This window comes from Triticum aestivum, chromosome 3A, assembly GCF_018294505.1.
Source record: "Triticum aestivum cultivar Chinese Spring chromosome 3A, IWGSC CS RefSeq v2.1, whole genome shotgun sequence".
In the NCBI taxonomy this organism is placed as follows: domain Eukaryota; kingdom Viridiplantae; phylum Streptophyta; class Magnoliopsida; order Poales; family Poaceae; genus Triticum; species Triticum aestivum.
In genome coordinates this window covers 745,057,997-745,130,085 of record NC_057800.1, presented here as the reverse complement: position 1 = coordinate 745,130,085, position 72,089 = coordinate 745,057,997, and the positions used below count along the sequence as shown (strand labels likewise).

General features: G+C 46.8%; 2 pseudogenes; both read right to left on the bottom strand.

Moving 5' to 3' along the window:
- Nucleotides 1–29,197: 29,197 nt before the first annotated feature.
- LOC123059677 (anthocyanidin 5,3-O-glucosyltransferase-like) lies at nucleotides 29,198–36,796 on the bottom strand (annotated as a pseudogene).
- A 23,517-nt stretch (nucleotides 36,797–60,313) lies between these two features.
- On the bottom strand, nucleotides 60,314–63,104 carry LOC123059676 (anthocyanidin 5,3-O-glucosyltransferase-like; annotated as a pseudogene).
- Between the last annotated feature and the right edge of the window lie 8,985 nt (nucleotides 63,105–72,089).

Genomic DNA, 72,089 nt, shown 5'->3' with positions numbered 1-72,089 from the left:
GATACAGTTCCACTCGACCTGGCCCGACCAAACCGAGTGAAGAAATACAGCTACAACAACACAATGTAAAGACTACAGTCGACTGCCAGCAGTCCACCGTAGTCTCGGAGACTACACCCAGTGTGTGCACTCAGCGTGCCCCCACTCGGAAAAGAGACCCTTCAAACAGCATATCATAACAGACCAAGTGTTGAGTCGACTGACCTGGACGTTGCTCTGAAGAGCCGAACTCGCGTCATAGGCTGCTTGGCTGGCCTCCCGAGCCATCTTCACTTGCTCCATCATGATCCCCGCCTGGTGTATAGCCTCCTTTGCAGCAGCCGCTTGGTCCTCAGGGACGGGGTATGCGGCAAAAAGTGAAGACGGATCCGCAGTCGACGACGAGGGCCGCGCACTCGCCAGGGGAACGGCGAAGGTCACAAAAGCCCGAGCAGTGTCACCACCATCCCGAGCCACGGCCTCGGACGCCGGAGCGGACTGGGGGGTCTTGTCAGCCGACGCCCTCTTGTGGCTCCTCACTCTCAACGGACCGTTGTCGTTATCATCCGGGAGGTCGATAACATGAGGAGGGGCTACAAAGGAAAAGTTCGATCGACCAGAGTTGCAGTAAATGATCAGTCGACTCAATACAAAACGTCAGTAATCGTACCAGGGTTCGAGGTAACAGCATCCTCCATCTCTTGGTCGTCACCCTTGGCGGAGACCTCAGAAGTAGCAGCACTGCAAAACTCGAAAGTCAGTCGGTTGGCTCAATGAATCGACCAAGGATCTGTCCATGGTCGACGAAGGAAAACAAGTTTTATTATTACCCAGAAATGGTAGGGACAACTATCTTCATCTTGGGTAGAGCCTTGGGCGGCTTGGGCAGTGTCGTGCGTGGGAGCTTGGGGACCTTCCCAGTCGGCGGAGGAGAAGAGGTCCGAGGGCATTTCGACGACTGCCCAACAGAAGCAGTCGCCTTGCCACGTTCCTGCGCTGGGTCGTGTGTGTGCTTGGACCGCCCCTCTGGGCGAGGGGGTTCGACCTCCTCCTCCTCCTCCTCCTCTTCGCTGGAGTCAACATTGTCATCTTCCTCTCCTTCATCGTCGGACTCCCACTCGCCTTGATCGTCCCTGCTCTCACCTCCCCTCGCCTCCCCTTCCTCAGTCGGCCCCTGAGCCCCGTTGGGCGTCGAGTACATCTCGGTGGTCGCCTGGAAAACAATAGACGAGATGAAAGTCAATCGACCAACTCAAAGAAGACCAATGCAGAAAAAAAGATTTTAGTTGGGAACATAAAGACATACCTGGTCCACCTCATACGAATTGTCGAGTGGAACCACCCTCCTGGCTCCTCGGGGGTTGTCTTTGTTCCCCGTAATGCTCGATAGCCACCCCTCTAGCATCTCATCATTGACCTCCTCCGGGTGGACCCGAGTGGTGTCGTCAAGGCCCGCGTATAGCCACATCGGGTGGCCACGGGCCTGGAGCGGTTGGATACGCCTCCGGAGGAAGACCTCCAGCAGGTCCATGCCAGTCACGCCCTCACGGACGAGCTCAACCACTCGACCCGCCAACACTTTGACCTGGGCCCTTTCCTCCGGCGACACTTTCAGAGAAGCGGGCTTTTCAGCTCAGTCGAGAGAGAATGGAGGAAGTCCAGTCGACTGCCCTGGGGTCGCCTGGTCTTGACAGTAGAACCAGGTTGCCTGCAAACCGCAGACCGACTCTGGGAAAGTGATGGAAGGAAAACAACTCTTCCCCCTCGCTTGGATCGCCACACCCCCGCACAGCTGGATCACCTGCGTCCTCTCGTCACTCGACTTGGCCTTCTTGACCGATTGAGAGCGACAGGTAAAGATGTGCTTGAAGAGTCCCCAGTGGGGGCGGCAACCCAAGAAGGCCTCACACATAGAAATGTAAGTGGCGAGGTATACGATGGAGTTGGGAGTGAAGTGATGGAGCTGCGCTCCGAAGAAGTTCAGAAAACTCTGGAAAAAGGGATGGGGCGGCAGAGAAAACCCTCGGTCGATGTGGGTGGCTAGGAGCACGCACTCACCGTCACGGGGTTAAGGTTCGATCTCTCCCCCCAGAAGACGCGCGGCTTGGTGGGGGATGACTCCCCCCTCGACCATGTCGTCGAGATCCTCTTGACGGAGCACCGACAGCATCCAGTCGCCCTGAATCCAACCTTTGGGCAGAGCGGTCCTAGAGGAGGATCCGCCCCGAGCCGATCTTTTTCCCTTCCCCTACGCCGCCGCCTTCTTCGCGCGCTCCAGAGCGGAGGTCTTGCTCTTCGTCATCGTCACCGGCGAGGTCTCGCACGAGCCTGCTGCGCTAGGGCGAGAACGGAGGTGGCGGAAGGACTTGCGAAGGCAGAGAGGAAGAAGAAAGGAGGAGAAGAGAGCGCACTGCTTGGAAACCCCGAGTCGGAGATTTATAAGGGACCGCTTCCGACTGGCTGACTGGTAGGCCCAGGCTATCCAGTCAAATCCCGCAGCAGACGCGTGCGCAGTACGTGGCGAAAAAGGCGACGCAGGGATCGAGGAGCTTCCGCTTTATTGCTTCCGATTACCGCGGCCGCTCCCGTCCCGCGCGCTTCCCAAAATCCAAATCCCGCGACATCCGCGGGCCACAAAACAACTTGCCAAAACAGAAGACCCCGATCGCGCCGATGCTCGGTACGTCGCAAGCAAAGAAATTCACTCGACGAAAGGCCTAGAATGGATCAAGGCGACTGAAAAAGGTTGGCAACGTCATCCATGATGATTGACCCAAAACGAGGCGCTCACGTAGCCCGAAGAACCAGTTGGAAAGATCTCCAACTCTTTCCCCATTCTAACCTCGATCCATTTGGGGGCTAATGATGAAGACATGTACCTAGGGTAGGGACGCGGACCTGACCCAAGAGTCCTACCCTAGGACGTCCCTAGGAGAAGTCACCTTTCAATCGACTTAAAGGTATCCCACTCGACGGACTCAAGACACTCGACCAGAAAGCTATCACTCGACCATGAAGCCAACCACTCGACCGCCAGGAGACCTACAGTCACTCCGCAGGCAAACGATCAGCTGTTAAGTAGTCTTTATGGTCATCATAGCACTTTAATAGGGGTGTTACCAGTAACGCCCAACCTTAAATATACCTTAAACCCTGCATTACTGAGGGCAGGAGGGGGCCGACGAACTCTATATAAGCCACCCCCCTCCTCAGTATGAAGGGCTCGCACCCCAGTTATTCACACGCCAGTAATCCAATCGACCGCCTCCGGGCACCGAGACATAGGGCTGTTACTTCCTCCGCGAAGGGCCTGAACTCGTACATCTTAGTGTGTTTACAACTTCCTAATAGCTGAGATCTAGCCTCTCCATACTTACCCCCCTACATCACTGTCAGAGTTAGAACCACGACACTTGGCGCCATAGTTGTTCGTTGCTTGATTGGCGAAGCGTCTGAAGACATCCTACACTTCAGTCTTGTAGAGGATTATGTGCACCCAAGTATATCTAGAATAATCATCAACAATAACAAAGCCATAGAGGCAAGCAGTAGTAGTAAGAGTTGAGTAATGAGTGGGACCGAAAAGATCCATGTGGAGAAGTTCGAAGGGTCGAGTGGTTGTCATGATTGTCTTCGAGGGATGTTTGGCCCTCGTCATCTTCCCTGCTTCACAGGCACCGCATAAGTGATCTTTCTTGAACTTGACGCCCTCGATGCCTATGACATGCTTCTTCTTTTGCAAGGGTGTGAAGGTTCCTCATGCCAGCATGCCCTAGCCTCCGATGCCAGAGCCAGCATTCTGAAGCTTTTGCTAGAAGACATACGGCAAGCTGTGGTCCTGCTGAGAAATCTACCACGTACAAGTCATCTTTCCGATACCCTTCAAACACTAGAGACTTGTCAGATTCCATTAGAACAAGGCAGCGATATTTTCCAAATATTACGATCATGTTCAAATCGCAAAGCATTGAGACAGACATTAAGTTGAAGCCAAGGGATTCAACAAGCATGACTTTATCCATGTGTTGATCCTTTGAGATTGCAACTCTACCTAGACCCAATACCTTACTTTTACCGGTGTCAGCAAATGTGATGTGACTCTTGTCGGATGGACGTAAGGTTGAGTCCATAAGAAGGCTTCTTTTGCCAGTCATGTGATTGGTACACCCACTATCAATAATCCATTCTGAAGACGCTGGTGTCGTACCCAATGGTGCAGTTAGGGGGATAGGCTTCACGAAGAGAATTATGAAGCAAAAACGTTTGACGAACCAGTGGGTTATGAAAGCTTAGATCCAGATTAGGACTAATAGGGAGAGTAGCAAGCGATTCAGGAACGAAGTACATAGTAAGACCATTCGGGCATTTGATCTTGCGCCCTACAAGATGTTCAACGTCCCCGGCAATAGCGTCAGACGATTTTGGTTTTCTGCTAGAGACCTTTCCATGCAAAAGAGGGTTAAGCTTTCTTAGCCACCCACATCTTCAAGGGTGGCTTAGAAGCAATAAGTCTAAGTACAGCGTCTGGGAACTTTGGCTTTGGAGCCCTAGCAAAAAGTCTTGCAGGCGGACAAAAGTACTCATAAGAATAAGCAGAATAGTTCTTGGTCTTATGAACATGGCGGTTCGATGAACCGCGCTTATATTCATAGGCCTAAGTATGGTTTCCGTGCAAAACATTTGCGTTAGTGCGACTCAGATGAGTCCTCTGTCTGTATGAAGCCTTTGGGCCGTATGAAGCTTGTGGTCTGGGGTTAGTCTTCTTCATCTGCGATGTCATGACGACATTCACAGGAAGATTTTCCAAACACCTTTTGGGCACCCAGATCTTCTTCATAAGCGGTCCATTCCTGCAGTTAGTACCAATATACCTGGCAAACACTTCACCATTCTGATTCTTAAACAGTTTATAGTTTGCATCAAAGGATTCATCAATGACAATGGGGTTAGCACAAGTGAAGCCAGATAGATTGGATGGATCTGCTGAAGGTTCCTTTGCAGCAACCCATGTGGTTTTGGGGTACTGCTCAGGTTTCCAGTAAGAGCCATCAGCATTCATTTTCCTTACGAACCCAACACCCTCTTTCCTCGGGTTCTGGTTCAGAATCTGCCTTTTGAGGACATCACATAGTGTCTGATGCCCTTTAAGACTTTTGTACATCCCTGTTTCAAGCAATGTCTTCAACCTAGCATTCTCATCAGCAATAGCAGTGGTATCCTCAGCAGAGGGGTTAGTTACCACATCAACAGTTGAAGATATTGCAACAGTAGCAGCAGTAGAATATTCAGCAACAGAAGTAGCATTATCGCGCTCAATGCATTTAAGACATGGTGGTTCAAATCCTTCCTGAGCAGAATTGATCTGTTCGGCGCGAAGTGACTCGTTTTCCTTTTGAAGATCTTCATGAGCCGCTCTCAATTTCTCAAGATCTTGCTTCCTTTGAAGATAATCATAGGAAAGCTTTTCATGAGTTGTTGAGAGCGTTTCATGACGACTTTCAAGTTCCTCATACTTAACGTGAAGATTTTTTATGTCTTCAATTAAGGACTCAAATCGAGTCATTTCAGCACCTAACAGACCATCGCTTTTGTCTAACGTTTTTGAATATGTTCCATAGCTTTTTGTTGTTCAGTTGCAATTTTAGCAAGTGTTTTGTAGCTGGGTCTTGAATCACAATCAGAGTCATCTTCACTAGATGTTTGATAGTGAGTAGTGCGTGTGTTTACCTTGGCACCGCGTGCCATGAAGCAGTAGGTAGGAGCAGAGTAGTCCTTGTCATTTGCATTGGTGTCGGTGATGAAGTCATTGTCTTCAGCGTTGAACATGGACTTGGCAACATATGTTGTAGCCAGACTTGCAACGCCAGAATCGGACTCCTCCTCAGACTCCACCTCCGCCTCCTCAGAAGCGGACTCCTCCTCTAAATCCATTTCCTTGCCAACGAACGCACGTGCCTTGCCAGATGAGCTCTTCTTGTGTGATGAAGACTTTGAGGAAGACTTGGAAGAAGACTTTGAGTATTTCTTCTTCTTCTTGTCGTCAGAGTCATATTCCTTGCTCTTCTTCTTCTTTCTGTTCTCATTGTCCCACTGCGGACACTCAGAGATGAAGTGGCCAGTTTTCTTGCACTTGTGGCATGTTTTCTTCTTGTAGTCATGAGAAGAAGCTTCATCATTCCTTGAGCTTGATCGTGAAGACTTCCTGAAGCCTTTCTTCTTGGTGAATTTTTGGAACTTCTTCACAAGCATAGCAAGTTCCTTTCCAATGTCTTCAGGGATCATCAGAACTGCTGTCAGATTCTTCTTCAGATGAGGAGACAGCTTTTGCCTTCAAGGCACGAGTTCGCCCATAGTTTGGACCGTAGATATCTCTTTTCTCGGAAAGCTGAAACTCATCTGTGTTGAGCCTCTCAAGTATGTCGGACGGATCGAGTGTCTAGAAATCAGGTCGTTCTTGAATCATCAGGGCTAGGGTGTCAAACGAACTGTCAAGTGATCTCAGTAGCGTCTTGACGACTTCATGCTTGGTGATCTCAGTGGCGCCGAGGGCTTGAAGCTCATTTGTGATGTCAGTGAGTCGATCAAACGTGAGCTGGACATTCTCATTGTCATTTCGCTTGAAGCGGTTGAAGAGGTTGCGAAGGACACTGATTCTCTGATCTCTCTGGGTTGAGACGCCTTCGTTGACCTTGGAGAGCCAGTCCCAGACCAGCTTAGATGTTTCCAAAGCATTCACACGGCCATACTGTCCTTTGGTCAGATGATCACAGATGATATTCTTGGCGGTAGAGTCCAATTGCACGAACTTCTTGACATCAGCAGCAGTGACACCTTCTCCAGCCTTGGGAACGCCGTTCTTGACGACATACCATAGGTCGACGTCAATGGCTTCAAGATGCATGCGCATCTTATTCTTCCAGTAGGGATATTCAGTTCCATCGAAGACGGGGCACGCAGGGGAGACTTTAATTATCCCTGCAGTCGACATAGCTAAAACTCCAGGTGGTTAAACCGAATCACACAGAACAAGGGAGTACCTTGCTCTGATACCAATTGAAAGTGCGTTATATCGACTAGAGGGGGGTGAATAGGCGATTTTTATGAAAGTCTTCAAAACGTGGAAGTTATGAAGACAAACGATAGAAACAAACCTATTACCCTGCAGCGGAAGGTAGACTACACTAGGCAAGCCATAGTCAAGTATTCAATAGAGTGAAAGCACAATGACTAATAGCAACAATGTAGTAAGGATCAGGTAGGAAGATATTATGAAGCCAAACAGAACACGCAGTCACTCAGTGAAGATAAAAGATAGTGCAATCATACAATGACTTCACAAGGAGTAACAGTACGTAAAGAGAAGGGAAGGATGAAACTAGTGACTCGTTGAAGACAATGATGTGTTGGACCAATTCCAGTTGCTGTGACAACTGTACGTCTGGTTAAGGCGGCTAGGTATTTAAACATGAGGACACACAGTCCCGGACACCCAGTCCTAAACACACAGCTCAGGACACCCAGTCCTCACCATATTCCCCTTGAGCTAAGGTCACACAGACCTCGCCCAATCACTCTGGTAAGTCTTCAAGGTAGACTCCCAAACCTTCACAGACTTCGTTCACCGGCAATCCACAATGTCTCTTGGATGCTCAGAACGCGACGCCTAACCAGCTGGAGGATTCACAGTCCTCAAGTGTAATAAGTCTTCAGATCACACAAACAAGAAGACTTAAGTGATGCCTAATTCTCTTTGGCTCTGGGTGGTTAGGGCTTTATCCTCGCAAGGAATTCTCTCTCAAAAGCTTCGAGGTGGGTTGCTCTCAAACGACAAAAGTCGTATACCAACTCTGAGCAGCCAACCATTTTTGGTTGTAGGGGGTGGGCTATTTATAGCCACTAGGCAACCCGACCTGATTTGTACGAAATGACCCTGGGTCACTAAGGAACTGACACGTGTTCCAATGGACAGATTTCAAACTCACACGGCAACTTTACTTGGGCTACAAGCAAAGCTGACTTGTCCGACTCTGGACAAGATTCGCTCTCATAGTCTTCACTCGAAGACATAGGTTTTGGTTAGGCATCACTTCAGTCATTCTGACTGGTTCTCTTGGACGCCACTTAACAGTACGGTGGTTCCTATGACTCAACAAAGAAGAAGAAAAAAGAACTACGAAAGATCTAAGTCTTCGAGCTCCATAGGGTTCATGCGATGTCTTCTCTTGTCATAGTCTTCAATGTGAATATCTTCATATACCACCTTTGACATCAATGTCTTCATACATTTTTAGGGGTCATCTCTGGTTGGAAAACCGAATCAATGAGGGACTTCTACCTGTGTTATCCTGCAATTCTCATAAACACATTAGTCCCTCAACTAGGTTTGTCGTAAATACTCCAAAACCAACTAGGGGTGGCACTAGATGCACTTACACATGTTCTGACATCATTTGTTGTTTTTCAGTCATTTACCTAATTGTTTAGAGAGCTAAATGACCGTGAAATTGAAAATCACTACAAAATAAATTCTGAAAATGTTGAAACTTGGAATGGTATTATCATTTCACCCGCATAGCATGTGCCAAAGAGTAGAGAGGGTCACAAAGAAACTAAATACAAAAAAAAAACTACTCAGAAATAAATAGAAGAAAATAAATAAGGCAGAAAAGAAAAAAACTATATAAAAATTACTCAAAGATAAATAGAAGAAAATAAATAATGCAGAAATGAAAAAAACTATATAAAAAATTCCTCAAAAATAAATAGAAGAAAATAAATAATGCAGAAAAGAAAAAACTATATAAAAAATTTGTTGGGGCGCTGCCCAGTGGGCCTGCCAGGCCTAGGGTGTGCAAATGCAGGCCCATAAGGGCCAGCAGGCTCACAGGGCTGCGCGCCATAGTTAGGCCCAAAAGCCTGCTATATAGAGAAGTTCGAAGGAGCAGTCACGGCTGGGTTTATAAACCAGTGCGGCTGCCCTTCGCTCAGCGAGGTGGGACTAAACATTGTGCACCGCCGGTGGCAGCGCACAACCATTAGTACCGGTTGGTGGCTCCAACCGGTACTAATGATTGGGCCTTTAGTACCGGTTCGTGGCACGAACCGGTACTAAAGGGGCCGTTTCCCGCCCCTTGGCCTGGCGAAAATTGGCCTTTAGTATCGGTTGGCGGCTCCAACCGGTACTAAAGGCCCCTCCTATATGTATGATACTTACGAAAAATTCAGTTTCATCGACCACCACTTCTTCTCCAATTTCTTCGCGCGACATCGCTGCCGTCGCCGCGCCGTCGCCCATCGCGCGCCGCCCTCGCCACCCCGCCGCCCGTCGTTGCCGTCACCGCCGTTGCCCCCGCCACCCGTCATCGCCGTCGCCCCCGCCGCCCGTCGCCCGTCGCCGCCGCCCCGTACTACGTCGTTGTCTCGTTCGCACCATCGCCCCCGGCCTGCCACTCGTCGTCGCGCCGTCCCCGTTGCATCGTCGTCTCGCGCCGCCGCCCATACGCCGCCGCCCCCCGCTCGTACACACACACACATTGTTTTTACTTATTTTCTGTTTTCTGTTGTTTAGATTAATGTTAGATAAATTACATAGATAAGAATGTTAGATCAACTATATGGAAAAGATGTTAAATATTAATGTCAATTTTAGATGAATTAGCTAGATATTAATTAGGTATATATATATATATATATATGAGATTTGAACTAGTTGAATTAATATAACTAGTTTATTTTTAGTATGAAAATTAATAGAACAAGGTTATTTTTAGTAAGAAAATTTAGGTATATGAGATTATTTGAACTAGTTGAATTAATATAACTAGTTTATTTTTAGTAAATGCTTAGTTGAACTAGCTAGTTGAATTAGTACTAGTTTATTTTCAGTAAGAAAATTTAGGTATATGAGATTTGATGATCTACTTAAAATATTACTATATATAGCTACTTTATATATTTTAGTAAGAAAATTAATAGAACTAGTTTATTTTTAGTAAATTCTTAGTTGAATTATTTGAATTAATAGAAGTAGTTATTTTTAGTAAGAAAATTTAGGTATATGAGATTCGATGATCTAATCAAAATATTACTATATAGAACTACCTACTTTATTTTAGTAAGAACATATGTTTCACCTATATATGAACATATGTTAGATATTAATGTCAAATGTTAGATGAATTATATATAAATTATATGTTAGGTATATATTTAATTTAGTTATATGAGATTTGATGATCTAATTAACATTTTATTATATAGAACTAGCTACCTTATTTTTAGTAAGAAAATTAATAGAACTAGTTTAGTTGAATTAGTTGAACTAGTTAGTTGAATTAGTTGAGCTACTTTATTTAGGTATATTTTTCGTAAGTGCTTAGTTGAATTAGTTGAATTAATTAGTTGAACTAGTTGAATTAACAGAATTAGTTGAATTAATAGAACTAATAAGTGCTTAATGTTTCACCTATGAACATAGGAATGTCGTCTGACGACGAACACGATTTCATTATGTGCGAATACTGCGAAGACCAGCGCGGCCTGTGCGGTAGAAATTTTCTAATTGATGATAGACACTTCGGCATCAAGGTGGATGAGAACTTCGAAGTGGATACAGTAAGTCACAACGACAAGTCTCTTTTCGTAATTAAGCATGACTTATGCTTCATTTGCTTCAATTTTTAATTTTATTTTTTCACTATTCTACTAGCGTATCCCCTGCCATGCAAGAATTTTTGTCTTTGATAAGATAGGTTTGAGTCCTAACAAAACTATGGAGGTAAAAAGAGTTTACTTGCAGACCGAGCATGGTTATACCTTCAACATCAAATTATACAATGCAGACACATACACCTATTTTGAATGCCAAACTTGGCAAGCACTATGCAAGGCTTATACATTTGAGCCTGATATGGTTATCACCTTTGATATTCGTCCGAAAGATGATATTGAAGGTAATAGAGACATCTGGGTCGATGTGCAGACTCCTCCAATTCTACCATTATGTGAGTTTCTCAACCATATTTATGTCTTCGATATGAGATTATTTGAACCAGCTGAATTAATAGATCTCAATTTATATTGACAGCTTATTTCCAATCAAGCAAACATGTCTGGAACTTGGTAGACAGGACCGTCCACTGTCCCGGGGCTGAACTAAACTGCGAGGAGACAAGTCATTATGTTTCATGGCTTGAGGATCTTGATGCTGTCAAGACAAAAAAATTTCCTGCACCTAGAAATGTTAGTACTCAAAACGTGCGACCAATAGTGTTCGTACTGAACTACAGTCACATATATTTAGGAAAGATGGTATGATTTCTACTATTTCTCCTCAGTGCATCTTTTGCATACATTATTTTTAAGCTAAACTTTATTGCTAAGTATGCTACTATACGATGTTCTTCAACAGGGACTCCCGATGAATGTTGTGCCTGATTGAATCGAGACTAAAGGTACCATGAATATTGTTAGCTTAGGACAAGATATCATACTGTCGGTGTACTAGAGTAGGGGTACCCTAGTATCCCGAACTCGTGCACGGGCAGTTGCAGCACCCCGCGGCAAGGCATGCCGGGTGACCGCCAAGACCCTCCGTGGTTCCCTTGAAGACCATTCAAGAACAAAGTACTCAAACCAAGGCCCCGGCAAGAGGAGCTTGCCGGGAGGGCCAACCAAGGCCCCGGCAAGAGGAGCTTGCCGGGAAGGCCAACCAAGGCCCCGGCAAGAGGATCTTGCCGGGAAGAGACAAGACCCTGGCAAGAGGAGCTTGCCGGGAAGGCCACTCAAGGCATACCAAGAAAGCTTGGCGCGACGCACCCTGCGTCCCGGCAAGATCCGGCGAGCGACAAGCTTCCGGACGCGACAAGACGACGGCCACGGCAAGGAGCTTGCCGCGGGAAACCCCCACTTCGTGCCCGCGCTCTGGCACACCTGCTAACGTGTCGCTCTAGGACTCTCCCAAGCACACGTGGCAGGAGGCCGTGCAGCTAGGGGTACGTGGTGGCAAGCGGAGATGAAGAGAAGCCCATCGTGGCAAACGGTGGCGCCCCTAACGGTCACCTTTTGCACTGTTTAGGATACTCAGACAGGCATTTAATGCCCTTGTCCCCTGCCGTCAGAGTTAGGTAGGGCGCACTGTATCCACAGTAGCGGTAGCTGCACCTACCGCATCCTTTTCCATTTTTACCCTTCTAGTCTATGTTGCCACCTGTCGGTGACCCCTTGAAAGCATAAAAGGAGGCCCAGGCGCAACGTAGAAGAGGTTCGGCCGGTTCGGCTCATTCGAAACACCAGAAACACTCCCACGCTCAGTCTGATAGCGTCAATCGCTCCTGAGCAAAGATTCAATACACACAAACAAGCAGCAGTAGGGTTTTACGCATCCGTGCGGCCCGAAGCTGGGTAAAACTGCCCGCGTGTACTGCCTCGATCTGCTCTTTGTTCAACCTCCGCCCTCACCGAACCGAAAGGGGTTCGGTCCGCCGATCCCCATAGGTGTTCGTGGATCAGTTTCCCTGACATCCTTGGCGCGCCAGGTAGGGGGATGCTTCGGCGGCAGCTGTTCCGTCCACGTCAAGGCTCAGCTGTTCTTCATCGTCATGGCTCCTAAGAAGCGGGCGAGCAAAAGAACGACGCCAGTGCGGCAACAGAAAAGCTAAGTCGTGCGAAACTTTAGATATTTCCTTTCTATATAAGGTTATCCGCCTCGGAGATCTTGTTCTTTGTACGGAAAACCTGTGTGCGGAGGAATCAACTCGTAGCTAGTTGCGCCCTTACTTTGTTTCGAGTCCGCTCAACAACTTAAGTGAGCTGCTAGCGCCCTTACTTTGCTTCCAGTCTGCTCAGCAACTTAAGTGAACCGCTAGCGCCCTTACTTTGTTTCGAGCCCGCTCAACAACTTAAGTGAGCTGCAACTAGTTGTGACAAGGTTGCTTGTCGGTAGCGACCCCGCCAGTAGGCTGCTGAAGTTCCGCACTCGGCACTCGCGGCAAGGGTGCCTGCACTGACAAGTTTCCCTAGAAAGCGTAGGGTGGACGTACAAAGAGAGGTTGAACAGGAAGATAGCATGCCTTATTTATTTGAGATTTCTGCATAGACCTGTATGCCAAGGAGCCTTCTCGGGGCTAGTTGCGCTCCATGTTGCCTCAAGTCCGCTCGGCAACTTATACGGTTGCGCTAGAACCAAGAAGGTAAACCTTTCCGGGAGGCGATGTTCCCGAATAGCCGCTAAGGGCTCGTTCCCTCAAGCGCTGCTGGCTGGATCGTACGCACCGGAAAGCATTCCAGCAGGCATAGGGAATATGTAGCAGCAGTCAAAATTCGCAAGCGAGTTAAGTGCACTTCAGATGCTAAATCACTTGTCATGTTTGAACGCAGTTATGGCCCGGGGGCTGGCAACGCCCTTAGGACCAATCTTTTTGGTGTCAAGAACGACGAAGTTCTTCGCCATAAGCCTTTCCGGCAACAATCTTGCCGGGAGCCGGTGTCAAGAACGACGAAGTTCTTCGCCATAAGCCTTTCCGGCAACGATCTTGCGGGGAGCCGGTGTCAAGAACGACGAAGTTCTTCGCCATAAGCCTTTCCGGCAACGATCTTGCCAGGAGTCGGTGTCAAGAACGACGAAGTTCTTTGCCATAAGCCTTTCCGGCAACGATCTTGCCGGGAGCCGGTGTCAAGAACGACGAAGTTCTTCGCCATAAGCCTTTCCGGCAACGATCTTGCCGGGACCCGGTGTCAAGAACGACGAAGTTCTTCGCCATAAGCCTTTCCGGCAACGATCTTGCCGGGAGCCGGTGTCAAGAACGACGAAGTTCTTCGCCATAAGCCTTTCCAGCAATGATCTTGCCGGGAGCCGGTGTCAAGAACGACGACGTTCTTCGCCATAAGCCTTCCTGGCAACAAGCTTGCCGGAAGCCGGCATCGAGAACATCAAAGTTCTCTGCCGAAGATATAAGCCTTCCTGGCAAGAAGCTTGCCGGAAGCCGGCATCGAGAACGTCAAAGTTCTTTGCCGAAGATAAAAGCCTTCCTAGCAACAAGCTTGCCGGAAGCCGGCATCGAGAACGTCAAAGTTCTCTGCCGAAGATAAAAGCCTTCCTGGCAACAAGCTTGCCGGAAGCCGGCATCGAAAACGTCAAAGTTCTCTGCCGAAGATAAAAGCCTTCCTGGCAACAAGCTTGCCGGAAGCCGGCATCGAGAACGTCAAAGTTCTCTGCCGAAGATAGAAGCCTTCCTGGCAACAAGCTTGCCGGAAGCCGGCATCGAGAACGTCAAAGTTCTCTCCCGAAGATAAAATCCTTCCTGGCAACAAGCTTGCCGGAAGCCGGCATCGAGAACGTCAAAGTTCTCTGCCGAAGATAAAAGCCTTCCTGGCAACAAGCTTGCCGGAAGCCGGCATCGAGAACGTCAAAGTTCTCTGCCGAAGATAAAAGCCTTCCTGGCAACAAGCTTGCCGGAAGCCGGCATCGAGAACGTCAAAGTTCTCTGCCGAAGATAAAAGCCTTCCTGGCAACAAGCTTGCCGGAAGTCGGCATCGAGAACGTCAAAGTTCTCTGCCGAAGATAAAAGCCTTCCTGGCAACAAGCTTGCCGGAAGCCGGCATCGAGAACGTCAAAGTTCTCTGCCGAAGATAAAAGCCTTCCTGGCAACAAGCTTGCCGGAAGCCGGCATCGAGAACGTCAAAGTTCTCTGCTGGAAGATAAAAGCCTTCCCGGCAAGCCAGTATCGCTGGGGGCTGCGAGTGCCAAGAATCGTCCACGGCAAACCAAAGTTGCCGGGGGCTGCAATATCAGATAAGTCTTTTATCCCTCATCATGCATCCTCTTATGGACTGGGGAATGTGAAACCACGTTTCTTCCCGAAAACTGCCGTGCTCCCTCAACTCTAGGCCCTGGGGCTCGTTCTCGGGGCCAAGTTTGGTCGTAGTCGCGGCAGCAAAGGGATGAAACGAGGAGACCGCACCCACCTCGTTCCTGCCTCCGTCAAAAGCGTGAGAAAGGTCGAGCGACGTGGGAAGGCGGCAGGGCCTGTTGCCGGGAGATAAAATGTCTGTCCGAGGGATACCAAGGATTTGCTCCTTGGCGTGGGTTCAACTCGCGAGACAAATAACCCGACAAGCATCCCCTTTTCATTAAAAAACATCCCACTCAGGTACAGTCCATAGAGGATGAAAAACATGAAAGAGAGGATTACAAGTTTTAGATACAGCTAAGGCCCGAAGGCTTACAAATTAAAAAGATAAGATGCCCGTAATCCCTTTCCTGTCCCTCTCCTCAGGAGGCAGGTCAAGGAGGCGAAAAGGGAAAAAGGAGCGAGGTGGGGGCTCGGCCGCCCCGCTCAGCGAATCAAGGCACGGGAAGAGCAGGGAGTCGAGGCCAACCCGCTGCCTCTACTCGCGACGGCCCAGTTTCCCACTTCGCCCGTCCGTGACCACAAGCGCATGGGAGCCGCGTGGCGGGGATGCAGAACCAAGGCGACAGATGAGGCGGCCTCGCTCCGCCCCGTGAACGCGGGGAGTGGACGTCCCGAAAACCGTGCACCGGCCCCGTCCAGTAAATGCATCACGCCCCCACACCTACCTCCGTTTAGGGAGGAGGGCGTGAACCGTCCCCATCATCGTGGCCTGGCGCATGCTTGAGGGGCTTAGCCCCGCGCACGCCGCCCACGTCACCCACGACGCCGCTTTTGATGCGTGCCGTTCTGGGCGTGCGCGGTGGGAGCGGAGAGATATGCGGCGTGACCTAGGCCGCGCGTGCCCGTGCACTGTTTTGGGCCTGGCCCAACAGCGCTCGGCATCGTGTATGGCCCAGGCCCAGGGGCTCCTGTCGGTGTACTAGAGTAGGGGTACCCTAGTATCCCGAACTCGTGCACGGGCAGTTGCAGCACCCCGCGGCAAGGCTTGCCGGGTGACCGCCAAGACCCTCCGTGGTTCCCTTGAAGACCATTCAAGAACAAAGTACTCAAACCAAGGCCCCGGCAAGAGGAGCTTGCCGGGAGGGCCAACCAAGGCCCCGGCAAGAGGAGCTTGCCGGGAAGGCCAACCAAGGCCCCGGCAAGAGGATCTTGCCGGGAAGAGACAAGACCCCGGCAAGAGGAGCTTGCCGGGAAGGCCACTCAAGGCATACCAAGAAAGCTTGTCGCGACGCGCCCTGCGTCCCGGCAAGATCCGGCGAGCGACAAGCTTCCGAACGCGACAAGACGACGGCTGTGGCAAGGAGCTTGCCGCGGGAAACCCCCACTTCGTGCCCGCGCTCCGGCACACCTGCTAACGTGTCTCTCTAGGACTCTCCCAAGCACACGTGGCAGGAGGCCGTGCATCTAGGGGTACGTGGTGGCAAGCGGAGATGAAGAGAAGCCCATCGTGGCAAACGGTGGCACCCCTAACGGTCACCTTTTGCACTGTTTAGGAGACTCAGACAGGCATTTAATGCCCTTGTCCCCTGCCGTCAGAGTTAGGTTGGGCGCACTGTATCCACAGTAGCGGTAGCTGCACCTACCACATCCTTTTCCATTTTTACCCTTCTAGTCTACGTTGCCACCTGTCGGTGACCCCTTGAAAGTATAAAAGGAGGCCCAGGCGCAACGTAGAAGAGGTTCGGCCGGTTCGGCTCATTCGAAACACCAGAAACACTCCCACGCTCAGTCTGATAGCGTCAATCACTCCTGAGCAAAGATTCAATACACACAAACAAGCAGCAGTAGGGTTTTACGCATCCGTGTGGCCCGAAGCTGGGTAAAACCACCCGCGTGTACTGCCTCGATCTGCTCTTTGTTCAACCTCTGCCCTCACCGAACCGAAAGGGGTTCGGTCCGCCGATCCCCATAGGTGTTCGTGGATCAGTTTCCCCGACACATACAATGCACTTTAGTGCATTCAGGATTTCTAATAGCGAGGAATGCTTAATAGTAAAAGACTGGAGCAAAATTGTGAACGATAGGAGAGAAGTACTAGGGGGCAGCAGTTTGAAGCGCAACCCACGATTAGGAGACAGGTTCATCTGCATGCTCCAATATGATGAATCAGGAAAGCTATACATGTTCTATGCTATTTTACCTGAGAGAGAGCAGCAGGAGTGATTAATTAGCTAGTTCATGCTCTTAGTACTTGTCCTCTCATGTTCGTGTTCTTCGTCCTGAACTTAATCTCAAAGAGTGATTTTTCTTTTGTGGTGTTATGAACGCTTATAATATCATTACCATGTTGAACTCGATGATATCTTTGCTTCTGGTACAAGTGAATGTTTCTTCTTTAAGCTAGTGTTGGTGGTGATTAGATAGCGGTAATGACTATATGATGATTAAGTAGTGGTAATGAGACGACTATGATGATTTTTAGCTAGCTATGAAAACTGTTGTTGGTGATGATATATATGATGCAAGAGCTTTTATATTAATATGATGATGAGGTATTATATCATTTATGAAAGAAACCGCAGATTAGCTTCAACTGGATGGATTCTAGCTAAGTGATCAAGTACATGCCATATCCATATTACCTCGATCACTTAATTAGGTGATCAAGTATATATAATATGGATATGACATATACTTGATGACTTAGCTAGGATCCACATGCATCCAGTCAAACTAATCCGCGGTACATTCACCTAATGATTTAACAACTCATTATAATGTAAAACAATCACTAAATTAAATGGAAAACACAAAATTAAAGTAACAATAAATAATAAAACCAAAACACGCCCAAACATTTAGTACCGGTTGGTGTTACCAACCGGTACTAATGTCCTACACGCCCACGGAGCTGGCTCATGCCACGTGGTTTCCCTTTAGCGCCGGTTCATGCTGAACCGGTACTAAAGGGGGGGCTTTAGTGCCCACACTTTAGTGTCGGTTACCGAACCGGCACTAAAGGGCCTTACAAACCGGTGCTATTGCCCGGTTCTGCACTAGTGCATGGATATCCAATGGATACCCATATGACATGTGAGGCCATATGCCAGTGATAGTAGAAAGAGCGAATCAAGGTGAAATGGCAGGCAATATGCAACTGTTGCCATAAGGTATATGTTGCAGAATCAACCTCTGGTATGTCACACTTAAGGACTCATCGTATTACTTGTTGCCTACTTATGCATGTAGCTTATGTTGTCATTTGTGAGTGAATGACAATGAGCTAATTTGATATTTGGGAAGGCTTCATGCTGACTTTTCTATGCCCATGGAGCTCCATGGGTATATGGGTATCCAGCGGGTTTGGGCATGGGCACAAGTTATGCCCATGGATAATTTGGTGGATGGGCAGAGGGTAGGAAGAAGGGTCATGGGTTGGATTTGGACGAGCTCTAGCCACCCCAAACCCGACCCATTGCCATCCCTATCTAGGACTTTGTTCATGTTCATGAGTGTGATGAAATTTAGAAAATATATTTCAAACTTCCCGGTTATATTACGTATCATATTTTGAAAAAAATTCCAACTTTTTTTTGAAACCAATTTTTTTCTCTTACTAGTGGCGCACCTAGCAAATGGTGCGCCACTAGTAAGTTTGAATTTCTTTTTCATTCCCCCCCTCTAGATCTTAAAAGCCCCGTATCTTTCGTTCTGTTTGGTTTTGGGGGATTTTGAAGATGTTGAACAAAGTTCTCCCGGTTCAATTCGTATGTAACATTTCGAGTAGATGATTTTTCATATAAAAAACTGTTTAATCCGAGTTCGTATGCAAAAGTTATGCCCATTTTACTAAATTCCAGAGAGATTTTGCAAATAAAGTCGAAATTCATATTTGTAAATTTTCCCAACAACTAGACTACATATCACATGAGAAACTTATTTTTTTTATTTTTTTGACATTTCCATCATTTTCTTTTATTTTTTTAAACTGAAAATGCAGTCCGGGGGGGGGGGGGGCATTTAGCACCAGGGTTACTAATGGCGCACCTCGTGTGTGGTGCGCCATTACTAGTTTTGAAAAAACATTGTTACTAGTGGTGCACCATGGATAGTGTGCCATTACTAGTATCCCTTACTAGTAATGGCGCACTATCCCATATCCCATGGTGCGCCATTACTAACAAATTTTTTTAATTTTTTTTCGAAACTACTAATGAAGCACGGTGGGTGTGGTGCGCCATTACTATGTCAACTAGTAATGGCGCACTATCCCCTGGTGCGCCACTGCTAACAATTTTTTTTATTTTTTTCAAAACTACTAAGGCGCACCACACACCAGGTGCGCCATTAGTAATATGTCAATAATGGCGCACGTGTATCTGATGCTCCACTGCTATATAGCAGTGGCGCACCACATACATGGTGCACCATTAATGTCCATATCTGCTATATAGCAGTGGCGCACCAGATACAGGTGCGCCATTTATGTCCATATCTGCTATAGCCCTTTTCCTAGTAGTGGTCCCAAGAATCTCGGAGGCCTCGGTGTGTTGGGGAATGTAGAAGAAATTCAAAATTTTCTACGCATCACCAAGATCAATCTGTGGAGTAATCTAGCAACGAGGGGAAGGAGAGTGCATCTACATACCCTTGTAGATCGCTAAGCGGAAGTGTTCAAGTGAACGGGGTTGATGGAGTCGTACTCGTCGTGATCCAAATCACCGATTCCTAGTGCCGAACGGACGGCACCTCCGTGTTCAACACACGTACAGCCCGGTGACGTCTCCTACGCCTTGATCCAGCAAGGGGAGAAGGAGAGGTTGGGGAAGACTCCATCCAGCAGCAGCACGATGGCGTGGTGGTGGTGGAGGAGTGTGGTACTCCAGCAGGGCTTCGCCAAGCACTACGAGAGACGAGGAGGGAGAGGGGCAGGGCAGCGCCAACAGGGAGAGCAAATCACATGTTTTGGGCAGCCCCAAACCTCAAGTATATATAGGGGGAGGGAAGGGGTTGCGCCCCCACCTAGGGTTCCCTCCCTAGGGGTGGCGGCCAGCCCTAGATCCCATCTAGGGGGCGGCCAAGGGGGAGAGAGGGGGGCGCACCACTAGGTGGGCCTTAGGCCCATCTGAGCCTAGGGTTTGCCCCCTTCCCATCTTGGAGGCGCCTTGGGCCTTGGTGGGAGGCGCCCCAGCCCACCTAGGGGCTGGTCCCTTCCCACTATTGGCCCATGTAGGCCTCCGGAGCTGGTGGCCCCACCTGGTGGACCCCCGGACCCCTCCGGTGGTCCCAGTACACTACCGGTGATGCCCGGAACACTTTCGGTGGCCAAAACCATACTTCCTATATATCAATCTTTACCTCCGGACCATTCCGGAACTCCACGTGACGTCCGGGATCTCATCCGGGACTCCGAACAACATTCAGTAACCGCGTACATACTTTCCCTATAACCCTAGCGTCATCGAACCTTAAGTGTGTAGACCCTACGGGTTCGGGAGTCATGCAGACATGGACGAGACAACTATCCGGTCAATAACCAACAGCGGGATCTGGATACCCATGTTGGCTCCCACATGCTCCACGATGATCAATCCCATATACAATTCCCTTTGTCTAGCGGTACGATACTTGCCCGAGATTCGATCGTCGGTATCCCGGTACCTTGTTCAATCTCGTTACCGGCAAGTCTCTTTACTCGTTCCGTAACACATCTTCCCGTGATCAACTCCTTGATCACATTGTGCACATTATGATGATGTCCTACCAAGTGGGCCCAGAGATACCTCTCCATTTACACGGAGTGACAAATCCCAGTCTCGATTCGTGCCAACCCAACAGACACTTTCGGAGATACCTGAAGTGTACCTTTATAGCCACCCAGTTACGTTGTGACGTTTGGCACACCCAAAGCACTCCTACGCTATCCGGGAGTTGCACAATCTCATGGTCTAAGGAAATGATACTTGACATTAGAAAAGCTTTAGCATACGAACTACATGATCTTGTGCTAGGCTTAGGATTGGGTCTTGTCCATCACATCATTCTCCTAATGATGTGATCCCGTTATCAACGACATCCAGTGTCCATGGTCAGGAAACCGTAACCATCTATTGATCAACGAGCTAGTCAACTAGAGGCTTACTAGGGACATGGTGTTGTCTATGTATCCACACATGTATCTGAGTTTCCTATCAATACAATTCTAGCATGGATAATAAACGATTATCATGAACAAGGAAATATAATAATAACCAATTTATTATTGCCTCTAGGGCATATTTCCAACAGTCTCCCACTTGCACTAGAGTCAATAATCCAGTTCACATTGATATGTGATTAACACTCAAGGTCACATCCCCATGTGACTAACACCCAAAAAGAGTTCTGGGTTTGATCATGTTGTGCTTGTGAGAGAGGTTGTAGTCAACGGATCTGCAACATTCAGATCCGTATGTACTTTGCAAATTTCTATGTCATCTTGTAGATGCAACTACTACGCTACATTTGGAGCCATTTCAAACAACTGTTCTACTTGGAGCTATTCTAAATTGTTGCTCCAGTATAGTATCCAGTATCTCTACTCAGAGCTATCCGGATAGGTGTTAAGCTTGCATCGACGTAACTCTTTATGTCGAACTCTTTATCACCTCCATAACCGAGAAACATATCCTTATTCCTCTAAGGATAATTTAGACCGCTATCTGGTGATCTACTCCTAGATTACCTTTGTACCCTCTTGCCAGATATGTGGCAAGGCACACATCAGGTGCGGTACTCAGAATGGTATACCGTATAGAGCCTATGACAAAAGCATAGGGGACGACGTTCGTCCTCCCTCTTTCTTCTGCCGTGGTCGAGCTTTAAGTCTTAACTTCATACCTTACAACTCAGGCAAGAACTCCTTCTTTGACTGATCCATCTTGAACACCTTCAAGATCATGTCAAGGTATGTGCTCATTTGAAAGTACCATTAAGCGGTTTTTATCTATCCTTATAGATCTTGATGCTCAATGTTCAAGTAGCTTAATTGAGGCTTTCCATTGAAAAACACTTTCCAAATAACCCTATATGTTTTCCAGAAATTCTACGTCATTTCTGATCAACAATATGTCAACAACATATATTCATCAGAAATTCTATAGTGCTCCCACTCACTTCTTTGGAAATACAAGTTTCTCATAAACTTTGTATACACCCAAAATCTTTGATCATCTCATCAAAGCATACATTCCAACTCTGAGATGCTTACTCCAGTCCTTAGAAGGATTGCTGGAGCTTTGCATACTTGTTAGCATCTTTCAGGATTGACAAAACCTTCCGGTTGTATCACATACAACCTTTCCTCAAGAAAATCGTCGAGGAAACAATGTTTTGACATCCTATCTGCAAGATTTCATAAATAATGCAGTAATCGCTAATATAATTCCAACAAACTCTTAGCATCGCTACGAGTGAGAAAGTCTCATCATAGTCAACTCCTTGAACTTGTCGGAAAACATCTTAACGACAAGTCGAGCTTTCTTAATGGTGATACTTACCATCATTGTCCGTCTTCCTTTTAAAATCCATATGTACCTAACAGCCTTACGACCATCAAGTAGTTCTTCCAAAGTCTACACTTTGTTTTCATATATGGATCCTCTCTCGGATTATATGGCCTCGAGCCATTTTGCAATCCAGGCCCATCGTCGCTTCTCCATAGCTCGTAGGTTCATTGTTGTCTAGCAACATGACTTCCAAGACAGGATTACGTACCACTCTGAAGTAGTACGCATCCTTGTCATCCCACGAGGTTTGGTAGTGACTTGATCTGAAGTTTCATGATCACTATCATAAGCTTCCACTTCAATTGGTGTAGGTGCCACAGGAACAACTCCCTGTGCCCTGCCACACACTAGTTGAAGAGACGGTTCAATAACCTCATCAAGTCTCCACCATCCTCCCACTCAATTCTTTCGAGAGAAACTTTTCCTCGAGAAAGGACCCGGTTCTAGAAACAATCCCTTATTGCTCTCGGATCTGAGACAGGAGGTATACCCAACTGTTTTGGGTGTCCTATGAAGATGCATTTATCCGCTTTGGGTTCGAGCTTATCAGCCTGAAACTTTTCACATAAGCGTCGCAGCCCCAAACTTTTAAGAAATGACAGCTTAGGTTTCTCTAAACCATAGTTCATACGGTGTCATCTCATCGGATTTACGTGGTGCCCTATTTAAAGTGAATGTGGTTGTCTCTAATGCCTAACCCATAAAATATCATGGTAATTCGATAAGAGACATCATGGTATGCATCATATCCAATAGGGTGCAGTTATCATGTTCGGACACACCATCACACTATGGTGTTCCAGGCTGTATTAGTTGTGAAACAATTTCCACAATGTCTTAATTCTGTGCCAAACTCGTAATTCACATATTCATCTCTATGATCATATCATAGATATTTTATCCTCTTGTGACGACGATCTTTCAACTTCACCCTGAAATTACTTGAACCTTTCAATAATTCAGACTCATGATTCATCAAGTAAATATACTCAACATCTACTCAAATCATCTGTGAAGTAAGAACATAACGATATCCACTACACGCCTCAACACTCATTGGACTGCACACATCAAAATGTATTACTTCCAACAAGTTGCTTTCTAGTTCCATTTTACTGAAAACGAGGCTTTCAGTCATCTTGCCCATGTGGTATGATTTGCATGTCTCAAGTGATTCAAAATCAAGTGAGTCCAAACGGTCCATTTGCATGGAGTTTCTTCATGCATATACACCAATAGACATGGTTCGCATGTCTCAAACTTTTCAAAAACGAGTGAGCCCAAAGATCCATCAACATGGAGCTTCTTCATGCGTTTTATACTGATATGACTTACGTGGCAGTGCCACAAGTAGGTGGTACTATCATTACTATCTTATATCTTTTGGCATGAACATGTGTATCACTACGATCGGGATTCAATAAACCATTCATTTTAGGTGCAAGACCATTGAAGGTATTATTCAAATAAACAGAGTAACTATTATTCTCCTTAAATGAATAACCGTATTGCGATAGACATAATCCAATCATGTCTATGCTCAACGCAAACACCAATCTCGATGGTAGAGGGAGCGTGCGATGCTTGATCACATCAAGCTTGGAAAAAAAACTTCCAACACATATCGCCAGCTCACCTTTAGCCAGTCTCCGTTTACTCCGCAGCCTTTTATTTCGATTTTACTAACACTTAGCAACCGAACTGGTATCTAATACCATGGTGCTACTAGGAGTACTAGTAAAGTACACATTAACACAATGTATATCCAATATACTTCTATCGACCTTGCCAGCCTTCTCATCTACCAAGTATCTAGGGTAATTCTGCTCCAGTGGTTGTTCCTCTTATTACAGAAGCACTTAGTCTCGGGTTTGGGTTCAACCTTGGGTTTCTTCACTAGAGCAGCAGCTGAATTGCCGTTTCATGAAGTATCCCTTCTTGCCCTTGCCCTTGCCCTTCTTGAAACTAGTGATTTCATCAACCATCAACAATTGATGCTCCTTCTTGATTTCTACTTTTGTGGTGTCAAACATCGCGAATATCTAAAGGATCATTATATATGTCCCTGATATATTATAGTTCATCACGAAGCTCTAGCAGCTTGGTGGTAATGAGTTCAGAGAAACATCACTATCTCATCTGGAAGATCAACTCCCACTCGATTCAAATGATTGTTGTACTCAGAAAATCTGAGCACAAGCTCAACAATTGAGCTTTTCTCCCTTAGTTTGCAGGCTAAGAAAATCGTCGGAGGTCTTATACCTCTTGACATGGGCACGAGCCTGAAATCCCAATTTCAGCCCTCGAAACATCTCATATGTTTCGCAATGTTTCAAAACGTCTTCGGTACCTCAACTCTAAACCGTTTAACTGAACTATCACGTAGTTATCAAAATGTGTATGTCAGATGTTCGCAACATCCATAGACGACGTTCGAGGTTCAGCACACTGAGTGGTGCATTAAGGACATAAGCCTTCTATGAAGCAATGAGGACAATCCTTAGTTTATGGACCTAGTCCGCATAATTGCTACTATCAACTTTCAACTAAATTTTCTCTAGGAACGTATCTAAATAGTAGAACTGAAGCGCAAGCTACGACATAATTTGCGAAGACCTTTTGACTATGTTCAGGATAATTAAGTTCATCTTATGAACTCCCACTCAGATAGACATCCCTCTAGTTATCTAAGTGATTACATGATCCGAGTCAACTAGGCCATGTCCGATCATCACGTGAGACGGACTAGTCATCATCGGTGAACATCTTCATGTTGATCGTATCTACCATATGACTCATGCTCGACCTTTCGGTCTCTTGTGTTCTGAGGCCATGTCTGTACATGCTAGGCTCATCAAGTCAACCTAAGTGTTTCGCGTGTGTAAATCTGTCTTACACCCGTTGTATGTGAACGTTAGAATCTATCACACCCGATCATCACGTGGTGCTTCGAAACGACGAACTTTCGCAACGGTGCACAGTTAGGGGAACACTTTCTTGAAATTTTAATGAGGGATCATCTTATTACTACCGTCGTTCTAAGCAAATAAGATGCAAAAACATGATAAACATCACATGCAATCAAAAAGTGACATGATATGGCCAATATCATTTTGCTCCTTTTGATCTCCACCTTCGGGGCTCCATGATCATCGTTGTCACCGGCATGACACCATGATCTCCATCATCATGATCTCCATCATCGTGTCTTCATGAAGTTGTCTCACCAACTATTACTTCTACTACTACAGCTAACGGTTAGCAATAAAGTAAAGTAATTACATGACGTTTATATTGACACGCAGGTCATAAATAAATTAAGACAACTCCTATGGCTCCTGCGGTTGTCATACTCATCGACATGCAAGTCGTGATTCCTATTACAAGAACATGATCATCTCATACATCACATATATCATTCATCACATCCTTTGGCCATATCACATCACAAAACACTTGCTGCAAAAACAAGTTAGACGTCCTCTAATTGTTGTTGGAAGTTTTTTTACGTGGCTGCTATAGGTTTCTAGCAAGAACGTTTCTTACCTACGCCAAAACCACAACGTGAATTGCCAATTTCTATTTACACTTCATAAGGACCCTGTTCATCGAATCCTATCCGACTAAAGTGGGAGAGACAGACACCCGCCAGCCACCTTATGCAACTAGTGCATGTCAGTCGGTGGAACCGGTCTCACGTAAGCGTACGTGTAAGGTTGGTCCGGGCCGCTTCATCCCACGATGCTGCCGAATCAAGATAAGACAAGTAACGGCAAGATAATTGACAATATCGACGCCCACAACTATTTTGTGTTCTACTCGTGCATAGTAACTACGCATAGACCTAGCTCATGATGCCACTGTTGGGGAACGTAGCAGAAATTCAAAATTTTCTACGCATCACCAAGATCAATGTATGGAGTAATCTAGCAACAAGGGGAAGGAGAGTGCATCTACATACCCTTGTAGATCGCTAAGCGGAAGCGTTCAACTGAACGGGGTTGATGGAGTCGTACTCGTCGTGATCCAAATCACCGATGATCCTAGTGCCGAGCGGACGGCACCTCCGTGTTCAACACACGTACAGCCCGGTGACGTCTCCTATGGCTTGATCCAGCAAGGGAAGAAGGAGAGGTTGCGGAAGACTCCATCCAGCAGCAGCACGACGGCGTGGTGGTGGTGGAGGAGTGTGGTACTCCAGCAGGGCTTCGTCAAGCACTACGAGAGACGAGGAGGGAGAGGGGTAGGGCAGCGCCAACAGGGAGAGCAAATCACATGTTTTGGGCAGCCCCAAACCTCAAGTATATATAGGGAGAGGGGAGGGGCTGCGCCCCCACCTAGGGTTCCCTCCCTAGGGGTGGCGGCCAGCCCTAGATCCCATCTAGGGGGCGGCCAAGGAGGGAGAGAGGGGGGCGCACCACTAGGTGGGCCTTAGGCCCATCTAAGCCTAGGGTTTGCCCCCTTCCCCTCTTGGAGGCACCTTGGGCCTTGGTGGGAGGCGCCCCAGCCCACCTAGGGGCTGGTCCCTTCCCACTATTGGCCCATGTAGGCCTTCGGGGCTGGTGGCCCCACCTGGTGGACCCCCGGACCCCTCCGGTGGTCCCGGTATACTACCGGTGATGCCCGGAACACTACGATGGCCAAAACCATACTTCCTATATATCAACCTTTACCTCCGGACCATTCCGGAACTCCTCGTGACATCCGGGATCTCATCCGGGACTCCGAACAACATTCGGTAACCGCGTACATACTTTCCTTATAACCCTAGCGTCATCGAACCTTAAGTGTGTAGACCCTACGGGTTCGGGAGTCATGCAGACATGGCCGAGACAACTATCTGGTCAATAACCAACAGCGGGATATGGATACCCATGTTGGCTCCCACATGCTCCACGATGATCTCATCGGATGAACCACGATGTCAAGGACTTAATCAATCCCGTATACAATTCCCTTTGTGTAGCGGTATGATACTTGCCCGAGATTCGATCGTCGGTATCCCGATGTCTTGTTCAATCTCGTTACCGGCAAGTCTCTTTACTCGTTCCGTAACACATCATCCCGTGATCAACTCCTTGATCACATTGTGCACATTATGATGATGTCCTACCGAGTGGGCCCAGAGATACCTCTCCGTTTACACGGAGTGACAAATCCCAGTCTCGATTCGTGCCAACCCAATAGACACTTTCGAAGATACCTGTAGTGTACCTTTATAGCCACCCAGTTACGTTGTGACGTTTGGCACACCCAAAGCACTCCTACGGTATCCGGGAGTTGCATAATCTCATGGTCTAAGGAAATGATACTTGACATTAGAAAAGCTTTAGCATACGAACTACATGATCTTGTGCTAGGCTTAGGATTGGGTCTTGTCCATCACATCATTCTCCTAATGATGTGATCCCGTTATCAACGACATCCAATGTCCATGGTTAGGAAACCGTAACCATCTATTAATCAACGAGCTAGTCAACTAGAGGCTTACTAGGGACATGGTGTTGTCTATGTATCCACACATGTATCTGAGTTTCCTATCAATACAATTCTAGCATGGATAATAAACGATTATCATGAACAAGGAAATATAATAATAACCAATTTATTATTGCCTCTAGGGCATATTTCCAACACGGTGTTCTCAACTTAGGTATACAAAATGAAGCCTTGTTGATCAAGCATCTTTTCAAGTTTTTTAACAAACTGGATGTGCCCTGGGTCACGCTCATTTGGGACACGTATTATGCCTCATCACCGCCTCAAGTCACCCAGAGTTGTGGCTCGTTCTGGTGGAGGGATGTTTTCTAGCTATATGATAGTTTTTGTAAGTTGGTTGTGCCTCTTGTGTATGCTGGTGATACGGTGGTCTTCTGGCTGGACCGCTGACAGCTTGGAAATGAGGCTGTTATCATGCATTGTCGGTTTCCAAGGCTGCATTCCTATGTGATTGATGACACAATCACCATTAAGGATTTTATGGAGCGACCTGATCTAACTGACAATTTTCACCTGCCTTTGTCGGCTGAAGCCTTCCGGGAGTTCACCCAACTTCAAGCTCTGCTGCCTTTGATCAACCTTCAAGAGGAAGGGAAGGATATTTGGAAATGGCCATCCAAGTCTGGAGAATACCAGTCTAGGATCTACTATGTGTCTTGCTTCTCACATATTGTGGTTGATCCCATTTCTAAATGGATCTGGAAATGTTCATGCACTCTCAAATTCAAGGTCTTTGGCCGGCTTCTTTTGATGGATCGGTTGAACACCAGAGACATGATGCAGCGACGCCTTTGGATTATCCAGGATGACACGTGTGTAGTGTGTAATACTGCCTGTCATGAAGACCGAGCCCATCTTTTCTTTGCATGCAACTTCAGCCAACGTGTTTGGAACTACCTTGGCATTTCATGGATCCTCCAACCAAACCAGACTACCTATGACATGGCTTTAGCTGCAAGGAAGGATTTTGGCCTCCCCTTTTTCACGGAGGTGGTCTTCACTGCCGCATGGAATATTTGGACTCAAAGAAATGGGAAGATCTTCAGAAATGAGCTGCCTTCCTTTCGATCTTGGAGGAGGAATTTTATCCATGACATTTCTCTTTTAGCTCATAGAATCAAATGTAAATATAGGAATAGTCTAATTTCCTGGATAGCTTCTCTCCCCTAACTACTCTTTGTAAGTATCCCTTTGTTCTTTTCCTTGTAATTTGTAACTTTGTAACTGCTCTGGTTCTTCTGCAATAAAGAACTGTGAGGCTGTTGCCTTGCAGTATATAGTCAAAAACATGCTGGCAACATAAATGTACATACTAGTGCGTCATTCGCCGAGCTGCTTTCCAAGATTATCCACATCCAACAAAAACTGCTAAAATGCCGCCCACGATGAGCCCTCTTCCTGCAGGGCCGCCTCGGCCTCTTCTGTGCGAGCAGCCACCCGAGCCCTGAGCTGCCTCCCTTCCTCGCCCTCTATCACCAGCCGCACCTTGGCCTCCGCCTCGCCTGCTGTAAGACAATAGGCTTTGGGGGGAACCGGCACAACCCTCTAGGGGTGGCCTATCACATATATATAATGAGGTGATATACAACGTTACAATATACACATGTAAATACAGTCTAACACCCTCCCTCAATCTTAGCCACTTTCTAATGAATCTAGAAGGGTAAGATTGCGCCTGCAAGTCTCAAACTGTGGCAAAGACAATGGCTTGGTGAAGATGTCAGCAAGTTGATCCTTGGAAGAAATAAACTTGATCTATAGTTGCTTCTGAGAGACACGTTCACGCACAAAGTGATAGTCAACTTCAATGTGTTTCGTTCGGGCATGGAATACCGGATTTGCAGAAAGGTATGTAGCACCGATGTTATCACACCAAAGAACAGGAAGCTGTGATTGGGGTATACTTAACTCCTGAAGCAAGGACTGTACCCAGATAATCTCTGATGTGGCATTGGCCACAGCCTTATACTCAGCCTCAGTACTGCTACGCGAGACAGTAGCCTGTTTCCGAGCACTCCAGGCAATCAGGTTAGAGCCAAAGAAGACAGCATAACCCCCCGTGGATCGCCTGTCATCCGGATTGCCAGCCCAGTCTGCATCAGAATATGCTGAAAGACAACCAGAGTCAGACGGCCGAATATGCAAACCATGAGCCACCGTGAAACGAATATAGCGCAAAATCCGCTTAACAGCAGACCAATGAGTGTCACGGGGTGACTGCAGATACTGGCAGACTCGGTTAACAGCATAGGAAATGTCTGGTCGCGTGATCGTCAAGTACTGGAGCCCACCAACAATACTCCGGTACTCGGTCGCATCAGAAGAAGAAAGAAGCACACCATCAACAGCATTGAGCTTATCAGTGGTAGACATGGGTGTAGTCGTCGGTTTGCACTTAAGCATCCCAGCTCGCTGCAACAAATCCAGAGAGTACTTCTTCTGCGTCATAACAAGGCCAGCAGCACGAGAAGTAACCTCCACACCAAGAAAGTAATGAAGCTTCCCAAGGTCCTTGACCGCAAAATCAGCACCAAGTGAGCGAACAAGCGCAGTAGCAGCCGACTGAGAGGAGCTGACCAAAATGATATCATCTACATAGACCAACAAGTACATAGTAACCTCAGGCCTTTGAAGAAGAAACAATGAGGAGTCAGCAGTTGATGATGCAAAACCATGAGCACGAAGAGCCATTGCAAGACGAGCATGCCAAGCACGAGGAGCCTGCTTCAGACCATAAATTGCCTTGGACAGACGACAGAGATGATCAGGGCGATCCGGATCAGAGAAACCCGGAGGCTGGCGCATGTAAACCTCCTCCGCCAAGACACCATGAAGAAAAGCATTTTGAACATCAAGCTGACGAAGAAACCAACCTCGAGTAACAGCCAGAGAGAGAAGAAGTCTGATGGTAGTAGGCTTGACCACTGGACTGAAGGTGTCTTCATAGTCAAGTCCAAAACGCTGTCGAAAACCACGAGCAACCAGACGAGCCTTATAGCGCTCAATGGACCCATCAGAATGCCTCTTCACTTTGAAAACCCATTTGGAATCAATGACATTTACCCGTGATTGTGGAGGAACAAGAGTCCATGTCTGATTGCGAAGAAGCGCTTGATACTCCTGCTCCATGGCCTCTCTCCAATGAGGAATGCGCATAGCAGCTTGATACGTGCGTGGCTCAGAGGATGGATCTGCGAGAGCAGCAGACATGCACGCCGCTAACCAAGCAACTGTGCCATCGTGACGTTGCTTAGGCTGAAAAATGCCACTCCGACTGCGCGTATGTGGACGTAGAGCAGCAGCAGGAGCCGGCGGAGGCGAAGGTGACGGAGACGTGACGGTCGCCGGAGATGCAGGAATCACCTCAGGCGAGCTCGGGACAGACGACTCCGGGCTGCATGGCGAAGACTGGCCCGACGACAGGGGCTCAGAGGCCATGGGCGAACCGAGGGTGGGCGAGGCCAGCTCCGGTGACACCGGCCCAGACGGCCTTGGCGAGGCGAGAGCAGGCGAGGCCGGCCCTGGTGAGAAGGGCCCAGACACCCTGGGCGAGGCAGGGGCGGGCGAGGCCAGGCCTGGTGATGACTGCCCCGACGCCCTGGGCGAGACGGGGACCGAGGAGGCCGGCCCAGTCGGCGGGGTTGCAGGGCGCGACGATGGCGAAGGCAGCCCAGAAGCCAGAGGCGACCGGGCCAGGACGTCGATCGGCCGTGCATGAGCACGGAAACCGAGGCCATGCAGGGGCGCCATGTGCTCCTCATGCACAACAGAAGGTGCCGAGGATGAAGGCGATGGCGACGAAGAGGAAGATGGCGCTTCCAGAATCTCCAAACGAGCCCCACGACCAGTGCCTGCACCATGGTTAGGCAACAATAGAGGAGAATATGCAACATCATCAAATTGGTCAGAAGCAACAGAGGATGAATGCATGACAGGTGGCTCGGTAGTGGACACAGGGAGTTTGGCAAAGGGAAAAACATGCTCATCAAACACAACATCCCGAGAGATGTAGACACGATTAGTGGGAACATGAAGACATTTGTATCCTTTATGAAGAGAGCTATAACCAAGAAAAACACACTTCTTGGAACGAAACTCGAGCTTACGCTTGTTATATGGACGGAGATGGGGCCAGCAAGCACACCCAAACACCTTGAGAAAGGTGTAGTCCGGTTGTTCATTAAGGAGAACTTCAATGGGAGTCTTCATATTCAAAACACGAGTGGGAGTACGATTGATGAGAAAACATGCAGTGGTGAAAGCATCACTCCAAAAACGAAACGGAACAGATGCATGGGCCAAAAGAGTCAGACCAGCTTCAACAATGTGACGATGCTTACGTTCTACTGAACCATTCTGCTGATGTGTATGTGGACATGCTAAACGGTGAGTGATCCCAAGCGACTGAAAGAAGGAGTTGAGGTTGCGATACTCGCCACCCCAGTCCGACTGAACATGAACAATTTTGTGCTTGAGAAGGCGTTCAACATGTTTTTGGAACTGAACAAAAATGTCAAACACATCAGATTTACGTTTGATAAGATAAAGCCAGGTAAAGCGGCTGTAAGCATCAACAAAACTGATATAATAATTATGACCACTAACAGAAGTCTGAGCAGGACCCCATACATCTGAAAACACAAGTTCTAAAGGATGTTTCACCTCACGACTGGACTCCGAAAAAGGAAGTTGATGACTCTTCCCCTGCTGACAAGCATCACACACTGCTACATCTTTATTACTAGACACACTAGGAAGCTCATGACGACGCAAAACATGCCGGACAATAGGTGTGGCCGGGTGACCAAGACGAGCATGCCACTGTGACGGAGATACCCGAACTCCACTGAAGACGCGAGCGACGCCAGGATGCTCCAGACGATAGAGACCTTGGCAGAGCCGCCCACTAAGAAGAATGTCCCTCGTGCCCCGATCCTTAATAAAAAGATCAAAAGGATGAAATTCACAAAGCACATTATTATCACGAGTGAGTTTAGGAACTGAAAGAAGATTACGTGTCACAGATGGAACTCGAAGAACATTGCGAAGTTGAAGACTCCTATTGGCATGTCTAGTGAGAAGTGATGCTTGACCAATATGAGAGATGTGCATACCTGCTCCATTGGCGGTGTGGATCTTGTCGGAGCCATGGTAGGGTTCACGAGTGTGAAGCTTCCCCATCTCACTGGTCAGGTGCTCTGTCGCCCCAGAGTCCATGTACCAGTGGGGATCAATGGAGTAGGACTGAGTGTGTCCCTGTGGCTTCTGCGGCGGCGGACGATCAGCCATGGCGACCTGACGAGCAAAGTTGCGTGTATCCTTCCCGTCATTGCCAAGACCAAGAAAACCCCGCTGGAAGCGCTTGTGACACTTCGAGGCCCAGTGCCCATCGCGACCACAAAGCTGGCACACACGTGGACCGCCAGCCCCTGGTAGCGTCGCAGTAGGAGGAGGGGCCGAGGCGGGTGGTGGTGACTGCCCCGAAGGAGCCCTGGATGAAGCAGAGGAGCGACCACCCTTGGTGGCGGCGTTTGCCGAGAGGGCGCCGTTGCCCCTGGATCGGCGCGTCTCGACTCGTTGCTCAGTAAGCAGGAGGCGTGAAAAGACCTCGTGTGCTGGCATGGGCGTGGAGTTGCCCCTCTCATTGATGATCTCGACTAGGGCGTCATACTCCTCATCAAGACCATTGACAATAAACGAGTTGAACTCGGAGTCGGTGAGGGGCTGTCCAATGGAGGCCAGCGTGTCGGCGAGACTCTTGACTTTGTTGTAGAACTCAGTGGCGGTGGAGTCAAGCTTCTGACACTCCCCAAGTTGGCGACGGAGCCCAGATACACGAGCCTGCGACTGTGCCGCAAACGAGCGCTCAAGAATAGTCCATGCCTCGTGGGACGTCTTGGCGAAGACAACAAGCCCAGCAACGGCCGGAGAGAGCGACCCCTGGATGGAGGAGAGGTTCGCCTGATCCTGCCCTGTCCAGACACGGTGAGCCGGATTATAGACCGGACCATGCACGCTGTCAACCAGCGCAGGAGGGCAAGGGAGAGAGCCGTCGACATAGCCAAGCAGGTAGTGACTCCCAAGAAGCGGAAGAACCTGCGCGCGCCAGAAGATGTAATTGTCCGACGACAACTTGATGGTGATGAGATGGCCGAAGTGAAACGGCGGCGGCGGCTGCGATCCCATCGAGGAGACTGGCTGAGGTGAGAACACCGTGGAGACAGTCGGAGGGGCAGCCGGCGCGGTGACAGAGGGCGCGATGGCCGCGGTTGACGCCGCGAAGCCTGCCAGCGCGACGTCCTCCGCCACCAGCGGCGCAGTGGCCGAGGGCGCGACAGCCGCGGTTGACGGGGCGGCGGTGGTGTGGGCCACAAGCGCCTGCCCGGGCGAAGTAGCAGCCGGCGGGAGCGCGAAGAGGGAGCCGACGCTCCGTGTCCCGATCGGCGCCTGAAGGGAGGCGGCATCCAGCGGCCTCGAGAGAAGTGCCGCGAGGGAGGCCGGCAGAAAACCGGTGGCGGTGGAGCCGGACGCAGCGGCGGACGTCATAGCAGTCGGGCGACGGCGGCGGCGGGCGCGGCGGCGGCGGCGGTGGCGGCGGCGGTTTAGGGTTTTTAGGCGGAAGCGGACGTAACCTAGCGTGATACCATGTAAGACAATAGGCTTTGGGGGGAACCGGCACAACCCTCTAGGGGTGGCCTATCACATATATATATAATGAGGTGATATACAACGTTACAATATACACATGTAAATACAGTCTAACACCTGCTTTGACAAAACCTTTCGTGTATCCCTCCAGCTCCAGAGCGGCGCCTATGTCCTCTGTCATAGACAACTTGTTCATCTTCTGCTCAGTATCCAGCGACAGACACAACATGGGCATCCCAACCACAATGGCCTCCAGCAACGAGTTCCATCTGCAATGCGTCACGAACGCGCCAGTGGCCCGATGGCCGAGCACGTTCATCTGCAGCACCCACGACTTGACGACCAGGCCCCTGCCCTTGGTCCAGTGGCAGATCTAGGCCCTAGGCCGGGGGGCCCAGACCCGGGGCGTGAGGCCCATTTTCTTTGTGGGCTGTAGGGAAAATACCGTAGCAACTGCTACAGTATACAAAGGGGGCCCGGGGCGCTGGGCTGGGCTGGATCCGCCCCTGCCTTGGTCCGCTCTAAGAAACCTTGAGGCAGGAGTACGACAAGTTCCGGCTCGGGGTGCACTTCCAAGTATTTCTCTGGGTCATCACTTCCCGCAGGCATGCGCGCGGACCATAGGAACCGCTGCCTTGACCTCTCCAAGCAGTGGCGTAGTTGTAGGGTGGCCAGGGTGGTCCATGGACCACCCTGGAATTTGGCCCATTAGTTTAGTACTTCTCTGGAAAAAAAGAAACATATCCAGGCCCAATTCAGGTCTCAGCCCATGTACGTGTATATGTACGCTGATCGTTCCTAATTCCTAATTCCCCGTCGTCTCCTTTTCCTCTGGTCCCTGGAAGTCTGAAAGACTAAAACCCTAGCACCATCGCCTAGCGCAAGGCCGGCACTCCGGCAGGGACCGGCCGACGGCGACGGACAGGCGGCCGGCGAAGGATGCGCATCTTGGCGGCCGACGAAGGACACGCGCACGCACGCATAGGTACAGGCCGTACAGCCCGCGCAGCGCGTCTTTTCTACTTCAATCCAGAGTAAGATTTTTGTTCTTCTCTAATTCAAAGCACAATTTCCTTTTGCAGTTTTGCTACAAAGATTTGAACGATTTGTTGGGAGTGCAAGCTTTAAAGTTTTTTGCAATTGATAATTTGTCAATTGAACCGATTGAATCATGGGCTTTCTTCCAACTGAGTTAATGTATTAACTTTTTTGTAGAACTATTGCAAAAATGAAGAGGACAGGAGACATTGCATCCCTTTTTTTATATGGATCCGACAAATAAGGTGTGTTATATTTACACGAATGTAAGGTTTTAACATGAATTTTAATATGCTTTGAAAGACCTTATTGATATGTGCTTTGGATATATTCTGTGTGCATATGTTGGTTTGATAAATTTGTGGTGTCAATTTTTTTTGTGCCAATTGGACCACCCTGACATAAAATCCTGGCTACGCCACTGTCTCCAAGACAATGGATATCTTCTTGAGCTGCTCCGCCGAGAGTGCGCCCTTGCTCCCGAAACAGAGGAACACAATGATGCGGTCGGGATGTGCATCGAGCCACTCGAGGCATTCATTCCTCTCTGCTTTGTCTTCATCCTTGGTGCCCTTGCTGACCAACGGACCAACGCAGTAGATCAGAAGCAGGATCCTTTCCGGATCGCAGAGTGGGCCCCTAGGAGACTACACCGCACGACTCATCAACAACTCGAACGTGTTCATCAGGACGCCCATGGTCTCTGTGTTGCGCTTCCAAATGTTCATCATGGCCTTGCACATCTCATCTTCGGTGTGCTCCAGCAGTTCCTTGATGAGGTGAGACACTGGCATCGGCGGAACACCGACGAAATTGAGTGGTGTGTCCCCGAGTTCCTTCAAGCCCGTCTGCCTGCCGGCAATCAGTGTCGGGAGCTAGGTTAGGGCTGACAGGCACGAGGCGCTCCCTGCAAAGAACGTGTAGACCAGGACGCTGAGATTCATGCAAATGTCGGTGGCATCAATGTAGAACATGTCGAGGACAACAGAGTGCAAGCTTTTCCGGTCGACGGCTCGGAGGAATGCTTCGAACTGCTCATTATAATCAGGCAAGAGCTGGAGAATGAGTAAGAAAGGGTGCTTTCCGGAGGACATGGAAGGAGATGGACGGATTGGAGGAAGCAATGGGCTCGATGGCGGTTGCGCCGGAGACTGGCAACTTAAAGGGCGTCTTGACGAGCACCACGGTGACGTCGTAGCCATTCTTCAGAAAGACGTTGGTGAGCTCTGTCATGGGGCCAACATGACCGACGACGGCGCCACGGTACAGCACCGCAGTCTGCTTCTTCTTGACTTCAGAAATGTTTTGGAGGTGACACTGGCACTGGCACTGGCGAGGTAGAAGATATCCGGTTATACTATATAGAGGAACGTGGAAATTCTTTTTTTTTAAGGAACCGGCAGTTGGGCTGCCTTAATATAATAAGAAGGAGAAATAAAATACAAATGTTACGGTACACAGTGTGGGGTTGGGGTGACCCGCACCAAGAAAATAAAAGGATCAGTCCTGCACAGGTTCCAACGAGCAGAAAATAGTTCTGGTGAGTTCTCTACATCAGAAAGCCAACGAGCAGAGATTGAAGGAAGAGATATGTCTTGCACTCTTGCTTGATGAGATGGAGGATAGCAAGCAAATGGTGCTCGAACACACGCATGTTCCATTCCTTCCAGATGTTCTAAGTAGTGTAGATGGCCGCCTTCTTGGCCGTTCCTTGAAGACACGAAGTCAAGTCATCCCACCAATGCTTAATAGATACAGCAATCTGAGCGTTAGTTGTAAGAATGGGCATGCCAAGGTCATTCCCCATCATAGTCCATATTGTACGAGGAAACGGGCAAGCAAGGTCGTGGTGGGCGTCTCATCCTCCTGGTCACAAAGGCTGCATATGTCATCATGAGGTATTCCACGGACAGCCAGGTTATTTGCTGTGAGGGTACGGCCCGTAGCCAAAGCCACATGAAAATTTTGCACTTGGCTTCCACCTTTATTGCCCACAACTTATCAAACTGAAATGGAGAGACAGAGCCAAGGAACTGACACTGGTACGCCGAGGACGCGGAGTAGGACTTGGAGCTGTTCCAGACCTAGGAGATGGAGTCAGAAGCTAGTGGATCCAGGGTTACCTGTTGCACCCGAGTCCAGAGGTCAGCAAACTGTCGGAGTTGCGTAATCTCGGAAATCCGATGGAGGCCCAGCATCCATTTGTTGTTGGAGACTGCATCATGGACAGAGACGTTTTTGCGGGAGCAGAGCTCGAAGACATCCGGAGCAAGGAGCCCCGGCACATTTCCATCGAGCCAACGATCTGATTGGAGCTTTTCCACGAAATAGCCCCCCCAGCGAGGGTGAATACGTATCCTGACGTGGATTTTCTATCATCTCCGTCCCTCGCAAAATCTACGTCTGAATACCCTTTTATCTCTAGGAAATCACTTATCCTGTATATTAGCATGTAGTCCTTCGTGCCTTGCGCATAACGCAATGCTTTCTTTATCATCTTTCAGTGCTCTATGCCTGGATTCTCTTGATATCTACCGAGTACCCCAGTTATAAAAGCTAAGTCAGGGCGAGTGCACACTTATGCATATTGTAAGCTGCCAACAGCCGAAGCATATGGTACTACTTTCATTTGGTCGATCTCGTACTGGTTCTTGGGACATTGGAATTTCCCAAAACTATCGCCCTTGACTATAGGAGCAGGTGTAGCTTTAGTCACATGCATATTATACTTTTTAAGAACTTTTTCTAAATATGCTTTCTGCGATAGTCTTAAGATTCCATTGTTCCTATCTCGGTGAATTTCTATGCCCAAAACATATGATGCTTCATCAAGATCTGTTATGTCAAAATTTGAGGATAAGAACTTCTTTGTTTCTTGTAGTAGACTAACATCACTGCTAGCAAGCAGGATATCATCCACATACAAGATTAGGAAAATATATTTCCCATTTTTAAAATTTGCATAAATACAGTTATCCTCAATATTTTCTTTAAATCCAAAACTTTTAATCATTTGATTAAACTTTAAATACCAGTGTCTAGAGGCTTGCTTTAATCCATAAATGGATTTCTTCAGGTGGCATCCCATATTGTCCTTGCCTTCCATGATAAAACCCTTGGGTTGTTTCATGTAGACATTTTCTTTCAAATCCACGTTCAGAAATGTCGTCTTTACATCCATTTGATGTAACTCTAAATCAAAATGAGCAACTAATGCCATTATGATTATGAAGGAATCCTTACATGAGACTGGAGAAAATGTCTCATTGTAATCTATCCCTTCTCTTTGTGTAAATCCTTTTGCCACAAGTCTTGCTTTATACTTTTCTACATTCCCTTTGGAGTCATACTTAGTTTTGTAGACCCATTGGCAGCCTACTGTTTTGGCTCCTTTAGGAATTTTCTTTAAGGCCCAAACATCTTTGGAACTCATCGATTTCATCTCGTCTTCCATTGCCTTCATCCACTTTGATGAATGAGGGCTTCTCATGGCTTCTTCATATGAGGTGGGATCTTTTTCTGTATGAACCATTTCCGTGTTATGAACTTTATAATCAGTAGAAATAGCTGACTTTTTGTGTCTTGTAGACCTTCTAAGGGCCTTTGTTTCTGGCACTTCTTCTATAATTTGCTGCTACATCTCCCTTTCATGCTCAACAACGGGTTCAGTCGGCTCCTGACGGATAGGTTTCGGGTCTGCCACCATAGCTGTCATGGGTGGTGTTGCAACTGGTAGTGAGAAAAATGGCTCCTGAATCATTGGATTAGGTGCATGCACCCTCTTCTCCTCAAGATCAATTTTCCGAGCTACCAAGCTCCCCCTCATCATTTCGTCCTCTAAGAAGACTGTGTGTCCTGTTTCTATAAACTTTGTATATCTGTCTAGACAGTAGAAACGAAAACCCTTTGATCTGTCTAGATAGGCAATGAAGTGGCAACTCACTGTTTTGGGATCTAACTTTGCAATGTTTAGATTAAACATTTTGGCCTCAGCAGGGCATCCCCACACCCTGAAGTGTTGTAGGGAGGGCACTCTTCCCGTCCATAGCTCGCACGGTGTTTTGGGCACTAACTTGCTTGGTAATCTGTTGGGAATGTGAATGGCGGTTTCAAGAGCCTCCATCCATAATTCCAATGGCAAGGTGGAGTAACTCATCATGCTACACACCAGATCCATAAGTGTACGATTGCGCCTTTCAGCTACTCCATTTTGTTGAGGCTCACCCAGCATTGAATACTAGGCTACTATGCCAGTCTCCTGCAAGAACTTTGCAAAAGGTCTAGGGACTTGGCCATATGGGTGTGCCGACCGTAGTACTCTCCCCCATGGTCGGATCTTACTATCTTTATTCTTTTATCATGCTGATTTTCAACTTCAGCTTTGAATATTTTAAATTTATCCAATGCTTCATATCTTTCTTTGATTGATTAAATATATCCATAGCGAGAGTAATCATCTGCGAATGTTATGAACGAGTCATATCCATCCACACTTTTCACCGGAAATGGTCCACAAATGTCGGTGTGAATGATTTCTAGTGTGCCTATGCTATGGATTGCACCTTTTTTGTTTGTTTTATATTTTCCTTTAATGCAATCTATGCATTGTTCTAAGTATGAGAATTCTAACGGAGGAAGAATTTCACTTTTGACTAATCTTTGTATTCTCCCCTTGGAAATATGGCCCAAGCGATAGTGCCATAATTTCCATGAGTCGAATGTTATCTTTCTTTTATTTTGTTCTTTATTCGACGCGGAAACATGTTCTTTCACATTGCATACAGAATAAACTTTTTCACGAAGTGATAACAAATAAAGCTCATCGTGTAGTAAAGCATCACCCACATAAGCATTTTTTAACCATATGGCACACTTGCCCTGTCCAAAATAACATTCATAATTATCTTTGTGCAAACAAGAAACACTAATTAAGTTTCTATGACATGATGGAACAAATAAAACATCTTTAAGTAGAAGATTGAATCCATCAACTAACTCCAAGGAGATGTCACTGACAACTTCAACTTCTGCTTCAACTCCGTTTGCCACATCAATGCGTCTTTCGCTTCTTTGCGTAGTGCGCGTCGAATGGAATCCCTGTAAAGAATTTGCAACATGAACAGTTGCTGTTGAGTCAATCCACCAAGTGGATTTTGAAAACTGTGTATACAAGGATTCATTTACAAAGGAAACTATATTTTTCCCTCTTTTTGCCATGATTGACTTCAGCAAATTAGGGCAGTCTTTCTTGTAATGTCCGGTCTTCTTACAGTGGAGACAAGTGTCTTTGTCCACTGGGAAAGGCTATTGGTGACGCTGATGCTGATAGGGAGCTTTTTCTTGTGGCTTTGAAGGGGAACTTTTGCTGTTTTGATTGTAATTCTTTTTCTTGTGATCCTTCACATAGTTGAGTGAACCACCATGTGAGGCTTTGAGTCTGCCCTCTTGGGCACACATTGCTATTGTATTTTCAATGTCCCATGTGCCAGGTGGCATATTGTACTTTACAACAAAAGTTTCAAACTCCTTTGCTAGTGAAGCCATGACCAGGTGGACCAGGAGCTTCTGTTTGATCTCTAGATCCGCATCCATGGGCTTGAGCTTTGCTGCCATATTGCTCATCTTAAGGATGTGCTCTCTTATTCCATGACTACCACCTGTGTAGTTTTCTGTCACCAGTTGTTTTAAAACCTGTGTGGCATATATCTTTGAAGAGCCATTGAAATGACTCTTTATCTTTGCCAGCAACTCCCCAGCGGTAGTGCACTCTGCAATTGAGCCCCACAATGGTGTTCTCAATTGTATTCTTTATAAATGCCATGCACTTTTTGTTTGAATTGACCCACTTTTGGTTTTCTATGGAGTATAACATCTCCAAAGGAGCATAATCCTCCCTCTTTTTATCCCACGCAGCATCATCATCAGTGGCCCCTCTTACTGGCTCTGTAGGTCTGACCGCCTGTGGAGTGTTCACTACCCAGTCTAGCTCAGCAAAGACAAATGCCAGTTCTACTTTCTTCCTCCACTCAATGTAGTTGTCACATCTGAGTATCGAAACATCTTTTAAGGCAACTCATCAAGTGGAAGCCTCCTGAAATCACAATTTAAGTGAAATTAGTATAAGATTAATCTAACGTTGGTCAAATTGAACATACAATTGTCTATGCAATTAAATCTATATTACCGTTGGGCAACATATTAGAAATAAATGCACCTTAAATTCCAATAATAAAACATTATCATGTTATTAACAATGTTGGTCATAAAAATAACATAATCATATTCATTTTAATAATTACTTTTAACATGCTCTTAAAAACTTATTTCTATGTAAACTTTTATTTTTCTTTCTAAAAGAGCAATATGAATTATTTACGCAGTGGAAAAAACATGAATAAAAAATTCATGAACTTTTTACTCTTTACAGGAACTTCTCTTTGACCGAATAAAAAAAATCATGAACTTTTTTAATTTTCTTTATAAAAATTCACGAACATTTCTTTTCTGAAATTTATCTATTCTTTGAAAAGACAAAAAAATAGCGGCAGCACAGCCTAGCGCCCACGGCTAAGTTGCGGCCTTGGCCCAGTCGGCTCCCACTTTCGGCCCTTCGGCCCAGTCTGGCGCTAGGGTTTGAACCGTGGCCGTCGATCTGAATCCGACGGTCGCCCTTGTTGGGGAACATAGCAATAATTAAAAAATTTGCTACGTGTCACCAAGATCAATCTAGGAGATGCTAGCAACGAGAGAGAGGGAGTGCATCTTCGTACCCTTGAAGATCGCTAAGCGGAAGCATTACAAGAACGCGGTTGATGGAGTCGTACTCACGGCGATTCAAATCGCGGAAGATCCGATCTAGCGCCGAACAGACGGCGCCTCCACGTTCAACACACGTATAGGCCGGGGACGTCTCCTCCTTCTTGATCCAGCAAGGGGAGAGGAGAAGTTGAGGGAAAACTCCAGCAGCACGACGGCATGGTGGTGATGGAGCTCGTGGTTCTCCGGCAGAGCTTCACTAAGCACTACGGAGGAGGAGTTGGAGGAGGGAGGGGCTGTGCCAGGGAAGGGGTGCGGCTTCCCTCCCACCCATCCATTATATATAGGGGCAAGGGGAGAGGGTGGAGGCGCCCTAGGGTTTCCCCTAGTGGGCGGCGGCCAAGCAGATTGGATCTCCCTAGGGAAAATCCTAGGGAGACTTGCCCCCGAAGCCAAGCAGGTGGAGGATTGCCTCCCAAGACAGGTGGAGGCACCCCACCTCCCCAAGCAACGTGATAAAGGGTGTGGGGGCGCACCACCCCTTGGAGGGCTGGTTTGCCCCTACCCCTTTGGCCCATGAGGCCCTCCAACACTTGCGGGGGCTCCCGAAACACCTTTCGGTCATGCTGGCCATAGCCTGGTACCCCCCAGAACACTTCCGGACTCCAATACCCTTCGTCCAATATATCAATCTTCACCGTCGGACCATTCCGGAACTCCTCGTTACATCCGGGATCTCATCCGGGACTCCGAACTACCTTCGGTAACCACATACTATTTTCCATAACAACTCTAGCGTCACCGAACCTTAAGTGTGTAGACCCTACGGGTTCGGGAACCATGCAGACATGACCGAGACACCTCTCCGGCCAATAACCAATAGCGGGATCTGGATACCCATATTGGCTCCCACATGTTCCACGATGATCTCATCGGATGAACCACGATGTCGGGGATTTGATCAATCCCGTATTCAATTCCCTTTGTCAATCGGTATGTTACTTGATCGAGATTCGATCGTCGGTATCCCAATACCTCGTTCAATCTCGTTACCGGCAAGTCACTTTACTCGTTCTGTAACGCATGATCCCGTGACTAACTGCTTAGTCACATTGAGCTCATTATGATGATGCATTACCGAGTGGGCCCAGAGATACCTCTCTGTCATACGGAGTGACAAATCCCAGTCTCGATTCATGCCAACCCAACAAACACTTTAGGAGATACCTGTAGTGCACCTTTATAGTCACCTAGTTACGTTGTGACGTTTGATACAACCAAAGCACTCCTACGGTATCCGGGAGTTGCACAATCTCATGGTCTAAGGAAATGATACTTGACATTAGAAAAGCTCTAGCAAACGAACTACACGATCTTGTGTTATGCTTAGGATTGGGTCTTGTCCATCACATCATTCTCCTAATGATGTGATCCCGTTATCAATGGCATCGAATGTCCATGGTCAGGAAACCATAACCATCTATTGATCAACGAGCTAGTCAACTAGAGGCTCACTAGGGACATGTTGTGGTCTATGTATTCACACATGTATTACGGTTTCTAGTTAATACAATTATAGCATGAACAATAGACAATTATCATGAACGAGGAAATACAATAATTACCATTTTATTATTGCCTCTAGGGCATATTTCCAACGGTCTCCCACTTGCACTAGAGTCCATAATCTAGTTCACATCACTATGTGATTGTAATGAATCCAACACCCATGGGGTTTGATCATATCTCGCTTGTGAGAGAGGTTATTAGCCAACGGGTATGAACCTTTCAGATCCGTGTGTGCTTTACAAATCTCTATGTCATCTTGTATATGCAGCTACCACGCGCTACTTGGAGCTATTCCAAATAACTGCTCTACTATATGAATCCAGTTTACTACTCAGAGTCATCTGGATTAGTGTCAAAGTTTGCATCGACGTAACCCTTTACGACGACTCTTTTACCACCTCCATAATCGAGAAAATTCCTTAGTCCACTAGTTACTAAGGATAAGTTTGACCGCTGTCATGTGATCCATTCCTGGATCACTCTTGTACCCCTTGACTGACTCATGGCAAGGCACACTTCAGGTGCGGTACACAGTATAGCATACCGTAGAGCCTACGTCTAAAGCATAGGGGATGACCTTTGTCCTTTCTCTCTCTTCTGCCGTGGTCAGGTCTTGAGTCTTACTCAATACTCACACCTTGTAACACAGCCAAGAACTCCTTCTTTGCTGATCTATTTTGAACTCCTTCAAAATCTTGTCACGGTATGTATTCATTTGAAAGTACTATTAAGCATTTTTGATCTATCCTTATAGATCTTGATGCTCAATGTTCAAGTAGGTTAATCCAGGTTTTCCATTGAAAAACACTTTTCAAATAACCCTGTATGCTTTCCAGAAATTCTACATCATTTCTGATCAACAATATGTTAACAACATATACTCATCAAAAATTATATAGTGCTCCCACTCACTTCTTTGGAAATACAAGTTTCTCATAAACTTTGTATAAACCCAAAATCTTTTATCATCTCATCAAAGAGTACATTCCAACTCCGAGATGCTTACTCCAGTCCTTAGAAGGATTGCTGGAGCTTTGCATACTTGTAGCATCTTTCAGGATTGACAAAACCTTCTGGTTGTATCACATACAACCTTTCCTCAAGAAAATCGTCGAGGAAACAATGTTTTGACATCCTATCTGCAAGATTTCATAAATAATGCAGTAGCTGCTAATATAATTCCAACAGACTCTTAGCATCGCTACGAGTGAGAAAGTCTCATCGTAGTCAACTCCTTGAACTTGTCGGAAAACATCTTAACGACAAGTCGAGCTTTCTTAATGGTGACACTTGCCATCATTGTTCGTCTTCCTTTTAAAATCCATCTGCACCCAACAGCCTTACGACCATCAAGTAGTTCTTCCAAAGTCTATACTTTGTTTTTATACATGGATCCTCTCTCGGATTTTATGGCCTCGAGCCATTCGTCGGAATCCGGGCCCACCATCGCTTCTCCATAGTTCATAGGTTCATTGTTGTCTAGCAACATGACTTCCAAGACAGGATTACGTACCACTCTGAAGTGGTACGCATCCTTGTCGTCCTACGAGGTTTGGTAGTGACTTGATCCGTAGTTTCATGATCACTATCATAAGCTTCCACTTCAATTGGTGTAGGTGCCACAGGAACAACTCCATGTGCCCTGCTACACACTAGTTGAAGTGACGGTTCAATAACCTCATCAAGTCTCCACCATCCTCCCACTCAATTCTTTCGAGAGAAACTTTTCCTCGAGAAAGGACCCGTTTCTAGAAACAATCACTTTTGCTTCCGGATCTGAAATAGGAGGTATAGCCAACTGTTTTGGGTATTCTATTAAGATGCATTTACCGCTTTGGGTTGGAGCTTATCAGCCTGAAACTTTTTCACATAAGTGTCGCAGCCCCAAACTTTCATGAAACGACGGCTTAGGTTTCTCTAAACCATAGTTCATACGGTGTCGTCTCAATGGAATTGCGTGGTGCCCTATATAAAGTGAATGCGGTTGTCTCTAATGCCTAACCCATAGACGATAGTGGTAATTCGATAAGAGACATCATGGTATGCACCACATCCAATAGGGTGCAGCTATGATGTTCGGACACACCATCACACTATGGTGTTCCAGGCGGTATTAGTCGTGAAACAATTTCCACAATGTCTTAATTGTGTGCCAAACTCGTAACTCAGATATTCATCTCTATGATCATATCATAGACATTTTATCCTCTTGTCACGATGATTTTCAACTTCACTCTGAAATTACTTGAACCTTTCAATAATTCAGACTTGTGGAAATACACTTAGCATCTACTCAAATCATCTGTGAAGTAAGAACATAACGATATCCACTGCGTGCCTCAGCACTCATTGGACTGCACACATCAAAATGTATTACTTCCAACAAGTTGCTTTCTTGTTCCATCTTACTGAAAACGAGGCCTTTAAGTCATCTTGCCCATGTGGTATGATTTGCATGTCTCAAGTGATTCAAAATCAAGTGAGTCCAAACGATCCATCTGTATGGTGTTTCTTCATGCATATATACCAATAGACATGGTTCGCATGTCTCAATCTTTTCAAAAAACGAGTGAGTCCAAAGATCCATCAACATGGAGCTTCTTCATGCGTTTTATACCAATATGACTCAAATTGTAGTGCCACAAGTATGTGGTACTATCATTACTATCTTATATCTTTTGGCATGAACATGTGTATCACTACGATCGAGATTCAATAAACCATTCATTCTAGGTGCAAGACCATTGAAGGTATTATTCAAATAAACAGAGTAACCATTATTCTCCTTAAATGAATAATCGTATTGCGATAAACATAATCCAATCATGTCTATGCTCAACGCAAACACCAAATAACAATTATTTAGGTTTAATACCAATCCCGATGGTAGAGGGAGCGTACGATGTTTGATTACATCAACCTTGGAAACACTTCCAACACATATCGTCATCTCACCTTTAGCTAGTCTCCGTTTATTCCGTAGCCTTTTATTTCGAGTTACTAACACTTAGCAACCGAACCGGTATCTAATACCCTGGTGCTACTAGGAATACTAGTAAAGTACACATTAATATAATGTATATCCAATATACTTCTGTCTACCTTGCCTGCCTTCTCATCTACCAAGTATCTAGGGTAGTTCTGCTTCAGTGACTGTTCCCCTTATTACAGAAGCACTTATTCTCGGGTTTGGGTTCAACCTTGGGCTTCTTAACCAGAGCAGCAACTGATTTGCCGTTTCATGAAGTATCCCTTCTTGCCCTTGCCCTTCTTGAAACTAGTGGTTTTACTAACCATCAACAATTGATGCTCCTACTTGATTTCTACTTTTGCGGTGTCAAACATCACGAATAGCTCAAGGATCATCATATCTATCCCTGATATGTTATAGTTCATCATGAAGCTCTAGTAGCTTGGTGGCAGTGACTTTGGAGAACCATCACTATCTCATTTGGAAGATTTACTCCCACTTGATTCAAGCGACTGTAGTACTCACACAATCTGAGCACATGCTCAATGATTGAACTTTTCTCCCTTAGTTTGCAGGCTAAGAAACTTTTCGGAGGTCTCATACCTCTTGACATGGGCACGAGCCTGAAATCCCAATTTCAGTTCTCGAAACATCTCATATGTTCTGCGACATTTCAAAAAATGTCTTCGGCGCCTCAATTCTAAACCGTTTAACATTACGCACTGAACTATCACATAGTCATCAAAACGTGTATGTCAGATGTTCGCAACATCCACAACCGACGCTCGAGGTTCAGCTCACTGAGCGGTGCATTAAGGACATAATCCTTCTGCGCAGCAATGAGGACAATCCTCAGTTTACGGACCCAGTCCGCATAATTGCTACTATCAACTTTCAACTAAATTTTCTCTAGGAACATATCTAAAACAGTAGAACTAAAGCATAAGCTACGACATAATTTGCAAAGACCTTTTGACTATGTTCATGATAATTAAGTTCATCTGATTATTTAACGAACTCCCACTTAGATAGACATCCCTCTAGTCATCTAAGTGATACATGATCCGAGTCAACTAGGCCGTGTCCGATCATCACGTGAGACAGACTAGTCATCATCGGTGAACATCTTCATGTTGATCGTATCTACTATACGACTCATGTTCGACCTTTCGGTCTCTTGTGTTCCGAGGCCATGCCTGTACATGCTAGGCTCGTCAAGTCAACCTAAGTGTTTCGCATGTGTAAATCTGGCTTACACCCTTTGTATGCGAACGTTAGAATCTATCACACCCGATCATCACGTGGTGCTTCGAAACAACGAACCTTCGCAACGGTGCACAGTTAGCGGGAACACTTTCTTGAAATTTTAGCGAGGGATCATCTTATTTATGCTACCATCGTTCTAAGAAAATAAGATGTAAACATGATAAACATCATATGCAAATCATAAAGTGACATGATATGGCCAATATCATCTTGCGCCTTTTGATCTCCATCTTCAAGGCGCGGCATGATCACCTTCGTCACCGGCATGACACCATGATCTCCATCATCATGATCACCATCATCGTGTCTTCATGAAGTTGTATCATCATCTATTACTTCTACTACTATGGCTAACGGTTAGCAATAAAGTAAAATAATTACATGGTGTTTTTCATTGACACGCAGGTCATACAATAAATTAAGACAACTCTTATGGCTCCTGCCGGTTGTTATACTCATCGACATGCAAGTCGTGATTCCTATTACAAGAACATGATCAATCTCATACATCACATATATATAATTCATCACATCCTTATGGCCATATCACATCACATAGCATACCCTGCAAAAACAAGTTAGACGTCCTCTAATTGTTGTTGCATGTTTTCCGTGGCTGCTATGGATTTCTAGCAAGAACGTTTCTTACCTACTCAAAAGCCACAACGGTGATATGCCAATTGCTATTTAACCTTCATAAGGACCCTCTTCATCGAATCCGATCCGACTAAAGTGGGAGAGACAGACACCCGCTAGCCACCTTATGCATCAAGTGCATGTCAGTCGGTGGAACCTGTCTCACGTAAGTGTACGTGTAAGGTCGGTCCGGGCCGCTTCATCCCACAATGCCGCCAATCAAGATAAGACTAGTAATGGCAAGCAAATTGAACAAATCATCACCCACAACTACTTTTTGTTCTACTCGTGCATAGAATCTACGCATAGACCTAGCTCATGATGTTGGGTACGTAGTAATTTCAAAAAAAATCCTACGCACACGCAAGATCATGGTGATGCATAGCAACGAGAGGGGAGAGTGTGATCTACATATCCTTGTAGACCGACAGCGGAAGCGTTAGCACAACGCAGTTGATGTAGTCGTACGTCTTCACGGCCCAACCGATCAAGCACCGAAACTATGGCACCTCCGAGTTTTAGCACACGTTCAGCTCGATAACGATCCCCGGACTCCGATTCAACAAAGTGTCGGGGAAGAGTTCCGTCAGCACGACGACGTGGTGACGATCTTGATGTACTACCGTAGCAGGGCTTCGCCTAAGTACCACTACAATATTATCGAGGATTATGGTGGAAGGGGGCACCGCACACGGCTAAGAATACGATCACGTGGATCAATTTGTGTGTCTGGGGGTGCCCCCTGCCCCCGTATATAAAGGAGCAAGGGGAGGAGGCCGGCCGGCCCTATGGCGCGCCAAGGAGGAGTCCTCCTCCTAGTAGGAGTAGGACTCGTAGGACTCCTACTAGGAGGGGGAAGGAAGTGGGGAGGGAGAAGGAAAGGGGGGCGCCGCCCCCCCTCTCCTAGTCCAATTCGGACCAGGGGGAGGAGGTGCGCGCCCACCCTGGCTGCCCTTCTCTCTCTCCACTAAGGCCCATATGGCCCATTACTTCTCCCGGTAGGGTTCCGGTAACCCCCCGGCTCTCCGGTTTTCTCCGAAATCACCTGGAACACTTCCGGTGTCCGAATATAGCCGTCCAATATATCAATCTTTATGTCTCGACCATTTCGAGACTCCTCGTTATGTCCGTGATCACATCCGGGACTCCGAACTAACTTTGGTACATCAAAACTCATAAACTCATAATATAACTGTCATCGAAACCTTAAGCGTGAGGACCCTACGGGTTCGAGAACAATGTAGACATGACCGAGACACGTCTCCGGTCAATAACCAATAGCGGAACCTGGATGCTCATATTGGCTCCTACATATTCTATAAGATCTTTATCGGTCAGACCGCATAACAACATATGTTGTTCCCTTTGTCATCGGTATGTTACTTGCCCGAGATTCGATCGTCGGTATCTCAATACCTAGTTCAATCTCATTACCGGCAAGTCTCTTTACTCATTTCGTAATACATCATCTCACAACTAACTCATTAGTTGCAATGCTTGCAAAGCTTATGTGATGTGCATTACCGAGAGGGCCCAGAGATACCTCTCCGACAATCGGAGTGACAAATTCTAATCTCGAAATACGCCAACCCAACATTTACCTTTGGAGACACCTGTAGAGCTCCTTTATAATCACCCAGTTACGTTGTGACGTTTGGTAGCACACAAAGTGTTCCTCTGGCAAACGGGAGTTGCATAATCTCATAGTCATAAGAACATGTATAAGTCATGAAGAAAGAAATAGCAACATACTAAACCATCGGGTGCTAAGCTAATGGAATGGGTCATGTCAATCACATCATTCTCCTAATAATGTGATCCCGTTAATCAAATGACAACACATGTCTATGGTTAGGAAACAAAACCATCTTTGATTAACGAGCTAGTCAAGTAGAGACATACTAGTGACGTTTAGTTTGTCTATGTATTCACACAAGTATTATGTTTCTGGATAATACAATTCTAGCATGAATATTAAACATTTATCATGATATAAGGAAATAAAATAATAACATTATTATTGTCTCTAGGGCGTATTTCCTTCAGTCTCCCACTTGCACTAGAGTCAATAATCTAGATTAGACAGTAATGATTCTAACACCCATGGAGCTTTGGTGCTGATCATGTTTTGCTCGTGGGAGAGGCTTAGTCAACGGGTCTGCAACATTCAGATCCGTATGTATATTGCAAATCTCTATGTCTCCCACCTGGACTAGATCCCGGATGGAATTGAAGCGTCTCTTGATGTTCTTGGTTCTCTTGTGAAATCTGGATTCCTTTGCCAAGGCAATTGCACCAGTATTGTCACAAAAGATTTTCATTGGACCCGATGCACTAGGTATGACACCTAGATCGGATATGAACGCCTTCATCCAGACTCCTTCATTTGCTGCTTCCGAAGCAGCTATGTACTCCGCTTCACATGTAGATCCCGCTACAACGCTTTGTTTAGAACTGCACCAACTGACAGCTCTACCATTTAATGTAAACACGTATCCGGTTTGCGATTTAGAATCGTCCGGATCAGTGTCAAAGCTTGCATCAACGTAACCTTTTACGATGAGCTCTTTGTCACCTCCATATATGAGAAACATATCCTTAGTTCTTTTCAGGTATTTCAGGATGTTCTTGACCGCTGTCCAGTGATCCACTCCTGGATTACTTTGGTACCTTCCTGCTAGACTTATAGCAAGACACACATCAGGTCTGGTACACAGCATTGCATACATGATAGAGCCTATGGCTGAAGCATAGGGAACATCTTTCATTTTCTCTCTATCTTCTGCATTGGTCGGGCATTGAGTCTTACTCAATTTCACACCTTGTAACACAGGCAAGAATCCTTTCTTTGCTTCATCCATTTTGAACTTTTTCAAAACTTTGTCAAGGTATGTGCTTTGTGAAAGTCCAATTAAGCGTCTTGATCTGTCTCTATAGATCTTAATGCCCAATATGTAAGCAGCTTCACCGAGGTCTTTCATTGAAAAACTCTTATTCAAGTATCCCTTTATGATATCCAGAAATTATATATCATTTCCGATTAGTAATATGTCATCTACATATAATATCAGAAATGCTACAGAGCTCCCACTCACTTTCTTGTAAATACAGGCTTCTCCAAAAGTCTGTATAAAACCAAATGCTTTGATTACACTATCAAAGCGTTTATTCCAACTCCGAGAGGCTTGCACCAGTCCATAAATGGATCGCTGGAGCTTGCACACTTTGTCAGCTCCCTTTGGATCGACAAAACCTTCCGGCTGCATCATATACAACTCTTCTTTCAGAAATCCATTCAGGAATGCAGTTTTGACATCCATCTGCCAAATTTCATAATCATAAAATGCGGCAATTGCTAACATGATTCGAACATACTTAAGCATCGCTACGGGTGAGAAGGTCTCATGGTAGTCAATGTCGTGGTTCTAACTCTGACAGTGATGTAGGGGGTAAGTATGGACAGGCTAGATCTCAGCTATTGGGAAGTTGTAAACACACCAAGATGTACGAGTTCAGGCCCTTCGCGGAGGAAGTAACAGCCCTACGTCTCGGTGCCTGGAGGCGGTCGATTGGATTACTGGCGTGTGAATAACTGGGGTGCGAACCCTTCATACTGAGGAGGGGGGTGGCTTATATAGAGTTCGTCGGCCCCCTCCTGCCCTCAGTAATGCAGGGTTTAAGGTATATTTAAGGTTGGGCGTTACTGGTAACACCCCTATTAAAGTGCTATGATGACCATAAAGACTACTTAACAGCTGACCGTTTGCCTGCGGAGTGACTGTAGGTCTCCTGGCGGTCGAGTGGTTGGCTTCATGGTCGAGTGATAGCTTTCTGGTCGAGTGTCTTGAGTCCGTCGAGTGGGATACCTTTAAGTCAATTGAAAGGTGACTTCTCCTAGGGATGTCCTAGGGTAGGACTCTTGGGTCAGGTCCGCGTCCCTACCCTAGGTACATGTCTTCATCAGTCAATCCCTTGAATTTGTCGAAAACCTTTTGCGACAAGTCGAGCTTTGTAGACAGTAACATTACCGTCAGCGTCAGTCTTCTTCTTGAAGATCCATTTATTCTCAATTGCTTGCCGATCTTTGGGCAAGTCAACCAAAGTCCACACTTTGTTCTCATACATGGATCCCATCTCAGATTTCATGTCTTCAAGCCATTTTGCGGAATCTGGGCTCACCATCGCTTCTCCATAGTTTGTAGGTTCATCATGATCTAGTAGCATGACTTCCAGAACAGGATTACCGTACCACTCTGGTGCAGATCTTACTCTGGTTGATCTACGAGGTTTAGTAGTATCTTGTTCTGAAGCTTCATGATCATCATCATTAGCTTCCTCACTAATTAGTGTAGGTGTCACAGAAACTGGTTTCTGTGATGTACTACTTTTCAATAAGGGAGCAGTTACAGTTACCTCATCAAGTTCTACTTTCCTCCCACTCACTTCTTTCGAGAGAAACTTCTTCTCTAAAAAGTTTCCGAATTTAGCAACAAAAGTTTTGCCTTCGGATCTGTGATAAAAGGTGTATCCAATAGTTTCCTTTGGATATCCTATGAAGACACATTTCTCCGATTTGGGTTCGAGCTTATCAGGTTGAAGCTTTTTCACATAAGCATCGCAACCCCAAACTTTCATAAACGACAACTTTGGTTTCTTGCCAAACCATAGTTCATAAGGCATCGTCTCAATGGATTTTGATGGTGCCCTATTTAACGTGAATGCGGCCGTCTCTAGAGCATAACCCCAAAATGATAGCGGTAAATCAGTAAGAGACATCATAGATCGCACCATATCAAGTAAAGTACGATTACGACGTTCGGACACACCATTACGTTGTGGTGTTCCAGGTGGCGTGAGTTGCGAAACTATTCTGCATTGTTTCAAATGTACACCAAACTCGTAACTCAAATATTCTCCTCCGCGATCAGATCGTAGGAATTTTATTTTCTTGTTACGATGATTTTCCACTTCACTCTGAAATTCTTTGAACTTTTCAAACGTTTCAGACTTATGTTTCATTAAGTAGATATACCCATATCTGCTTAAGTCATCTGTGAAGGTGAGAAAATAACGACATCCGCCACGAGCCTCAACATTCATTGGACCACATACATCTGTATGTATGATTTCCAACAAATCTGTTGCTCTCTCCATAGTACCGGAGAACGGTGTTTTTGTCATCTTACCCATAAGGCACGGTTCGCAAGTACCAAGCGATTCATAATCAAGTGGTTCCAAAAGTCCATCAGTATGGAGTTTCTTCATGCGTTTTACACCGATATGACCCAAATGGCAGTGCCACAAATAAGTTGCACTATCATTATCAACTCTGCATCTTTTGGCTTCAACATTATGAATATGTGTATCATTACTATCGAGATTTAATAAGAATAGACCACTCTTTAAGGGTGCATGACCATAAAAGATATTACTCATATAAATAGAACAACCATTATTCTCTGATTTAAATGAATAACCGTCTCGCATCAAACAAGATCCAGATATAATGTTCATGCTTAACGCTGGCACCAAATTACAATTATTTAGGTCTAATACTAATCCCGAAGGTAGATGTAGAGGTAGCGTGCCGACCGCGATCACATCGACTTTGGAACCATTTCCCACGCACATCGTCACCTCGTCCTTAGCTAATCTTCGCTTAATCCGTAGTCCCTGTTTCGAGTTGCAAATGTTAGCAACGGAACCAGTATCAAATACCCAGGTGCTACTGCGAGCATTAGTAAGGTACACATCAATAACATGTATACCACATATACCTTTGTTTACCTTGCCATCCTTCTTATCTGCCAAATACTTGGGGCAGTTCTGCTTCCAGTGACCAGTCTGCTTGCAGTAGAAGCACTCAGTTTCAGGCTTAGGTCCAGGTTTGGGTTTCTTCTGTTGAGTAGCAACTTGCTTGCTGTTCTTTTTGAAGTTCCCCTTCTTCTTCCCTTTGCCCTTTTTCTTGAAACTAGTGGTCTTGTTGACCATTAACACTTGATGCTCCTTCTTGATTTCTACCTCCGCAGCTTTCAGCATTGCGAAGAGCTCGGGAATAGTCTTATTCATCCCTTGCATATTATAGTTCATCACGAAGTTCTTGTAGCTTGGTGGCAGTGATTGGAGAATTATGTCAATGACGCAATCATCTGGAAGATTAACTCCCAATTGAATCAAGTGATTATTATACCTAGACATTTTGAGTATATGCTCACTGACAGAACTGTTCTCCTCCATCTTGCAGCTATAGAACTTATTGGAGACTTCATATCTCTCAATCCGGGCATTTGCTTGAAATATTAACTTCAACTCCTGGAACATCTCATATGCTCCATGACGTTCAAAACGTCGTTGAAGTCCCGATTCTCAGCCGCAAAGCATGGCACACTGAACTATCGAGTAGTCATCAGCTTTGCTCTACCAAACGTTCATAACATCTGGTGTTGCTCCAGCAGCAGGCCTGGCACCCAGCGGTGCTTCCAGGACGTAATTCTTCTGTGCAGCAATGAGGATAATCCTCAAGTTACGGACCCAGTCTGTGCAATTGCTACCATCATATTTCAACTTTGCTTTCTCAAGGAACGCATTAAAATTCAACGGAACAACAGCACGGGTCATCTATCTACAATCAAACATAAACAAGCAAGATACTATCAGGTACTAAGTTCATGATAAATTTAGGTACAATTAATCATATTACTAAAGAACTCCCACTTATATAGACATCCCTCTAATCCTCTAAGTGATTACGTGATCCAAATCAACTAAACCATGTCCGATCATCACGTGAGATGGAGTAGTTTCATTGGTGAACATCACTATGTTGATCATATCTACTATATGATTCACACTCGACCTTTCGGTCTCCGTGTTCCGAGGTCATATCTGTATATGCTTGGCTCGTCAAGTATAACCTGAGTATTCCGCGTGTGCAACTGTTTTGCACCCGTTGTATTTGAACGTAGAGCCTATCACACCCGATCATCACGTGGTGTCTCAGCACGAAGAACTTTCGCAACGGTGCATACTCAGGGAGAACGCTTCTTGATAATTAGTGAGAGATCATCTTAAAATGCTACCGTCAATCAAAGCAAGATAAGATGCATAAAAGATAAACATCACATGCAATCAATATAAGTGATATGATATGGCCATCATCATCTTGTGCTTGTGATCTCCATCTTCGAAGCACCGTCGTGATCACCATCGTCACCGGCGCGACACCTTGATCATCATCGTAGCATCGTTGTCGTCTCGCCAATCTTATGCTTCCACGACTATCGCTGCCGTTTAGTGATAAAGTAAAGCATTACATCGCAATTGCATTGCATACAATAAAGCGACAACCATATGGCTCCTGCCAGTTGCCGATAACTTGGTTACAAAACATGATCATCTCATACAATAAAATTTTAGCATCATGTCTTGACCATATCACATCACAACATGCCCTGCAAAAACAAGTTAGACGTCCTCTACTTTGTTGTTGCAAGTTTTACGTGGCTGCTACGGGCTTAAGCAAGAACCAGTCTTACCTACGCATCAAAACCACAACGATAGTTTATCAAGTTGGTGTTGTTTTAAACTTCGCAAGGACCGGGTGTAGCCACACTCGGTTCAACTAAAGTTGGAGAAACTGTCACCCGCTAGCCACCTTTGTGCAAAGCACGTCGGGAGAACCGGTCTCGCGTAAGCGTACGCGTAATGTCGGTCCGGGCCGCTTCGTCCAACAATACCGCCGAACCAAAGTATGACATGCTGGTAAGCAGTATGACTTATATCGCCCACAACTCACTTGTGTTCTACTCGTGCATATAACATCAACACATAAAACCTAGGCTCTGATACCACTGTTGGGGAACGTAGTAATTTCAAAAAAATTCCTACGCACATGCAAGATCATGGTGATGTATAGCAACGAGAGGGGAGAGTGCGATCTACGTACCCTTGTAGACCGACAGCGGAAGCGTTAGCACAACGCGGTTGATGTAGTCGTACGTCTTCACGGCCCAACCGATCAAGCACCGAAACTACGGCACCTCCGAGTTTTAGCACACGTTCAGCTCGATGACGATCCCCGACTCCGATCCAGCAAAGTGTCGGGGAAGAGTTCCGTCAGCACGACGGTGTGGTGACGATCTTGATGTACTACCATCGCAGGGCTTCGCCTAAGCACCACTACAATATTATCGAGGATTATGGTGGAAGGGGGCACCGCACACGGCTAAGAATACAATCACGTGGATCAACTTGTGTGTCTAGGGGTGCCCCCTGCCCCCGTATATAAAGGAGCAAGGGGAGGAGGCCGGCCGCCCCTATGGCGCGCCAAGGATTTGTCCTCCTCCTAGTAGGAGTAGGACTCCTACTAGGAGAGGGAAGGAAGTGGGGAGGGAGAAGGAAAGGGGGGCGCACCACCCCACTAAGGTTTGCCCCTTCCCCTTTGGCCCATGAGGCCCTCCAACACTTATCGGGGCTCTCGAAACACTTTCCGGTCATGTTGGCCATAGCCTGGTACCCCCAGAACACTTCCGGACTCCAATACCCTTCGTCCAATATACCAATCTTCACCGCCGGACCATTCCGGAACTCCTCGTTACGTCCGGGATCTCATCCGGGACTCCGAACTACCTTCGGTAACCACATACTATTTCCCATAACAACTCTAGCGTCACCGAACCTTAAGTGTGTAGACCCTACGGGTTCGGGAACCATGCAGACATGACCGAGACACCTCTCCGGCCAATAACCAATAGCGGGATCTTGATACCCATATTGGCTCCCACATGTTCCACGACGATCTCATCGGATGAACCACGATGTCGGGGATTCGATCAATCCCGTATTCAATTCCCTTTGTCAATCGGTATGTTACTTGACCGAGATTCGATCGTCGGTATCCCAATACCTCGTTCAATCTCGTTACCGGCAAGTCACTTTACTCGTTCCGTAACGCATGATCCCGTGACTAACTGCTTAGTCACATTGAGCTCATTATGATGATGCATTACCGAGTGGGCCCAGAGATACCTCTCCGTCATACGGAGTGACAAATCCCATCCTCGATTCATGCCAACCCAACAAACACTTTCAGAAATACATGTAGTGCACCTTTATAGTCACCCAGTTACGTTGTGACATTTGATACACCCAAAGCACTCCTACGGTATCCGGGAGTTGCACAATCTCATGGTCTAAGGAAATGATACTTGACATTAGAAAAGCTCTAGCAAACGAACTACACGATGTGATGGACAAGACCCAATCCTAAGCATAACACAAGATCATTCTCCTAATAATGTGATCCCGTTATCAATGACATCCAATGTCCATGGTCAGGAAACCATAACCATCTATTGATCAACGAGCTAGTCAACTAGAGGCTGACTAGGGATATGTTGTGGTCTATGTATTCACACATGTATTACAGTTTCCAGTTAATACAATTATAGCATGAACAATAGACAATTATCATGAACAAGGAAATACAATAATAACCATTTTATTATTGCCTCTAGGGCATATTTCCAACAGCCCTTGCTTTTCGCCGGATAAAAAACGATCGATGCGGTGGGGGCGAGGGGAACCCTAGTCATTTCATCCCCCCGCGCGCCGCTCGCCTCGTTCTCTCTCCCGCAGGCGGCAGCCTCGGCCACCGACGCGGCTAAGTCCGGCCGCCGGCGAAGGGATGGAGAGAGAGAGAGAGAGAGAGAGAGAGAGAGAGAGAGCGACGGTTGCGCCTCCTCTGATCCCCCTTGCCTCTCCCTTTCGCTCGCGACGGCAGCCTCTGTACAGGTCGCCGGGCCACCGCGCCGCGCGCAGTCACCGGTGACGGCCACCGCGCCGCGATTCTTTCTTTCCGTCTTCTTTTTCTCCCCTTCCACCACGAGCCAGTAGCAGAGAGAGACGCGAGGTCTAGCCCATCTCTGCTCCCCTGAATACGACAACGGTGGACCACCCTACAGCAACTCCGTAGTCAGCCCCTTCGCCGGTAGCGCGTTTTCCCTTGCGGGAAGCGCGCCGCCGTCGAATGGCTTGGCTGCGTTGCCATTTGCCCCGATGGGGTCTGTTCTTTTGGCAGTGGCGAAGGCGTGGTGCTCCCACTGTCTGTGTTCTTCTTCCAAATGGCTCGGCATGCCGATGCCCATCCGGATCGAGAGGAACGGCGCGGCCATGACGGCGGCACTACTTTCTCCGTTGAGGAATTTTTCTTTGCCCTGTCTAGGGTTCTTCGGGGAAGGGAGGGATCTGTCTTTCTGTGTATATTTTTTTTACCGAAAATCTTAGCGTAGCATGGCCTGATACCATTGTTAGATCCTCTGGATCGGGGTAGGCTAGAGACTCCGGTGGTCATACCTTCTCCTTGTGCTGACGAGCTCGAGCCGGAGGCCATTATGGTGCTGTGGCGCACGGTGATGGCGGAGAGTGGGCGAGGTGGTGGCGGTGCTTCCCGTCACTATTGCGAAAACCCTAGATCGGAAGGGATTAAGGGTGTGTTTGTTTGGGCTCTAAATAGCAGCTTCTATGGCTTCTCGTGCTTAGAAGCTGGAGCCGCACCAAACACTCATTTTTTGGGCCGGCTCCACGCAGCACCTGCTATTTCGAGCTTCTCGCGGCAAGAGCTGGCTCCAAATTGACGAATGACAGTTTTGCGTTAGGGTTCCTCAGCGCCCCCTTTCCCGCCGCCATCCGCCCCAACTCCGGCCACCGGCGACTCAGCCCATTGCCGGTCGGCGTATCGGAGAAGTCGCAGCCCGAATCCCCCGTTCCCGGAACGCAGGGCGCCGCCGCCTTGTGCACTACATCAGGCACGCCGAGCCTTCCACGGCGGCGCGGCGGCCACGCCTCCTGTCCGGCCCAAGCTCCGCCTCTTCCCCAAGCTCCACCCTGAGATACTCAGCGACCTGTCACGCATCCTTGCGCTCTCCTGCACCCTGCTGCTTGGACGACGACTATTATCTCGCCTGCATCGGTAGCGAGGCCTAGTGCTGCCTGCATATGTGTGTGCTCAATGTGTGTGTGCTGGCCGTGTGTGATGCTGCTGAAGCTTGTGTATATGCTGTTTGGTGCTGCTGTACACATTACGTGACATGTATGGATTTGAGTGCCGAGTTCGTATGCAATCATGTTCACTGGATGCTATGTTTCTTGTAATTTTGTTTGCAATACACGTGAGCTGTCTGCTTGTGCTCATTTGTTCATGTAGCTGTACAGAACTGGGACAACAATACATATTTGTCTTTGTTTCATCCGAATGTACAAACAGTACTGAATTCCGGCTTGTCATTGTAGTTCTTTTTTACCTACAAAATCCATAAAGTGATAGATGCTTAACTCGATGATTTAACTTATGATCAACAAATTATATATCAATACATTGTCTATACCATAAAAGAACTATATTCCGGTTAAACATTTGTAAACCTATGAAAATTGGTCATCTACGACAAAGAAAAGCTCTTAATCAGGTCATTTACTGTTAAAACAGTATAATAAACACTTAAAACCAATCTACAAAACAATAGAGGGCGTTCAGGCCATTTTGGTATGTCTCTATGAAGTGTTTCATTCCTAAAAAACACTCACGAAACTTATTGAACTGAACCCTCAATCCTAGTCATACAAGGCAGATTGGTCTTTGCAAAATATGTATGGCTATGGATGAATATCTGGAGCACGCACGGCTAAAGTGTTCACATCCAAAACGTTTGTGGGACGAGCCACAGCAGCAGTTCGGCTTCCATATGCCTAGGCAACATCCATCAATATGGGCCAGAGACACTGTGTGATGATAGGTTCATTGGCAGGAATCGTTCATCGTGTCTTTATCATGTGGTCAATTTGGCACCCAAGAAATAGATTGACGCAGGAGGGGGAAGGCTTCGACCCGGCAACCTCTATCCGTCTTATTAGGGAGGCCATCACACTCGTGGATATTCCTGTACCTCATGCTCTAGTGATGCCCGGCCATGGTTGGTGGCATCCTCGAGACCCGGATTATGCCAAGATTAACACCCACACTGCTATCAAGCGAGAAGATGGGAGAGGAGGGGCTGGGCGTGTTGCTCGATCATCCAGTTCATTTCTAGGGGCGTGGAGTAAGCTATACCCAGGAGTAACTGATCCTCTCATTGCGGAGCCGATGGGTCATCTTCGCCAAGCTTAGGGGATTTACAAATGTCATTCCGTAGACGGATTACCTCGAGTTGGTGAACCTGTGGACCACTCCCCATGACTCTCGTTCAGTCGTGGCACCAATTTTTATAGAAATTGGAGAGCTTGCTAGTAGTTTCGATTATTTTGTTATTGAACATGTATTAAGATCAATTAATAGCCTGGCGCATATCTGTGCCAAGCATTCTAGTACTGAAAGCTGGTTGGACAAAACTTCTAGCTTCCTGACCAGCAGACTCTTGGCTGACTGTTGGGAAAATGCCTTTATTTGAATAAAGCTATTGAAATTCCCCCGCAAAAAGAATACGTGTGGGATTTTCCATACATTGGAGGTTCCAGTTCCATCCACCTCACATAAATAACGCAGACTTCGCTCACGTTGCTGGAGGTTACCTCCACAATTTTTTTTGATGTTTCCTTTTTCTGGCAATAAAGGATGGACTATCCATAATTAAAATGTATGGAATTCCAAATCTATGAATAATGTGCCTAGTTATGAATTGAATTATATCCATATGGGTCATATTCTTGAGACGACGGAGGTAGTAGTGACTTAAGTTATTATCCACACAACAAAAATGTAAACAGGGGTGGCTTGGACTAGCAACATGCTGGCAACATAAATGTACATACTAGTGCGTCAATCGCCGAGTTGCTTTCCAAGATTTTCGACATCCAACAGAAACTGGACAAACGCCACCCGCGATGGGCCACCTTCCTCCAGGGCCGCCTTGGCCTCTTCCCTGAGAGCAGCTACCCGGGCCCTGAGATGCCTCCCTTCCTCACCCTCAATCACGAGCCGCACCTTGGCCTCCACCTCGCCTGCTTTCACAAAACCTGTCATGTATCCCTCCAGCTCCACAGCAACGCCCATGCCCTCTGTCATAGACACCTTGTTCATCCTTTGCTCTCCTTCCAGCGGCAGACACAACATCGGCACCCCAGCCACAATGGCCTCCATTACCGAGTTCCATCCGCAGTGTGTCACGAACGCACTGGTTGCCCTGTGGCCGAGCACGTCCATCTGCGGCGCCCACAACTTGATAATAGGCCCCTGCCATTGGTCCGCTCTAAGAACCCTTGAGGTAGGAGCGCGTCAAGTTCCGGCTCAGGGCGCCCTTCCAAGTATTTTTTCTGGGCTGTCGCTTCCCGCAGGCATGCGCACGGACCATAGGAACCGCTGCCCTGACCTCTCAAAGCCAATGGCTATCTCCTTCAGCTGCTCTGTCCAGAGCGTGCCCTTACTCCCCAAACAGAAGAACACGACACTGCGGTCGGGCTGCACGTCGAGCCACTTGAGGCATTCGTTCCTCTCTACTTTTTCCTCATCCTTGGCGCCCTTGCCGACTGACGGACCGACGCAGTAGATCGGAGGCAGGATCCTTTCGGGGACGCAGAGCGGGCCCCTCAGAGACTGCACCGCCCGACTCTCCAACGACTCGAACGTGTTCAGGAGAACGCCCATGGTCTCCGTATTGCGCTTCCAGATGTTCATCATGGCCTTGCACATCTCATCTTCGGGGTGCTCCAGCAGTTCCTTGATGAGATGAGACGCTGGCATCGGCGGAATGCCGACGAAATTGAGCGGCGTGTCCCCAAGTTCCTTCAAGCCCGTCTGCCTGCCGGCAATCAGTGTCGGGAGTTGGGTTAGGGCTGACAGGCACGAGGCGCTCCCTGCGAAGAACGTGTACACCGGAACGCCGAGATTCATGCAAACGTCGGTGGCATCAATGCAGAACATGTCGAGGACAATAGAGTGCAAGCTTTTCCGGTCGATGGCGCGGAGGAATGCTTCGAACTGCTCGTTGTAATAGTGCAAGAGCTCGAGCATGAGTAAGAAAGGGTGCTTGCCGGAGGCGGCAAAGTCTTGAGCATGGATGGACGGGAGGACATGGAAGGAGATGGACGGGTTAGAGGCAGCGATGCGCTCTATGACGGTGGTGCCGGAGTCTGACAACTTAAGGGGCTCCTCGACGAGCACCATGGTGACGTCGTAGCCGTGCTTGAGAAAGACGTTGGCGAGCTCTGTCATGGGGCGAACGTGACCGCCGCCGGCACCGGGGTACAGGACCACGGTCTGCTTCATCTCGAACCTATGGAAGGTGGGTGCACAGAATTGGAGGAAATAGTTGGCGTTGCCGTATGCGAATTGTAACTGCCTTGAGAGGAGCAGTTTGGGCATGGAAGCTCACGACTCAGAGATATGTGGACGTTATATAGTGGAAACTGGAAATTCTTCCGTGCACGGGACCTCCCGTGAACTGTCCAGCCAGCCATTCTTTTCGTGCACGAGACAAACTACTCTCCAGCTTTTTCTTGGCACTGCTCCGTACAATACCCATCTTTGATTGCAACTTTTTGTTGATAGCGGCTTGGTACCCACCTAACGTGTCACGTTTTGGAATTGTGTGTCGACATTACCTCGTGTGGGCTCAGCGATGCTAAAGTCATCCCTTCTACCCATCCACTACGTTTTTTACTCTACCACAAAAATCTAGCATTTTATTGCATTGTGCGATATTAATTCATTGATATCTATTGAATACCTCACAGCGAGATCTTTAAAACATGATCAATCTAGGATATATTTTAAATAAATTTAAATTTCGTGGAACATACTTCACTCATTTCTTACAAAAAAACAGATTTCACTTGTTTATTTCAAAAAAAATCACTCCATTCAAAAAAGCTGATTTTACTCAATTCAAAATAATTTCACACAGCAAAGTAGATTACACACATTTTAAAATACGTATTTTACTTGTCTTAAAAACTGATTGCCCTGCGAAAAACATGCTCGGCCCCGTGTCGCCTTGCCCAAGGCGGCTCGGGCGTGACTCTACCCTAGTGCCCCACCATTCCTCCCTCCTCCTCCTGCCGTGCTGCCGCCGGAGGACGCCGCCTAGTGAAGCTTGTGCGGCCAACAGCGGCGGCGGTGTTTCTTCTCGTGGAGGCAACTCGAATCTGGTGGGCATGGAGACGGGCAGCGCGTCGACGCGTGCTTGGACGTGAGGTCCTGGCGGTCAGCGGAGGGGCTCGGCAGCTGGCTGGACGTTGTTAAGGAGGTCCCTGGCGGATGGTTCAGGCTGTGACAGTGGGGATGTTCATGTTTGCATGGGTGGCCGTTTGTTGGGGTGTTACTGCAGCGCGTGGACTTCCTTAGCATGGACTTGTTCAAGCGGATGTGGTGGATGCGTGCAGACTCCGGCGGTGCTTGGGCCGGGCTTTGCTAGATGGCGGCTTGGTCTTGCGACGTCGGTGCACGGTACCTCGGCCGGTGACAGTGATCCAGATCTTGGTCGACCTAGCAGCGGTGGCTGCAGACTGTGATGGTGCATCGACCTCCTGTGGCTCCATGTTGGCGTTCGACATCGAAAGATATTCGGGGAGTTCATCGCTTCAGATCTGATAGTTGACTTCGACGACGAGATGCAAACGATGGAGGCTTGAAGCAGATGAATGGTTGTGCAGCGGAGCTGTTGGGATTGTGAAAAGTGGTGGCGACAATACATTTGTGACGTCGATGGTGGTGCTTCTTCAGTACCCGGTATCGAGCTCCTGGATGAAGACCTAGATCTAAAATCTGGCAATGGCGATGGTTATACGTCATTACCTTATTGAAGGCATTGCTCGAATATGCTCGCACAGTCAGGGTGACAACCTAGATTCTGGCCTTGCCTGGATAGATCCGTTGACAATGGCAATTAAGTGTCGCTCCCTTCTTGAAGGTGTTGTTGTTGAAGAACCTCGACGCTCATATGGTGTCTTGAGATGGTTAGTGCCGATATGGTCTTTCCTATACTTTGCCGATCATGGACCCAATCATTTTCATTTCCTTTTTTCTCGCCCATTTGGTTTTTTGTGTGTATTGGTGTTGACTGTGTGCATCCTAGCAATGAAGAGGCCGGGTGTGTTCTCATCGTGCTTGTATTCTCTTGATGCTTCATTTTGAGCTAATAAAATCCACCCTTTTTGGGAGAAAACTGATTGTGCTTTATTGAAAAATATTATATTTTAAAATTCATATTGCACTCATTTCCAAACACTTATTTCAATTAATTAACAAAATTCACTCATTTCAAAAAAAATGAGTTGACTCATTTCAACTAGCAGATTTCACTCATTTCAAAAAGATAAATTCATTAATTTCAAACTACATATTTAACTAAATTCAAAATTTATATGTCGCTCATTTTAAAATACTGGTTTCACTTAATAAAAAAATTCACTCATTTAAAAGAATATTTTCATTCATTTCCAAAATATGATTTCACTCATTTCAAGAAACTAATTTTGCACACTCAAAATAGATTGAACGAAAAGTGGATTGAAATGCTGATATTTTAACGTGTTTAATGTATCCAAGATTGATCTTGTTCTAAAGGTCTTGACACCATGAGTGCAAATATGTAAAATGTTTAAAAATAAAAAAAATTGGTTTGAAGGATATGAACAATCTAAACTATGAGAAAGAAAATCGATGGATTTTGAGAGAGAGAGGAGAGATAATGTCAAAGACACTTCATGTCATAGTTGTACTGTGAGCAGGAAAAGAGAGAAAGAGGAGCCTGCCATAATACGACAGCTCCACTGGTCAAAGTCGTCGACCCTGTACATATATGTACGGACATTTTGAAATTTTTGCCTTCTGACAATGACATGTAGTAACTGTTTGAGAGCGGCGTATTTTAGATAAGTGTGGCCCGATAATCCCCAATAGTTTGCAAGAGGAAATTGAGCCCACTCCGTTTCTTCCTCAAACTATTTTGCATGCCTATAGTTTAACGGATGGTCCCAACTTCCACACGTGTCTTTTTTAATACACGGGATCCTATGTTTTCGTTTTTTCTCTCCCTTCCTCCCTCTTCTGCCCGTTTCAGTAACAACAAAATACAAGTGCCTCTTCTCGAGAAGGAGAAACAAATGCATGGCCTGGCCGTGCTTCATCGATTGCAGTTTATGTTTCTCCGTGTGTTAACTCCACAGTATTATTCTTCCCTTGACATACAAATTTCACACAAAGCATTACACTAAAAGTCGAAGTATTAAACATGTACTGTACATTGCACTCTAGTTTTACACTAAACAAATACATGTGGGATTATTATTAGATTGGAGGTTACTCTCAAACAGTTACAACTTGTCAGTGTCATAACAGAAAATTTTCAAACTTCCTCGGACTTTGCTGCAATCCTCACAAGGACGCTGCTGGAGAAAATGCATCCATTTTAGCGTTTGACACACAGGGCCATGTAAAGCGTGGATGGATCCCAACTTTCACACGTCTCTTTCAGTACCAACTGTTTCATAAATAACACTCATGAAACTTATTGAACCGACAGAACAGCTTTTTTACGAGAAAAGATTGGTCTTCGCAAAATATGTGTGGCTATGGTTGAAGATCTGAAGCATGCAATGTTGAAGAGTTCACATGCCAAACGTTTGTGGGACGAGGCGCAACAGCTGTTCCACTTCCATATGCCTAGGCTACATCCATCAACGCGGACCATGGACATTGCGTGTGATGACAGGTTTACTGGCAGGGAGTGTTCTATCATGGTCTCTGTCATGTGATCAATTTGGCACGCAAGAAATAGACTGAAGCCTGAGGAGGAAGGCTTCCACCCGGCGACCTCTGTTCATCTTATTAGGGATGCCCTCACACTCCTTTTTTCGATAAAGAGTATATATTAATATCGCAAAAATACCAGTTACACCCAGCCTCTGCAACAACGCAATGCCCTAATGGCATGACGAATGCACACAGCCAAAAAAGTAAGAAGAAACTAAAAAAAGAAAAGTCCCGCTACAGCGTTCTAGGCCTTGCAGCAGCAGCACAACCATCACCAAGACAACACCTGATATCCAAGTTCTCCAAAAGCGACACCCCCAAGGAGGAAACAGTGCACCAGCGCTATCGTCGCCCGATCGTAGATCTTGGGTTTTCACCCCGGAGATAATCCCCGCTCTCAAAACAATGCCTTCAACAAGGCCATTGCCAGGCACAACCAATTAAGGCTAGACCTTGGATTTTCACCCTGAAAAGCAAGACTTTGAACTTCACCTGTGCTGTCGTCCCCACTTACATACCGCTGCTACGAATCCCGAAACTCTGAGCAAGTTCCTCAATGCCGTAGGCTCCAATCACCATTACTAGTCATCCAATCTCAACTTCCATGACATTCCCCGCCTCTGACTTCACCATGGAGCTAAACATATCTCCTTATGGCAATAGATAATAGAGCATAAAACGTCCATGGTAGTTCGCCGGCGGAGCCTTCCGTAACCCGCCAGCCAGATCAGGAAGGACAGGCATCCGGAAGATCTTCGTCTTGATGCAAGAGGAACCCAAGGACCGCCACATTTATCCGAGCACATCAGCAGGCCCCCACACCGCTGGTCGGAGCAGCGTTGGAGAAGGCAGCCGCAGCACACGACCACAAATTGCCCACAGTAGGGGCGACCCAGATCGGACCCAAATTGTCCACGTCTATATAGATTGTACAAGAGGTAGGAGACCAGTTAAAGGTATATCTTAAATCACCGACCTTAATGGTTAAGAAATTGCAAAGTTTAGAAAACATAAATATTCAAATCCGCCAACAGTTTTTCGTACCCGACACACAAACAATGTCAGACTGGGCATTTAATTTACACCATCTCTAACATCTCTTGATAAATGCGATACTGCTCGGCTATGAAGGCGTCTATGCGGCGGCGCAGAGGGGAGCGAGGCAGAGTGGAGGCAGAGTGAGCGAGCGGAGAGGAGGGAATGGCACTGTTTCCCTTCAGGGAACGGGTCGACCGGCTCGGTCCCTATGGCCATTAATGGTGCGCCGTCCCCAGCTGTCGGCCAGCGCATGATTGGCCACGTCAAAACAATATCATTTTCACGTTCATTGTTTTTTGCCACTATCAAAACTTCACTGCGGTGCAAAGTATCACGTTTTGTAAAGTGGTGGTTTTCCGAGAGCTATAAGGCTAATGTGGTGGTTCTGTGCATTTTACTCTGGAACATTGGATTTGATGCTGGAGTCTTTATCAAACTATCGAGTACAAAGCGTTTCCCAAGAATAATCGAGTAACTCTGTGGATGTGTTGTCGTTTGACACAATTAATTCGCAGCAACATGTTACTTTTCTGTGGTATGATGTCTTGTGCTGCTGCTTGTGGAGAAAGACTAAAAAGACTAGGTTTGTGACTGGCTAGCCAATGGAAAAAGAGACAAATTGAATTGAATCTTGCTGGGCTGAACTGAGTGGAATCTTGCTGGGCTGTTGTGCTGCCCAAAGGAGACCTTCTGATAGTAATTCCCAGTACATTTGTATGGCCACTCTACTGATATAACCATCGACAAAAATATTCTACTGCGAATTTGGGCATCCTGTTCTGAATTTGATTCAATGTGGTTCCATATCTCTGGAGATGATCCATGCCGTTTTCAGTGACAATCACCATGGGTTATTGGCAAGCTATGAACTGCCTATTAAAACAACACACACACACCAAAAAAGTACAATAGTGAATAACTCGATGATGTTTAGCCGTATTAAAACATCAATTTCTAGAGATACATATCTTCTGCTGTGTGAGTTTGTGAAACTTTTGTCGAACTGATGCAAAGGGACTTTACCACCATGACCACCGTTGGATCCTGAAGTTCATTCTTATAACACAGTATCTTGCTATCTCTCTTACATTCTTCTTTCCCCCTACTTCATAGATAAGTATCTGATAGCTCTCATAGATAGTTTAATGTGCTAAGGAAGAACCCGGACTTTCTATATATCTGGTGGAAGAATCCAGATGCCACCATGTAAACAACCCTGCACGAAGTATCCTACCGACATGATCCTCTTGACGTCATTGTCGGTGCTGCTATTTTTCGAGTCGTCTTCCTTGTAGCATATCATGCCGCTGATGTCGTTTGAGATTTTCAAGACTACCCTGTCACTAGCGATGATGGTGTTTTCACCTAACCAACAATATTGCGAGTAATAGATGTGGTTTCTCTCCACACTGCCGCATATGTTCGCTGGCACATGCACCGCCTTGGAGAATGACTTCCCCAGAAACAATGCTTGGTCACCCAAGCTGGTAACCTCCAGCCACTTGTGCTTGTAGCGTGCCGTTTGTTTACCTGTGCTGTCAACGAGCTGGAAGACCTTGAAGAAAGGCTGGATGTTTGGCAACCACCGGGTCTTCAATGTCATCGCAAGCTTGCCCTTTAGATCAAAGATGTACTCCCTCCGTTCCTAAATACTTGTCTTTCTAGGCATTTCAACAAGTGACTACATACGGAGCAAAATGAGTGAATCTACACTCTAAAATATGTCTACATACATCCGTATGTAGTAGTCATTTAAAATGTCTAGAAAGACAAATATTTAGGAACGGAGGAAGTAACTGGTATTGTCATCATTCGTACGGATTTCGCGGTCTATCTTTCGCACCATCATCATCCACGCCAATCTCAAACTTGACGATTTTCCTCTGGCTATATAGGCCGTAGAGCTCGCCGTTGCAAAACGTGATGTCGACAAACACTCGGTTATTAGGACATCCTTGTACGGTCCATCCAGTATTCGGACAACCAACTCTGCAGAGCGCGATGCCACAATTGGATGTTCCAGCGGCAAGGATACACTGAGGCGAGGTGGGAGGTGCCGAGAAGGCAACTCTGGAGATAAAGACCAGCTGGTCGTGGGCATGGTGCCTGCTAGGGCAGACGATTGTCGCCTTCTTCTTGGTGAGCGGCACCTCGGCGCCGGAGAAAAGGTTCATGATCTTGACCAGGCCTGGCACGTGGAAGGCAACCCAGCCACCGTCGTGGCCACCGATGATCCACCTCCCGGCGTCTTTGCGGGGGACTCCTAAGCGCACGACGGCACCATCATCGGGGCAGTAAAGAGCCTTCGTACTTCTCCCGTCGCGAGGGGAGAGGAGTAGCCATGGGAGCGCCGGCAAGGGTGGCGCCGCGAGCGCGGCGGCGCGCCATGATCGGCAGACGGCGGCGAAGCACTACCGGAATAACCTTATATGCCTACGGCCATATCTATGCCGACGGCTGCCGTAGGCATAGATGGAGCTATGCCGACGGCCCGGCGAATACCATCGGCATAGAAAAGCCGTCGGCATAGCTTCATCTATGCCTACGGCAGCCATAGGCATAGTAAGGCCGTCGGCATACATCGATCTATGCCTACGGCAGTCGTAGGCATAGTTAGGCCGTCGGCATAGAGGTGGCCCTGGTGGCTCGGGGACAGACGGCGGGCTGACGCCGTCAAATCTATGCCGACGGCCCTGACGGCGGCCGTCGGCATAAATATCATCTGTTTTTTTATTAGGAGCTGCCACGCGGCAGAGCTATGCCGACAGCAAAGCCGTAGGCATAGTTATCCATCTTTGCCTACAGCAAGGCCGTAGGCATAGCCCCGCCACGTGGCGCCTCCTGGTAGCCCCGAGAACTATGCCTAGGCATGGCCCTAGGCATAGATATCATCTGTTTTTTATTTTATATATATTTTTATTTTTTTTAAAAGTTAAAATTTGAATAATTTAAATCTAACTTATCTAAACTTAAACATACACAAATTATACATCGACTTGGGGTAGAATTTTCCATAGATTATTAATATCCAGTATATTTTTATTTTTGAGTATGTTAGAAATGTGACCTCGTGTACTTTTGCATATATGTCCTTATACTTTGTTAAAAACATAAGTAATTGATACTTGGATCGATTTTGACAAATTTTATATAGTTTTTTATCAGAATCTTGAAAGGATTATGTTGCTATACTATGTTTCAAATTTGAACTAACTTAAATCATGTTTGCTTCAAATTTACAGGAAACACCATTTTGTTTTGATTTTTTTGTATATTTTGAGAAAAAACCCTTCGGGGGGTAGCAATGCCACCAGAGCATCGCGTCGGGTCCTCATACATGTCTTAAGGTGTGGTGGCACGTATAAAGAGGCAATACACGGCTCCGGTGTGAGGTCCTCCCCCTCACGGACGGCAATGAAATCGAAGTAATCCCTCTACGGTTTTGGCGTTGCATGAAATAGTTCTGAACACTCGGAGTGTGACCAATTCATGAGATTTTTACACAGTGCAAACACATGTGATATAATAGGTGTGGCAATTTCTTATATTTTTTAAAGATGCAAGAGTATGTGAAAAAACCCCCACTACGGATTGTTCTTCGCGTGTCTACGAGTGTGGCCAGGGGCCTTCGGGGGCTAGCCATGCCACCAAATCTTGCGTTGGCTCCTCTTACATGTCTGGAAGTGTGCTGTCAGGTGCAAACACCCGTCATGCAGCTCTGGAGTGTGACCCATTTCACGGAAGGCGCTGCCGCCAGCACTTGGACAGGGGAAACAGCCGTGCCGGGTCGACACGAGGGGGATCCGATGGTGGGTTGGGCCCAGACCTTGTTTTATGAAATGTTCCTATGGGCTGACCTATCACAATCAGGTGGAAAAGTCAGTTGGTCAAAGGCCGTCCGGTATAAGTCAAAGGCCTAGATCTCCGGGTCAACGGGGCTAGGTAAGGCCGGTCGGGGGCCTTCGGGGGTAGCAATGCCACCAAAACTTGCATTATGTCTTAACATATATATACAAGTGTGATGGAGGGTTGAAATAGCCAACAGAGCAACAGGCAGCATACTTCCTTCACAAAATCACACACGTTCTTTCTTGATAACCAGATACTACCTTGGAGATGGTGTAGTTTACAAGCGGCCTCCTGTCAGGCTTCTATGAAATATGCTCAAACTTTTACAAGGTCCATATGACTAAACCGTGCCAGGTCCCGAGGATTTCCGGCATCGCATGATTTCCCGTGGATTTTAACGGCTAGATCCGGCATGCTGCCGAGGTACATTCACCCTATGGTGGTGGGCCTACCCCTCCTTTGGTTGCACTAGGCCTACACATACCGCAAAGACATCATATGTGATTTAACAAAACACTTTTGGACATCATTTCAGGTGGTCGCCGTGCAGATCTGCAATTTCCGCGTTGAAACCCCACGGATGCAGTAAATGTCTCAAATATTGCAGGCGGGCCCGAAAAATGCCATGTACTGGCACGTGTCATGCAATTGCCCCCTTTGAGAGCACGAGAAGTTTCGAGGTCAACGGAGCAACGGGC